Consider the following 72,089-nt stretch of genomic DNA (forward strand, 5'->3'; position numbering starts at 1 on the left):
GTTGGTTGGGTGGCACGGGTTTTCTGTGCCAATGAGATACATTCCCTATAGAACTGGTTGGTTGGGTGGCACAGGTTTTCAGTGCCAATGAGATTCATTCCCTATAGAACCGGTTGGTTGGGTGGCACAGGTTTTCAGTGCCAATTAGTTACATTCCCTGCAGAACTGGTTGGTTGTGTGGCACAGGTTTTCAGTGCCAATGAGATTCATTCCCTATAGAACTGGTTGGTTGGGTGGCACAGGTTTTCAGTGCCAATGAGATACATTCCCTATAGAACCGGTTGGTTGGGTGGCACAGGTTTTCAGTGCCTTGCCAGGTGCACCATTGGGCCTGAAGCTTTGTCAGGGTTCACCCTCTGGAAAGCTGTTCAGATGTCGGCCTCTGAGACAGATATAAGATGCTGCACGGAATTACACATGTATAATTTTATTCTGCCTTTCGAAGTGTACATAAAAGGCATTCATCTTAATTCAGCCATTTATGATGTTAGGTTTCACCTTGTAGGAAGTAATAGCATGCAAACTCTGCCAAAGCTAAGGTGCATCCGATTCTGTCTCTGGCTTCCCTTGGAACTGTTTTTTCATACTTAAGATAGCCTTCCATAGGTCATACAACACAGGAACAGGCCCCAGGCTGATCTACTTCATAGAAAGCCATTTAAGCTGCCTACTCCCATCAACCTGCACTGGGTTCATAGCCCTCCACACCACTGCCATCCAGGTACCCATCCCAACTACTCTTAAATGTTGAAATTGAGCTCACATGCACAGACATCCCGCCTCTCCCGGAAGTTCCAGGAGTCACCCGCAGATTGACAGTGGCTCCCTGATGGCTGCAAATTATGTACAATATCCTGGAAATGGATTTTTTTCACACACACACACACACACACACACACACACACACACACACACACAGACACACACACACACACACAGAGACACACACAGAGAGAGACACACACACAGATGGGGGAGGGGGGAGAGAGGGGGAGGGGAGAGGGTGGAGGGAGGAGGCGGGAGGGGAGAGGGGGCTCAGGGACAGAGCATAGATGGATGGCAGAGTGTTCCACAAAAAGCAAAAAGAAAATATAAAACGTACTTCACCCCAGACTACACTAAAGAGTACCCCTGCCTAACAGGGGTCAAAATAATGACAGTGTTGCTCGCTGCACTGCTTGTAACAGTGACCTTTCTATTGCCCATGGGGGGGTTAAGACTGTAATAGACATGTTGAGGTGAGTTTAACAGGTGTCATTCATTTATTAACATTACTAACGTTATTTAAACTAGCCGGCTAGCTGCTAAGGAGCTACTCTATGCAGCTATCCCACCTCTCCCGGAAGTTCCAGGAGTCTCTCGCAAATTGATGGTGCTACCTCCCTGAAATGAGTTTTTGCAGGGTGGTATGTCTGCATGCACCACTTGCATTTGCAGCTCATTCCACACTCTCATGACCCTCTGAGTTTCCCTTCATGTTCCCCTTTAAGCTTTTCACCTTTCACCCTTAACCCATGACCTCTGGTTGTAGTCCCACCCAACCTCAGTGGAAAAAGTCTGCTTGCATTTCCCCATCTATAGTCCAGTGACCCGACTGGTGGTGTAGTGGCATCAGAGTCGGACTTGGGGACGAAAGGTCCCCAGTTCGAATCCAGCCGGCTCCCCTGCACACTGCTCCATGCTGGGTCACATACTTCTCCTTATTTAGTGTGTTTCCACTTCTCTCCAACAGCACTCCCTGCAAGAAAACACACCAATGAAGACCAGGATTCAGTGAGAACAACCTGATTACCCCACTGCTCTTAACTTGAGTGACCTTGAAACTGGAATCTTTCTTGTTGGAACAGCACAGGTCACACTAACACAGGAGCTCGGCAGGTGAAGCACCATCTCTGGAGAGGAATGAACAGACCCCTCATCAGGACAGACTGGAAAGGAAGGGGACAGAAGCTGGAATAAAGTGGTGCGGGGACAGGAAGGAGTACAAGCTGGAAGGTGATAGGCGAGACCAGGGGAAGGGGGAGGGGGGTGTGAGAGGCTGGGAGGTGATAGGTGGAAGAGGTAAAGGGCTGGAGAACAGGGTATCTGATAGAGACCATGGAAGAAAGGGAAGGAGGAGGGGGGAACCAGAGGAAGTGAAGAGAAGGGTAAGAGAGGAGTCAGCATGAGGGCTGGAAACAGAGAGAAGGAGGGAGTGGGGAAAGATTACTGGAAGTTGGAGAACTCTGTGTTTGTGCCATTAGGCTGGAGGCTACCCAGATCGAATATGAGATGTTGCTCCACCAATCTGAGTGTGGCCTCTTAGAGCAGTAGAGGAGACAACCAACCTGCCAAAATGGGAATAGGAAGTTGAATTGAAATGGATAGCCATTGGGAGACCCTGCCTTTTGTGGCAGATAGAGTGAAGGTGCTCAAATATTTGATACCCCAATCTACGCCGAATCTCACCAATGTAGAGGAGGCTGCACCAAGTTACAGCAGGTGACCCAGGCAGACCTGCTGGTGAACTATCGCCTCACACGGAAGGACTGTTTAAGGGTCTAAATTGTGGTGAGAGAGGTGGTCTAGGGGCAGTTCACAGGGATAAGTGGAGGAGGGAGATCAGTGGGGAGGGATGAGTGGACAAGCAGAAAGTGAGAGTTGGGGGTGGGGGGAGGGAGAAGATGTGTTTAGTGGTAGGATCCTGCTGTAGATGGCAGAAGTTTTGGAGAGTAATGTGCTGGATACAGAGGCTCGTGGGCTGGTAGGTAAGGACAAAGGGAACCCAGTGTGCTGCAATGACAGTGTTTTCTCAAATGTTGCAAAGACGGACCAGTAGTAGTCATGGGATCCACTGCAAAGGCCCATGAATACAGCAGTAAATGCAAGAAACTTCAAACAAAAGACCGGAGATATTGGAGAAGCCGTGGAATTTGTTTTCACAGTTCACAGTTGCAGCAGAAAGACTGGACAGGTGCATGATGGAAACAAGTCTAAAGACAGATAGGAGCTGATTGGGTAAATATGATCAGTACTATTTTCTTGTATGGGGTGGGGGGCAAAACATTGAGACAGATTAGTTGAGCCAATTGGACTGTTTTGGAATTCAACTCCCATATAGTACTAAATAGTACTGTGGAAAGACATTTCCACGACAACAAGAACAATCTGTGCACTCAGCAGAGACAGGTGAATAGTTGCCACATCTGACTGACTTGGCCTCCCCTCGTCCCTTCTCCACCCGCCCCACCGTTAAGGCTGATTTATGCTTCTGCGTCGGCTCTAACCTGTAGCCGATGCCGTAGCCTACGCAAGTGGTCTATGCCCTTGTGAGCATTTATACTTCTGCACTGGTGTGTCCGCGTCGCTCTGCAATTCACCGCCAAAACGCTAGTTGGCGATGGGGTTTCTATGCCACTGTGTTGAGTTTCTTCGTGTACTTCAAGCAGTGGCGACTGAAACTGAGCGCATCATGTTGCAGTTGGAGCTAATAAATGTTGAACAAGAGTTACTTTTATTGAAGTTACTGCAACGTAGAAAGGAGGGAAGACGTGGGAGGAGATGGTGTGTACGAGCATTGAATGGATTGAGGCAGAAGGAGGGTGAATTTTCTGTGCTTCTCCGGCCACTGAGAGACAAGAAGCAACCAGAAATGCATAGGAGGAAATGCGATGCTATCAAGCCAACCAATCAGTTGTTGCTGTCTGCGTGACCGCAACGCGTGGTTACATTATTGGGGAGGTGTACGTCAGGCTACAGCGTAGGGTACGCGGCTACGCCGTACCTGTGCCATTAATTCAATGCAGAAGTATAAATTGCCCTCAACTCCTTTCATTTGGCCTAAGGAACATTTAAGTGACACCCACCTGACTTGGGAACACAAAAGAGGAAACTGACCAAAATAATTAATAAAAAGCAGGTAAAGATAGTAATATGCCTGAAGTCATTTTCAGATACGTTTGATAAAAACACAATTGGTGTTTATAATGTAAAGAAACAATCTTTCACAAAGGTAAGGTCAAATTTGGAGTATTGTGTGCAGTTCTGTTTACCTACTGAAAGTAAGGATATCAGTAAGATTGAAAGAGCGCACAGAAAATTTACAAGGACGTTGCCAGGACTTGAGGAACTGAGCTATAGGGAAAGGTTGAATAGGTTAGGACTTTATTCCCTGGTGTGTAGGGGAATGAGGGGAGATTTTATAGAGGTATCTAAAATTATGAGGGATGTAGATAGGATAAATGCAAGCAGGCTTTTCCTATGCTGGCAGGGTGAGACGAGAACTAGAGGTCATAGGTTAAAGGTGAAATACTTAAGGGTGAACCTTAAATCAGAGGGTGGTGCAAATGTGGAATCAGCTGCCAAAGGAAGTGGTGGATAAGGGTTTGATTTCAACGTTTGAGAGAAATTTGGATAAGTACATGGATAGGAGGGGTACGGAGGGCAAGGTTCAGGTGCAGGCAGCTGGGACTAAGCGGAATAATAGTTTGGGATGGACTGGACAGGACAAAGGACCTGATTCTGTGCTGTAGTGGCCTATGAGCCTAAAGGTGAATTATGACGGAACTGGAACTGACAGCTACACAGCAAAAGGTCCTGAGACTCTCGTAGCAGCAGCATCAAATACAATTTGAGACCAGGCCATGAAAGGAGATTTTAGAACAAGTGACCAGAGTTTGGTCGATGGGAAGTTTCATAGGAGCATCACAGAGGTGGGGAGAGAGGCAGAAAGGTTTTGGGAAGGGATTCCAGAGCTTGAGACACAGACAGCTAAAGGCACAGTCATCAATAGCAGAGTGCTTAAAGTCATGGTTGAACAAGATGCTGGAATTGGAGGTGCAGAGACTGGGGCTGGGGTGAATTGTAGGAGTGGGAGAAGTTGCAGAAACAGGAGACGGGATTGGAAGCACGAGACTCAAGATTGAAATGTTGTTTAACCAGGTGTTTGGGTTGTTTGGTGAGGACAGAAGAGATGGATGAAAGGTCTTGGTGCATGTTAGAACAAGGCAGCAGTGTTTTGGGCGATTAAAAATTGTTACTCACTAAACAGGACATTGGGCAGGTGGTTTGACATTTTTTGGAAGGAGGTGCAGAGATAACAATGCAAGGTGGGAGTCTCAGAGTGTGGGAACATCTAGAGAATTAGAATCCAGTGGAAGACATCTGCTGTATACCGGACACTCAAGTGTGTCAGGGAAGTGAAGTATGTGCAGTGAAAATTACGACTGAGAAGGTGTTCAGGAAACTTAATGGCCTGAGGGTGGATAAATCTCCTGGACCTGATGGAATGCACCCTTGGGTTCTGAAGGAAGTAGCTGGAGAGATTGCGGAGGTATTAGCAATGATCTTTCAAGAATCGATAGATTCCGGCATTGTACTGGATGACTGGAAAGTTGCAAATGTTACTCTGCTATTTAAGAAGGGTCGGAGCAGCAGAAAGGAAGCTACAGACCTGCTAGCCTGACATCAGTGGTTCGGAAATTGTTGAAATCGGTTGTTAGGGATGAAATTACGGAGCACCTGGAGGCACATGACAAGATAGGCCAGAGCCAGCATGGCTTCCTGAAAGGAAAATCCTGCCTGACAAATCTACTGCAAATTTTTGAGGAGATTGCAAGCAGGGTAGACAAAGGAGATGCAGTAGACATGGTGTATTTGGATTTTCAAAAGGCCTCTGACAAAGTGCCCACAAGCGGCTGCTTAGCAAAATAAGCACCCATGGAATTACAGGGACGTTACTAGCATGGGTGGAGCATTGGCTGAACGGCATAAAACAGAGTGGGAATAAAGGGATCCTATTCTGGCTGCCACTTACCAGTGGAGTTCCACGGGTCGGTGTTGGGACTGCTGCTTTTTACAATGTACGTCAATAATTTGGACTATGGGATTAATGGATTTGTGGCTAAGTTTGCCGATAATACCAAGATAGGTGAAGGAAACAGAGAGCCTGCAGAGAGACTTAGATAGTTCAGGGGAATGGGCAAAGAAGTGGCAAGTGAAATACAATGTTGGAAAGTGTATGGCCATGCACTTGGGTGGAAGAAATAAACAGGCAGACTATTATTTAGATGGGGAGATAATTCAAAATGCAGAGATGCAAAGGAACTTGGGGGTCCTTGTGCAGGATAGCCTAAAGGTCAACCTCCAGGTTGAGTTGGTGGTGAACGCGACGAATGCAATGTTGGTATTCATTTCTGGAGGTATAGAATAAAAGAGCAGGGATGTGATGTTGGGGCTCTATAAGGCACTCATGTGACCACACTTGGAGTATTGTGTGCAGCTTTGGGCTCATTATTTCAGAAAGAATATACTGACATTGGAGAGGGTTCAGCAAAGAGTCACGAGAATGATTCCAGGAATGAAAGGGTTACCGTATGAGGAATGTCTGGCAGCACTTGGGCTGTATTCCCTGCAGTTCAGGAGAATGAGGGGAGGGGGATCTCATAGAAACATTCCAAATGTTAAAAGGCCTGAACAGATGAGATATGATAAAGTTATTTCCCATGTTCGGGGAGTCTAGGACAAGAGGGCACGACTTCAAGATTGAAGGACATCCATTTAGAAGAGAGATGCGGAGAAATTTCTTTAGTCAGATGGTGGTAAATTTGTGGAATTTGTTGCCACAGGTGGCTGTGGAGGCCAAATCATTGGGTGTATTTAAGGCAGAGATAGATAGGTTCTTGATTAGCCAGGGCATCATGAAGAGGAAAGGGGAATGGGGATGACTGGAAGAATTGGATGGCAGAGCAGACTCGATGGGCTGATGGGCCTACTTCTACTCCTCCATCTTATGGTCTTATGATTAAGGGGAGGTTTCTCTGGTGAGGGACACTAAGGTTGGGCTTGGGGCTTTTGTTAGGAAGAGATGAAGAGAGAAGACGCCAGAGAGAAGAGGTGAAGGGCCTGTTCCCCTGCTGTACTTGTCTCTCCACGTTGACTAAATCTTCAGTGACTAATTCTGATTTGTGTGCAAGACTTTGGTCTAAACCCAGTGAACAGCACAGAAAGCTACCTCAAAAAGAAATGTAACAGAGGGAAAAAATTAAAAGGAAACGAAACACATGACATGCTTTTTACGAGTTTCTGCTACGCAAAAGTCGCAAGGCGGTAAATCCTGCACCTCTCTGGTGTGCAACACGAAGCAGCGTTTACCTTAATCCACTTTATTAATTAAAGCAGTCAAAAGAATGATGTAATATACAAATTAGGAGAAAGACGTCCACTGGTAACAGGTTAAACGTGCCTAACACAATCTCTAAAATCATTCAAAAAGCTAACAGAGATTAAATTACGTGATTTGCAATATTGAAATGGCATCCCAAATGTGACTAGACCACTGGAATGATACAATATTGTGTAATTCTGGTCGGGAAGAGAAGCTTAGCTATTGAAAAATCTACTTTAACTAATACGTACAGAAGCAATGGCTGCCTAACCAAACCATCAGGTAATCACAGCATCCACTGGCACTGCTGTTCAAGTCACTGGAATAATGAGGTCGGCATTGAAAATCATTTCAATAACTGTCTAACGGGCACTCTTTCTTTTAATGTTAAAAATGATTAAAAGGGAAATTAAGGTAGGTCAAAACTTATAACACATCATTCAGCAACGTGGGGACAATGAGTGCAGACACATGAGGCCCCACCTTAGGACCCATCAATGTGGAACCCACCCCTCCACCAAGCCCCATCAAATGCGAAACCCTCTCCTACATCTGGGTCAGGACCCATTAATGTGGACCACTTCCCCAAGCCAAGGCCCATCCAACGTGGGCCCCTCCTCTGCCACCCCATCCGAGAACAGTTTCAGATTGGACAACATCTTCAGTTTTAATTCGAGCATTTGCCACTGGATGCTGGGAATACAAGCGAGGGTGTTTTGGGAAAGGAGGAGGAGGCATACTGGATACAAGTGACTGTCGACAGAGCAGCAAAGCTAATAACCTCACATCCTTCTTAACAGTTAAACCCATCGGATACACAATGCCACTGGGTACACTACAGTCAATGAAAATAAATAGGGGGAGTAGACAGCTTGATATCTCAAGCTAAATTGAGACAGCAGAAAGACTGCAGAACTAGAATCTACAAGGCAGCTAAAATCCAGTGACACTACGTACGAGACGTTTACATTTCCAGGGGTAATTCTTTAAAGAGTGCTGTGTATGTGGCCTGGCTACACAACAATGCTATTAATAAAAATGCTGGAGACAGGAGCGAAGTTTCATGGTTCTTTACCAGTAGAAAACGATGCAGAACACACACATACGTATCAATGTGCGCCTAATAGCGCATGCAACGATGTGTTACTACTACATAAAGTAGTCCCCATATCATACAGTAGGCTGACCCGGCTGATGCTGTAGTGGCGTCACCCCGAGTTTGAATCCAGCTGGCTCCCCTGCACGCTTTCCATCCATGCTGGGTTACGAGCTGGTGATCTCTTTGGAAACTCACCCGGCAGAAGGCAATGGCAAACCACTGCTGTAACTTGCCTCGTACGCGGTTCCCCACTCCGTCAGAGAGGCGTGGAGGGAAATCGTCCGCCAACTGGAGAAACTCCGGATGTGACATAACTTGCCTTTTTCCTATACGGTACAGAGAGAGAGTGAAGAAGGTTTTCAAAGATGTCAGTGGCAGATCTCGTTGGAAGTCTGGACAGCCATTTCTTCACTCCTTTCTACGATAAGGCAAGCACTAGATAGGAAGGAAAACATACAGATTAGATATTAAAAGGAGACAAAATGGGAACGTTTCTGAAGATAATCAGAACACGCATCTATCTGTAAGCTATGACGACAACTTGTGGGAATTCTAGCGATGGAGTATGTCATTTCTAAAATATTGCAAGTGAATTCATACAATTGCCAACTCTTAATTCCTGTTGCTTCAAGACCTATTCGGGCAGATGGGACTCGTCAGCTCATCTAGGAGAAGGAAAATTCGGATCTCAAACCTCTGCTGCCTTGCGGCTGTACCCACTCACAGGGAAGGCTTCGGGAGTAAACCCGGAGCTGGAGTCCCTAAGGCAGTCCTACGCTGACTGACAACTCCTGTGGTGCTCCTGGTACCAAACTCAATCTGCCATTCCTTTGGGTGCGTGCAGACGGGGAGCTTGCTACATGGGGCAACAGCTTGCTCTCCATATCGTACTGCTACCTCCCTGAAATGAGGTTTTGTAGGGTGGGATGTCTGGCACTAGATTTTAACACCCGTTCCTAAACCCTAAAAATCACCTAATATAAACACAGAACTCTTTACTGAGGATTGTACTCAAAACTCTGGATTGGTTCTTAATATATTCAGCTTACAGAAACAGGGAGGCAAGTAAGAGTCAGAACTGAGAACTTCATGCTTGGCTCTATAACAAGGTTTATAATTCTGAACAATTAGTAAATCCCTTTAACTGGAAACAGTTCCAAATATCACAGCATTGTTCCAGCAGCTCGAATAACCCTCTTGCTGGTTCAGAGTTTTGAATCCATAATTTGTGTTTTATCCCCTTTAATGAACGTGCTGAGGACTGCATGTTTTTCCCCGACCCTCACTCGTTACACGTGCAGATTACAAAGCACACATCTTTAGCTTAAAGAGCCTTTTCTACCATCAGTGCCTCCACAGCAGGAACCCAGCAGACACCCATCTTGTCTTGTGCTCATCTTCAGAGACCCAGTGACAGACTCTAGGACAATGCAGGCCACAACTGCTTGAAGGGAGAATGCTTATGCTCGTACCGAGCTGGGTGCAAAGCCACAACTTACCAGTCATGGCTTCCTGCGCAAAGTACTTTACGTCCATATCTTGGTCCTGACCCAATTTCTCCAGTATTGGTTTGAACTTGTTCTGTAAAGTGCTGTGATTTAAAAGCAATTTTTAGTACCTGTGACCTTCAAAACAAGACAGCAGCACATTCACTTAAATCCAAAGCGGTACTGGATATTACCCAGATTAAAATCTCCTCTTTCTGCCTCTCACGCAGGCTCCCACTACCACAACTGATCGTTTACTGTCCAGATTCGGGTCAGAGCTCAACTAGCAGACTATGGTCAGAAACTGCAGCTGAGCTCATTTGGGTTTGTGGATGCAAAAGGAGAATAATTTGGATGCCGCATTTTTATGCCGTTGAAGACAGGGGGCACTGAATGCATAAACTTCCTTTTAATGCAATCCATCTGTTATTGCTTTCCACACAAATTCCAATCAAATCACAAATGCACAACTTCACAAAAATCGTTCACCGGACGGGTTGGCGGGGTGGAGATACGTCGCTACCAAAGGAGGTGTAGGGCGCTCCTTCCCTCCGCCGCCCTGCAGGTCACCCTTGGGCAAGGTGCAACACCTGCTTAAGACCCCCCACCTGATCAGGGTCACGCGATGCCGTGGGAGCAGATGGTGGACGGTCATGTGTGCAGCCGGTGCAGATCACAAGTCCTGGTTGTGCGACCACATTCCCTGTGATAAACCTCTGCTTACGTCACATTTGGAGTACTGAATTCAGCTCTGGCCTCCCCTTTAAAGGGGTGGAGATTTTAGAGAAGGTGCAGAAGGTGTTTACAGGACGTTGCCTGTGAGAAACCTCTGGTTCGGTCACATTTGAAGTACTGAATTCAGCTCTGGTCTCCCGTTTAAAGGGTCTGAAAAAGGTACAGAAGACATGCTGGCTGGTACTGCAGATGTTACCGGAGAGGTTGCTTTCTCCAGAGTGACGGAGTCTGAGGGAGGGACGAGCTGATAGAAGTTTACAAAATTCTGAGGCAAAGACAGACGGCTCACAGTTGAGATGTAAGAGCCAGAAGAGAACAGCTCAAAGATGTGCTGAGGATTTGAGTACCTGGAACACACCGACAGGTCTGGTGGAACTGGATGCAGGTATGAAACAAGTGTTTAGGATCCACAGAAGGGTCACGGTCTGAAACGTCGACTGGTTATTCATTTCCATGGACGCTGCCTGATCTGCTGAGTTCCTCCAGCGTTTTCTGTGCGCATTGAAGTATCTAAGACACTGTTAGACAGGCAAATGAACGTGCGGAGAATGGAGGATATCAGCCACGTGCGTGCAAAAGGACACGGTTCAATTAGACGCTGCTTTATTTATAAAGTCTGCAGGTGTTGGAAACCCAGAGCAACACACACAAAATGCTGGAGGACCTCAGCAGGTCGGGTAGCACCTATGGAAATGAATAAACAGGTGACGTTTCGGGCCCAGACCCTTCGTACGGACTGAAAAGGAAGAATTAGTTTGGCACAACATTGTGGGCCAATGGGCCTGTTCTACAGGTTCAGTGAGCAAGACAGAGGGATGTGGAGTTAGTGTGGCTGAGTGGGTTTACTATAGCAAGGAGTGATTGTCAGTATAGATGCAATGGACAAGAGGGCATGCTTCTATACAGTACAACTGACTATATCCAGAACCCAAGCTTTGCTTGAAACACCCTCCACCATCCTCAGCCAACTTTTAACCCACGTTGCCAGCTTGCCAGAAGTTTTAACAATAAGGACCAGCCTCCCGTGCAGGATTCTGTCAAAGGTCTCACTGAAGTCCATGCAGACGACATATATTGCATGACACACGAACAAAATGGTTTAATTACTGTGTTAGGCTCCCAAAAGGCCACTGGGAGCTGGGGAACAGATATACAGGCAGATACGACCATGCCACACAGGAGCAAAATCAGGCCATTCAGCCCATCGAGTCTACTCTGCTATTCCATCACAGCCAATTCATTATCCCCCTCAACCCCAGTCACGGAAAGACTTAAAAATAGGGTCACTGAGTGGCTGATTTCAACTTCCCCTGTACTGAATGGAACTTCCTGAGCGCCAGAGGCTTCAATGGGTCAAAATTGATAACTGTGTCTAGTGGGGTAACACCAGACAGTATGCAGACACTCCAAGTTGGCATGGCGATGTAACACAGCTTACGAGGAAATGAGCCGGGCAGATGATCAAATTTTCAGCCATAATTGTAATTCCCTCAGTTTTAAGATGGTTACAGATTAAAACTGATCCTTGGGTGAAGGTGCTGAGGTGGGACCAGCAGAGACGGTGGTCTTGGCTGGATTGGACCTGTGGGTACAAAAGACGGTGCGACTCCATCACTAAACGCCACCACAGTGGCGTCTCAATTTCCATTCCAAACTGGAGGTGAAACATTCTCCACAGGCCGGGTTATAAGCCCCAACTCAAATACTTACCTGGCATCTAAAACCGGTCCTATTTTCTGCAATGTTTTAGCCACGTTGAAGCGAATGTTTGCCACCTGATCGCCTGCCATCTGGAGAACCGTCGGCAGCATGTGCTTTGCTGTGATTTCTTGGCCACAGGCTTCAGACAACACCTAAAAAAAACCAGCAGAAAATGCAAACGTTCATTCACAGCCCCGACCTTCACGAAGCAAGACTGAAGAAAAGATCATCGATCTGATTTGTGCGACGCTCAGAATGTATTTTGCCCCATGATAAAAAGGCATAGTCCACACTGGCACCAATGATCATCCGCAAGGAGAGAGATGAGGTCCTGCAACAGAGATTTACAGATCAACAGATAAGTTGTAAAGAAGAAGTGCTGGTATATTGTAATCGCTGGACTACCCCTTCTGCCATGTACGAGCGAGTTTAGAAACAGGAAGGCAGGACGGCTGAAAGGTACAAAGTGTGGGTGCAGAGCAGACAGCATCACTGGGATCTCTTCCATGGCAAGGTGACCCGAGCCAAGAGAGAACCAGGATTATAAGACGCAAGAGTGGAATTCGGCTATCGAGTCAAATATGATGGCAGAATATAGCATTAGTGCTCAGACTCTTGGCACTGTGGAGGATCAGAGGAATCTTGGGGTCTGAGTGCATAGGACACTCAAAGCTGCTACGCAGGTTGACTCTGCGGTTAAGGAGGCATACGGTGCATTGGCCTTCATCAATCGTGGGATTGAGTTTAAGAGCCGAGAGGTAATGTTACATAGGACCCTGGTCAGACCCCACCTGGAGTACTGTGCTCAGTTCTGGTCGCCTCACTACAGGAATGACTTGGAAGCCATAGAAAGGGTGTGGAGGAGATTTACAAGGATGTTGCCTGGATTGGGGAGCATGCTTTATGAGAATAGGGTGAGTGAACTTGGCCTTTTCTCTTTGCAGCGACGGAGGATGAGAGGTGACCTGATAGAGGTGAACAAGATAATGAGAGGCATTGATTGTGTGGATAGTCAGAGGCTTTTTCCCAGGGCTGAAATGGCTAGAACGAGAGGGCATAGTTTTAAGGTGCTTGGGACTGGGTACAGAGGAGATGTCAGGGGTAAATGAGGTGGAGGATAAGTGCGTGGCTGAGGGATTGGAGCAGGGGGCAGGGATTCAGATTTCTGGATCATTGGGACCTCTCTTGGGCCAGGTGTGCCCTGTACAAAAAGGACGGGTTGCACTTCAATCTGAGGGGGACCAATATCCTGGCAGGGAGGTTTGCTAAGGCTACAGAGAGTTTAAACTAGAATGGTTGGCGGGTGGCAACCGAACTGAAGAGACTAGGGAAGAGGAGGTTGGCTCACAAATAGAGAAAGCTTGTAGACAGTGCGAGAGGGAGGATAGGCAGGTGATAGAGAAAGGATGCTCCCAGACCGAATGTTTGAGATACGTCTATTTTAACGCAAGGAGTGTTGTGAACAAAGCGGATGAGCTTAGAGCGTGGATCAGTACTTGGAGATATGATGTGGTGGCCATTAGAGACTTGGATGGCTCAGGGACAGGAATGGTTACTTCAATTGCTGGGTTTTAAAAGTTTCAAAAAGGACAGGGAGGGAGGCAAAAGAGTTGGGGGCGTGGCACTGTTGATCAGAGATAGTGTCACAGCTGCAGGAAAGGTGGACGCCATGGAGGGATTGTCTACGGGGTCTCTCTGGGTGGAGGTTAGGAACAGAAAGGGGTCAATTACTTTACTGGGTGTTTTTCACAGGCCGCCCAATAGTAACAGGGATAGCGAGGAGCAGATAGGGAAACAGATCCTGGAAAGGTGTAATAATAACAGAGTTGTCATGATGGGAGGCTTTAATTTCCCAAATATCGATTGGCGTATCCCAAGAGCAAGGGGTTTAAGATGGGGTGGAATTTGTTAGGTGTGTTCAGGAAGGTTTCTTGACACAATATGTAGATAAGCCTACAAGAGAAGAGGCTGTACTTGATCTGGTGTTGGGAAATGAACCTGGTCAGGTGTCAGGTCTCTCAGTGGGAGAGCATTTTGGAGATAGTGATCATAATTCTATCTCCTTTATCATAGCATTGGAGAGGGATAGGAGCAGACAAGTTAGGGAAACGTTTAATTGGAGCAAGGGGAAATATGAGGCTATCAGGCAGGAAACTGGAAACAGATGCTCTTAGGGGATAGTATGGACGAAATGTGGCAAATGTTCAGGGGATGTTTGTGTGGAGCTCTGCATGGGTACATTCCGATGAGACAGGGACGTTACGGTAGGGTACAGGAACCGTGGTGTACAAAGGCTGTAATAAATCTAGTCAAGAAGAAAAGAAAAGCTTACAAAAGGTTCAGAGAGCTAGGCAATGTTAAAGATCTAGAAGGTTATAAGGCTAATAGGAAGGAGCTTAAGAAGGAAATTAGGAGTGCCAGAAGAGGCCATGAGAAGGCCTTGGCAGGCAGGGTTAAGGAAAACCCCAAGGCATTCTACAAGTATGTGAAGAGCAAGAGGATAAGATGTGAAAGAACAGGACCTATCAAGTGTGACAGTGGGAAAGTATGTATGGAACCGGAGGAAATAGCAGAGGTACTTAATGAATATTTTACTTCCGTATTCACTATGGAAAAGGATCTTAGTGATTGTCGTGATGACTTGCTGCAGACTGACAAGCTTGAACATGTAGATATTAAGAAAGAGGATGTGCTGGAGCTTTGGGAAAGCATCAAGTTGGATAAGTCGCCAGGACCGGATGAGATGTACCCCAGGCTACCGTGGGAGGCGAGGGAGATTGCTGAGCCTCTGGCGATGATCTTTGCATCATCAACGGGGACGGGAGAAGTCCTAGAGGATTGGAGGGTTGCCGATGTTGTTCCTTTATTCAAGAAAGGGAGTAAAGATAGCCCTGGAAGTTATAGACCAGTGAGTCCTACCTCAGTAAGTTGATGGAGAAGATCCTGAGAGGCAGGATTTATGAACATTTGCAGAGGTATAACATGATTAGGAATAGTCAGTATGGCTTTGTCAAGGGCAGGTCAAGCCTTACGAGCCTGATTTAATTTTTTGAGCATGTGACTAAACACAATGATGAAGGAAGAGCAGTAGATGTAGTGTATATGGATTTCAGCAAGGCATTTGATAAGGTACCCCATGCAAGGCTTATTCAGAAAGTAAGGAGGCATGGGATCCAAGGGGACATTGCTTTGTGGATCCAGAACTGGCTTGCCCACAGAAGGCAAAGAGTGGTTGTAGGCAGGTCATATTCTGCATGGAGGTTGGCCTCAAGTATCTGTTCTGGGACCCTTACTCTTCGTGATTTTTATAAATGACCTGGATGAGGAAGTGGAAGTGGAGGGATGGCTTAGTAAGTTTGCTGAGACACAAAGGTTGGAGGTGTTGTGGGTAGTGTAGAGGGCTGTCAGACGTTAGAGCGGGACATTGATAGGATGCAAAACTGGACTGAGAAGTGGCAGATGGAGTTCAACCCAGATAAGTGTGAAGTGGTTCATCTTGGTAGGTCAAATATGATGGCAGAATATAGTATTAATGGTAAGACTCTTGGCAGTGTGGAGGATCAGAGGGATCTTGGGGTCCGAGTCCATAGGACGCTCAAAGTTGCTGCGCAGGTTGACTCTGTGGTTAAGAAGGCATACGGTGTATTGGCCTTCATCAATCATGGAACTGAATTTAGAAGCCGAGAGGTAATGTTGCAGCTATATAGGACCCTGGTCAGACCCCACTTGTAGTACTGTGGTCACCTCACTACAAGAAGAATGTGGAAGCCATAGACAGGGTGCAGAGGAGATTTACAAGGATGTTGCCTGGATTGGGGAGCATGACTTATGAGAATGGGTTGAGTGAACTCGGCCTTTTCTCCTTGGAACGATGGAGGATGAGAGGTTACCTGATACAGGTGTGTAAGATGATGAGAGGCATTGATCGTGTGGATAGTCAGAGCCTTTTTCCCAGGTCTGAAATGGTTGCCACAAGAGGACACAGGTTTAAGGTGCTGGGGAGTAGGTACAGAGGAAATGTCAGGGGTAAGTTTTTTACTCAGAGAGTGGTGAGTGTGTGAAATGGGCTACCGGCATCGGTGGTGGAGCCAGATATGATAGAGTCTTTTAAGAGACTTTTGGATAGGTACATGGAGCTTAGAAAAATAGATGGCTACAGGTAAGCCGAGTAATTTCTAAGTTAGGGACATGTTTGGCACAACCTTGTGGGCCGAAGGGCCTGTATTGTGCTGTGGTTTTCTATGTTTCAATGCAAGTTTTTTTTATGCAGAGAGTGGTGAGTGTGTGGGATGGGCTGCCAGAGGCGGCGGTGGAGGCGGAAACGATCGGGTTTTTGAAGAGACACCTGAATGGATACATGGAGCTTAGAAAAATAGAGGGCTATAGGTAAGCGGAGTAATTTCTGAGGTAGGGACATGCTCGGCACAGCTTTGTGGGCCGAAGGGCCTGTATTGTGCTGTAGGTTTTCTTTGTTTCTATGAGTCTCCTCTGCCATTCCATCATGGCTGATTTATTTTTCCTCTCAACCCCATTCTTCTGCCTCCTCCCGTATCCTTTCACGCCCTTCACAAATCAAGAATCTATCAACCTCCACTTTAAATATACTCAATGACTTGGCCTCCAAAGCCGTCTGTGACAATGAATTCCACCGATTCAGTACCCTCTGGCTAAAGAAATTCCTCCTCACTTCTGCTGTAAAGGGACGTCCTTCTATTCTGAGGCTGTGCCCTCTGGTCCCAGACTCTTGCGCTATTGGAAACCGCCTCTGTGCGTCCCTTTTATCCATATCTTTGCTCGAGCACTTTGGGAGGGTTTAAGCTGGTGAGGCAGCAGGGGTGCGACACAGAGTACTAGTGTAGCAGGTGTTAACTCAGAATTCCATGTCAAACTCACTGAACAGGCAGGTCCGGTAAGCAGAGAAGGCAGAAATAAGTGGGAAAGCACGAGAGGGCTGGGAGGTTTAACCACATGTTTCCGAACACAGAAATTCACAGCACATTACAAGCCCTTCGGCCCACAATGTTGTGCCGACCAGGTAACCTACTCTAGAAACTGCTTAGAATTTCCCTAGCGCAGCAGTCCCCAACCACCGGGCTGCGGACCAGTACCAAGCCGCGAGGAAACGACATGTTTTGGCGATAGGAGTTGCTGCACCTTTCCTCATTCCCTGTCGCGCCCTGTTCAGCTTGAACACACGCGAGGTCAGTACCCGCACGTCATCCATGTCAGCGCGGGAAGAAGATCAGCTTGAGCTTGCAAATGACGGCGGGCTGAAAAGTATGTTTGACATAACATCTCTGCCAGCATTCTGGATCAAAGTCAAGGCTAAATATCCTGAGATAGCCATGAAAGCACTGAAATCCGTGCCTCCATTTCCAACATATCTCTGCAATGAATGCAACAAAAACAAAATTGCTGAATAGACTGGACATAAGGAACCCCCTTTGAGTATCGCTGTCTCCCATCAGCCTGTGATAGGACCGTCTTGTTGCAGGGAAACAAGCCCAGGTCTCCCACTGAATCAGCGATATTGGTGTGTTGCAATGATTTTATATGTTCATACGGGGAAAATACGTGCTGTGTGTTTAACATCCAAACGTTACTTAAAATGTTATGATGCTATTGATTTATAAGTGACTTGCAGAACCATATAACAATTACAGCACAGAAACAGGCTATCTCGGCTCTTCTAGTCCGTGCTGAACTCTACTCTCACCTAGTCACATCGACCTGCACTCAGCCCATAACCATCCATTCCTTTCCTGTCCATATACCTATCCAGTTTTTCTTTAAATGATAATATTGAACCTGCTCTACCACTTCTACTAGGAGTTCGTTCAACACTTACTTCAAGCTTACCTGTCCTCCCCCGATAATTGACTTATCACTATATTCATGCGAGGAAAATATGCGCTGTCTGTTTAATATTAAATTCGTTAGATAAACCCTTTAAGAAATGCTGGTCCGCAAGAATATTGTCAATATTAAACCGGGCCGCAGTGCAAAAAATGTTGGGCTCCCTGCCCTAGCGCATAGCCCTCTATTTTTCTAAGCTCCATGCACCCAAGAGGCTCTTAAAAGGCCCTATTGTATCCACTTCCACCACTGCCCCTGGCAGTGCATTCCACGCACCCACCACTCTCTGCGTGAAAAACTTACCCCCGACATCCCTTTGTACCTACTTCCAAGCACCTTAAAAGTACGCCCTCTCGTTCTAGCCATTTCAGCCCTGGGAAAAAGCCTCTAACTATCCACGTGATCAACGCCTCTCATTATCTTGTACACCTCTTTCAGGTCACCTCTCATCCTCCGTTGCTCCAAGGAGAAAAGGCCAAGTTCACTCAACCTATTCTCATAAAACACGCCCTCCAATCCAGGCTTCATGCTTGTAACTCTCCTCAGCACTCTCTATATAGTATCCACATCCTGCCTGTTGTGAGGTGACCACAACTGAACACAGTACTCCAAGTGGGGTCTGACCGAGGTCTTATATAGCTGTAACATTTTGATGCACTATCAATAACTCCGAAAGACTGGAAGTAGAGTAAATATTGAAAGGCTTTTATTAGCAGTAAAATGTGATCTCCATCATGCTGAGTGTCTGCTCTTGGACTGAGAGGAGGAGCAGTGACACAATCGCCTTTATTTAGGGGTCTATGGGAGGAGCCACAGGAGCAGTCAGCAGAGGGATGTGTCCAGACAGGTAACCCAGTTACAACATATATATATGGTTTACCTCACAGCTCTTGAACTCACTTGCACGGTTGATGAATGCCAACACACCATGCGCCTTCTTAACAACACTGTCAACCTGCGCAACAGCTTTGAGTGTCCTATGGACACGGACCCCAAGATCTCTCATATCCTCCACAATGCCAAGCATCTTACCATTGATATTATATTCTGGTTTTAACAGAGAACTCCGGTGAGCTGGCCAATGATCAGTACAGGGATTATATTATTCCTGTAAGTATAGGAACATGGTTGAGGGATGGGAGCACAACGTCCTGGGTTACAGATGCCCTAGGGACAGGGGGAAGGGTTTGAGTGTTACACTAATCAGAGAGGGTATTACAAGTGACTGCTGAAGCTGGAATCTAGAGCGACAAACAAACTCAATGCAGATCTGTGAGAGGAAAGTGGACTGGATCAAAACCCTGCATCAGGGACTGGGGTGGGGGGGGGGGACAGTGGAATGGTGGGGAGAAAGGAGTCTGAGGTGACTGGTACACTGATGGCAGGAGAGGAGTGAAGGAGGAGCAGAGACAGTGACAGGCAGAGGACGACAGGGGGAACGAGGAAATAACATCGCGAGGGAGATGGGACAAGGTAGGGACAGTGTGAAGCTGCGGACTGACAGCAGGAACACAAAGAGCTACAAGGGTTGGACTCTGATAAATAACGGAGGTGGTAACAGGTTCGGGGAGAGGGGTGAACACTAGATGAATCTAGACAGGGGAGAGAGAGTGTGAGTGAGGCGAAAGAGCGAGAGTGTGCGAGGGAGTGCGCATGGGGTGAGGGGTGGGAGAATGGGCCTCGGCCTTTCCTATCAACGTAACTGTACCTACCTCTGGAGATTTGTCTTTCAGCCCCACTCACATGCCGACTCGTGAAAATCTTGCTCTTTACATCCCTTTTTAACATCTTTCTCTCTCACTTTTAACCTCGGGGCTTTAGACTCCCCCGATGATGCGGGGGCGGGGGGAGGGTCGAGTAAGTTGGGGGATAGAGTTCAAGAGTGCGAGGTAATGTTGCAGCTCTATAAAACTCTGGTCAGACCACACTGGCGTCCAGCTTTGGTAGCCTTGTCATAGGAAGCATGGAGAAGATCTAGAGGGGACACAGGGGAGACTTGCCAGGCTGCTGCCTGCATTAGAGAGCGCGTCTTATGAGGAAAGGTTGAGTGAGTTGGGGCTTTATCTGTTTGGAGTGAAGGAGGATGAGAGGTGTGGATAGAGTGGACAGCCAGAGACTTTTCCCCAAGGCAGAAATGGCCAATACCAGAGGCATAATTTTGAGATGATTGGAGGAAGGTACACAGGTAAGATTTTTGTTTCACACACACAGAGTGGGTGGGTGTGTGGAATGCCCTGCCAGGCGTGATGGTAGAGGCAGATGCATTGGGGGCATTTGACAAATTCTTAGATAGGCACACAGATGATAGAAAAATGGAGGGCTATGTAGGAGGGAACGGTTAGATTGATCTCAGAGTAGGTTAAAAGATCAGCACAGCACTTTAACACAGTGCTTTAACGTTCTATGTCCTAGGTACAATTGCTCTGCTTAGTTTGCCAACTAACCAAAGCACCATCATTAGCACTAACACCGCAAGACAAAGCTCACATTTTTATGTCATCTGCTAAACTTCTAGCCACATCCAAATCATTTACAGGAGAGTTCCAGCACAGATTCCTGTGGTTCACCACGGGGTAATCACAAAAGCCGATCAGCATATCAACTTTGAACCCAATTTGTGAAGTTGCGTCAGATCCCTCGGTCTCTTACGCGTTTGGGGATCTTGTCAAAAGATTTACCGAAGTCCCTGTAGACAACACCAGCTGCACGAGTACACCCGTAACTCAAGAAACTCAAACTGGCCGACAGAATCACCACTTGCACGCTGACCATTTCTGATGAAGCTCTGCCCAAGTGCAGCTGAATCCCGTCCCTCGGGACTTTTTACAACACCCTTTCTACCACTGATGTTAGATTCACAGCTCTGTAGTTAGCAGTTGCTGCCTTCGTTGAAGAAAGGCACCGTACTGCTGGGATCCAGTTACCTGGCACCTGTTCTGTGACAATTTAGGATTTTAAACTACCAGGATCCTTGGAACACACAAAATGCTGGAGGAACTCTGCAGGCCAGGCAGCATCGCTGGAAAAGAGTACAGTCGACATTTCCAGCCGAGACCCTTCGGCAGGAGTGGAGAAAAAAGATGAGTAGATTTAAAAGTTGGGGGGGGATGGAAGGTGAGTGGAGAAAGAAATACAAGGTGCTGGGTGAAACCAGGAGGGGGGAGGGATGAAGTAAAGAGCTGAGCAGATATCACAGAGTGAGAGAAGGTTTCACTGACTCCCGTCGAAAGGAAGCAGAGATCACGGAGGGGGATCACGGAGGGGGAGCAGTGAGAGAGGGTTTCACTGAACTCTCAAAGAGACCTTGGGAGCTCAGTCCTTCCTTCCCATAACAGCCAAGGATACATTTCATCAGGCCTTGGAAACATTGCGTATCCAACCCCACTAAAGACTCCTAATACATCGGCTTCTTGCCCTGCTTGAGTGTTCCAACCATGTCCTTCTCTCAAACAACAGGAATTCTGCAAATGCTGGAAATTCAAGCAACACACATAGAAGTTGCTGGTGAACGCAGCAGGCCAGTCAATGTTTCAGGCCGAGACCCTTTGTCCTTCTCTCACTCTGTTTCTCACGAAGTTTTCCTGGATACCCTCTCCTTTGGGCCATTCCCTTTGAAATCGTTCGTGCTGATATCAGAGAGGTTGAGGTTCTGTACTGCTATAACCTGATAACTCGTACAACTGTGTTTTGCCTTTCTCCTTCGTATCCAGGACATCTTTGAGGAGCGATGCCTCAAAAAGGCGGCATCCATGGTGAAGGACCCTGCCACCCAGGACATGCCCTCTTCTCACTGCTACCCTCAGGAAGGAGGCACAGAAGCCTGAAAGCACACACTCAGCGATTCCAGAACAGTCTCTTCCCCTCTGCCATTTCTGAATGGACACTGAACCCATGCTCTACTTCACTACTTTTTATTTCTGTTTCCGCACTATTATTTTATATGTTTACTGTAATTCACAGTTTTCTCTGTTATCATGTGTTGCACTGTGCTGCTGCCACAAAGACAGCAAATTTCACGACATTATGCCGGTGACGTTAAACCTGATTCTGATATCCTTGCTCCTGTACCTCATGCTGAATACTGGGAGAGCTGTCACATGTGACCACTCCTAGGGACTACCTGTACTCTGTTACTTGAAGCTCTTTTTGCATATTCCTCCAAGGAATGTGTGGGCATCACAGGTTGAAGTGGTATTTAATTCCTTTGTGGTGGGCTGCAGCCCTTGAGGTGTGGGTGCACCCACAATGCAGTTAGGGTGGGTGATCCAGGATTCTGACCCAGTCAGTGTCAATGCCCTGGTTCAGATTTTTACTGCTATGCTGTAGGCATTTCATTTTAGCAGTTCTGTAAGAGCAATCTGTTCTGCTTTCAGCCTGTTTGGGTCTGAGCTCAGGAATGAGGTGTCATCCAATCAGGATGGTAGAATTGGGAGAAGGTGCTAGAGATTACTGGGCAGAGAGGTCTTTGTTTGGCCGGAGCTGGGAGAAGACAGGAGAAAAGATGGTGGACGATGAGGGTGCTTTCTGCAGATGAATGGCTTCGACGAGGAAGGACCAATAATCCCGTGGGAAAGCCTCTTTGTTCAAGATGGATTTCCAGTGACCTTCGGAGGGTGGTGTGTGCTTTCACGCAGATGGAGGGAGGGTCCAGCACGCGATTTACAGAGAAGTTCAAGATTTGAGCTCCACTGTATACGTGACTTTTTAAGTAGAATGGGCCCTTTTCGGTTTTTTTCCTCTTTCTTTCCTTTAATAACTGTTTGCTTAAGTTAACATTCTTAAATATACTCCTGAATAATTCTATGCAGTGTACAATCTGCTATTTTTTGCTGACAGGCGATTGCCAGGGGCTGTAAATCACACAGCATTCACACAAACCGGGGTTTGGGTAGGCGAGACATCCCAACCTCACGGATTTTGCGGGACCAAAGTCACATACACCTTAGATGTACGAAGCCTGAAGTTTCTCCCCGCGGAGTCCAGTGGCTGTTTGCGAGGGGCTAAAAGGCTGCATTTCCAGAGACGCCCAGTGAAAAGGGGGTTTCAGAAGTAATGGCAATATATTTCCAAGTCCGGTTGGTGTGCAGCTTGCAGGTAATATTCCAATGTTTTGCTGTTCTTGGCTGTTTACATCAAGTTCAAGTTTAATTATCATTCATGAATACCCATGAATACACCCAAACGAAACAGTGTTCTTTCAGGGTCAAGGTACAAAACACAGTACCAACAGTCATACACAGCACGTGGCACATATAGCAGTAAAATATAGTCACACAACAAATATAGTCCAAGTCCCTGAGTCCATGAATGTTGCAGCAGTCTGTAGTTGAACACGTACATCCTGCCTTCTGCCAAGCAAACACTTTGGGGGAGAGGGACAGCACCAACGTTAGCTTAAACGCTGCGCTACACCACCTCCAGTGCCAGCTCTTGATGCCTCTCTCCTTGGTGGCTGCAAACAGGCGGCCCCATGGCTTGAGGCCACATCCGCTCACCCTGCAGGGGTGTCAGTCACCCCTGCTGCCAGCCCCTGTAGTCCGCAATAAATCAGAAGACCAGACTTGCAGCATTACACATTAACAATGCTCAACAGGGTTTTGCAATCACAAGAAAAGAGTCTAAGACAATTGCTCGCTGCCAGTCTGCACGCCAACCACATTGCTGACTCTCTGACGCGGGGAGCAGAACGATCTGCCCCAAGTCCAGCTTTTTCAGATTCTACGCCGATGGGTTAGGCCCGCAGCACTCTTTAAGTGCTTAACTTCCAGCAGGGTCTTGAGATCGCAAAGAAATAAACAAAAGATAGTAACACGTTTGGCTGGCCCCGTAGAACCCGCCGCGCCCCAGCACACCGCCATCTTACTGGAAGTTCACCAGTAGAGGCTTGTGGATTAGTAAGGTGTGTCCCAGAATGTCCTCCTCCTCGATATTTCAGTAATAAATCAATATTACGGTGCCACGCCCACCACACCATTCACTGAGTGAATCGTTCAGCCATTCAACCCTCTCTATGACAGTAACAATATCACCCTCCTGTGAGCTCATTTGCTTAACTAGTAACGTTGCTTACACCAAAATAAATATAATCTTGCATTTCTTATCAGACTGACTGGGGCTTGCTTTGTTTCCCTTCGATATTTAACTGCACGGCCACCTCAACTGTAAATGTGGCCTGTGGCCCATCCCTATGAGTTTGAATCCCAGCGAGCACTCCCGCAGGCTGTTAGCCCTGTTTTGGTCCAGCCCGCGCAGGCATATCTTTCTGAGGTGTTCCTGCTGATCCAGAGGTCTAAAGTTCAAAGTACATTGCTACCAAAGTATGAACTCCATATACAAACAGGAGATTCGTCTTCTTGCAGGCAGCCATAAAGCAAAGAAACACAAGAGAATCCATGGAAAAAGAAAGAATCCAACACAGCAAAGACTGTCAGACACACAATGTGCCCAAAAAGAACAAATCGGGCAAACAAGAATAAAAAAATAGTAAACCAGTAAGACACAGAACATGAACCGCAGGGTCACTGAAATTAGGCCCACAGGCAGGGAGCCAGTTTAGATCAGTAGATGGCTGCAGGCCACAGCAAGGGAGTCAGTTCTGTGCTGAGAGAAGTGAAACCAGTCCAGGGGCCCAATGGTTGCAGTCCACAGCCAAGGAGCCAGTTCAGCATTTTATCTGAGCCAGGGTCCCAATGGTCGCAGGGCACAGCCAGCAAGTCAATTCAGTGCGGAGACAAGTGCTGACAGTGACAGTCGGTTCACTGCTGAGGTGTGTAAAGCCTCACAGAGAAGTTAGTCTTTCCCCCTGCGACTCCTTAAACTTTTTAGCCTGGCTCGTTGCTGAAATCGACTGAACACCACTTCATTTTCCCCTCTCAGGCCACTCTCATCCAACCTTAAGTCCACTCCCAGCAATGGCCGCGGCCGCTGCACCTGCATTCTTGAGAGTCCAGCTTGCCAAATCCTTGAGGATACCGCAAAAACGCCAGGTCGTGCAGACCTCTCGACACCCTCCAGAGCCTATCAAGCTCCACTTTAAATACACCCAATTACTTGGCCTCCCATCGCCGCCTGTGGCGATGAATTCCCTAGACTCACCACGCTCCGGCTAAAGAAATTCTTCATATCCGTTCTAAAGGGATATCCCTCTGTTCCAAAGGCTGTGCCCTCCGGTCCTAGACTCACCCATTTTTAGAAACATCCATTTTATCTAGGCATTTCAACTGAATCTCTCCCTCACCTTGTCCAAACTCCAGCAAAGCCCAGGCCCATCAAATAAATCCAGGGAAAGAAGTTAATTCTGCATCTGGAATGACTGTGGGGGCCTTTAAGTACACTTGTAAATTGAAACTAGTTGCGTCAAAAAACTTACAATTCCCTCAGCCAGATAATGTATAAAGTCCATTTCAAGGTACTCAGATCTCTAAGCAAAAGACAGAGCCATAGTCCACTACAGCACAGAAACAGGCCCTTGTGAAATAAAACTTGAAAGCTGTAAGCCATCTGGTGGGTCAACAGGTCATTAAATCAGTTGTCCTTCAGCTAACACCATCAGTCCATTTCCACAGGGACGGTTAGGAACTCTGCTCCACGAAATCATAAAAAGTCTCGTCCTCAACTCAATTTTTACTCCAGACACCTTGCAGATTAAACACAAAACACCACTACACCTCAGCAAATAACGCAAGCACAGAAGCTCGTATCAAGCAGATGTCAATATTGGAAGGAGCAGCTTTGGCAAAGTGTTAATTGATTTTTTGCAGAATCTAAACATTCACAAAGAATATATTAAAAGAACATTTTAAACAAATCCATAGTATTTTTGTTAAATTCTTTTTTCTTTAGTGTGTGTTCTAACTGTACGTTTTATTCATGAAATATTTTAGCAGCTTGTGAAGTGTAATGGAAGTATTGTCAAAGCTATACTCACGTTAATGCAGAAGAGGGTGGTCATTCTGTGAAGGTAGTTGGGGTCACTGGCCATGGGCAAGTACATTGTCAAAGCTATACTCACGTTAATGCAGAAGAGGGTGGTCATTCTGTGAAGGTAGTTGGGGTCACTGGCCATTGCAAGTACATTGTCAAAGCTATACTCACGTTAATGCAGAAGAGGGTGGTCATTCTGTGAAGGTAGTTGGGGTCACTGGCCATGGGCAAGTACATTGTCAAAGCTATACTCACGTTAATGCAGAAGAGGGTGGTCATTCTGTGAAGGTAGTTGGGGTCACTGGCCATTGCAAGTACATTGTCAAAGCTATACTCACGTTAATGCAGAAGAGTGTGGTCATTCTGTGAAGGTAGTTGGGGTCACTGGCCATGGCAAGTACATTGTCAAAGCTATACTCACGTTAATGCAGAACAGGGCGGTCATTCTGTGAAGGTAGTTGGGGTCACTGGTCATGGGCAAGTACATTGTCAAAGCTATACTCACGTTAATGCAGAAGAGGGTGGTCATTCTGTGAAGGTAGTTGGGGTCACTGGCCATGGCAAGTACATTTTCAAAGCTATACTCACGTTAATGCAGAACAGGGTGGTCATTCTGTGATGGTAGTTGGGGTCACTGGCCATGGCAAGTACTTTCGGCACAATAGTGGATTCTGCCCAGTCTTTGCCAAACTTCTCCACCAACTTGGTCAAGTTGTTGGTTGCGGCCTCGCGAATGGCGTACACTGCAAGACAGCATTCACAGGTCAAGAAATGATCTGATCGCCGTTACTACTTGATTTTCAAATATGTACCTTGCTGATAAAATACAAAGTTCCGAAATGAAATGCTCGTACCACCTTCTTTAAAGTGTAGACCTGTTCCATACCAAGTTATACACAATGGAGGAAATTATGCACTTGGAAAGTAGCATTTTAATATACTTATTTATTATTAATTATTTATTGAGAAAAAGCGTGGAACATGCCCTTCTTGCCCTGCGAGCCAGCCCCGATTAACCCTAGCCTAATTATAGGACAATTTACAGTGTCCAGTTAAGCTACCAACAAGTAGGTCTCTGGGAGGAAACAGGAGCACCCGGAGGAAACCCACGCAGTCAGGCTGAGAACATATAAATTCCTCACAGGTGGCAGTGGGAATCGAACCCAATTGCAAAGTGTTGCGCTAACCAGACGCCACTGTGTCGCCCCATTAGATACTTAAAAAATACTTCGAATAGATTACCATTATTTATTACTTAGTAGTCTGATTGGTCATTGTAAACTGTCCTGTGATGAGGCGAGGGTTAAATCGGCCGGTTGCTGGGCAGTGCGTCTCGTTGAGCCTGTTCCATGCTATTCTCGAATAATTAAATAAATAAATGTATCGGTCAAAGTCAAGTCTGTTTCTTGTTGCCATGTGTACAAGAGTACGACAAGATTGCTTGCAGCAGTAATAACTGGGGGGGAGGGGGGCGCCGGTGTTTGAACTATGATGGTATTAGACATTGGGCAGGAACCTGGGAGTACAAACTGGGATGAATGCACTCAGAAACACACAATTGAAATGTGGAAGTCATTTTGGGCTTCACTTGGATGGAGCTCTGCAGAGTTTTGTCCCACTGAGACAGGGAAAGAACAGAAGGGTGAAGGAGCCATGCTTGACAAGAGATGCGCAACAGCTAGTCTAGAAGCCTAGGATGCAAAGATCAGCCTGGGCTCCAGAGGGTTACAATGTGGCCAGTAAGGGAGTTAAGAATGGACTTCGGAGAACTAGGAGGGGCCACGAGAAGGACTTGGCGAGTTGGATTCAGAAGAACAAACTTGAAGAAGAGGAGGATGGCCAGAGTGAGAGTCTGGGCCGGCCAGAGCTAAAAGAGGCAAAATGTTTGGAGTCGGTGGACTTTGGGGGAGATCCGCAATGAATACTTTTCTTTAGTAATCACCAGTGAGAGGGACCTTGATGCTTGTGCGGGCAGTGATATGCTGCAACGTGTTGACATTGAGAAAGAGGATGTTCTGGAATTTTGAAAAGCCCTAGGATAGATAAGTCCCCGGGGCCAGATGTGATATACCCCAGGGTTACTACGGGAAGCAAGGGAAGAGATTGCTGCACCTTTAGTGACGATCTGGGCATCCTCACTGGCCAGTCCTCACCGGAGGAAGTACCAGATGATTGGAAGTTGGCAAATGTTATTTCCTTGTTCAGGAAAGAGAGTAGGGATGACCCTGGGAATTATAGACCAGTCAGTTTTACTTCACCGGTGGGCAAATTATAGGAGAAGATTCCTACAGACAGGATTTACAAGAAGCATAGTCTGATTCCGGAGAGTCAGCATGGCTTTGTGAGGGGCATGTCGTGTCTTGAGCCTGACCCAATCCTTTGAGGATGTGACAAAGCACGATGAAGGATTTTTGGTTAGGCACCTGGTAGGGTCACTCAGCATCATGGAAGCACCAGTAAGATGACATGGACAACTTTGAAGGACTTTCGTTCAACAGAAGTAACGATTCATCAAGGCGATACTCACCGCGATCCACCAGCCACGTCATGCACAAGGAGTTCAACTTCTCATCAAAAAACTCCACTCCCTAAACAGGTTTTGACAAAAGAAAGAATGTTGATAAAATAACCCCTCGAATTTCTAGCAGAACATGCCAACTTGCCACATTTGCATTCTAGCCGTCTTCACCTTTCGCTACTTACCAGTACAGTTTGCTAACTCCTTTGAGCCAATGGTGAAGGGGTCACACAAGAAAGACTGGCAACATGCTCTAATAAACTGCACAAAACTAGATTGTGCCGTGGCAGAAGGCTACACAGAAGATACCCTATCTAAGGTACTTGCATCTAGTATTTTGACTATCCTTAATTAATTTCTTTGTGTCAATACCAGGACTATGATCCATGAAAAATAGGAAAAATCTTAAAAGTGTCCAATGGTTTAATGCAGACAGTAAGAACGTTACTAACCACTATCGGTGGCGTAGCAGTTGGCGTGACACTATTACAGCTTGGGAATTCTGATGTCACCTGTAAGGAGCCAGTACATTTTCCCTGCGGAACGCGCGGGTTTCCTCTCACAATCCAAAGACACACCAGTTGGGAGGTTAATTCATCACTGTTACCTGTCCCTGTTTAGGCTAGGGTTGGATCAGAGATTGCTGGGCAGCACGGTTCGAAGGGCAGGAAGGGCCTTATTCCTCCGTGTACCTTTAAATAAATAACCCAGTGAATCCTATGCTACCACATCCACAGCAGGGTGCTATTTCAACTTTACGATTTAAATGTAATTATGCATGTGCTGGATTATTTAGATTACAGATCCCACACTCCTGACCCGCACAGTATCTCTCTTCGACATGACAGTGCACCATTCTACATTCACGTCTCCCATGTGGTTAATACATTCCACTTTCTACATTCAGTCACTGGGAACAAGTTAGCCTTTGCATAATTCTCAGGTTACTTTGCTTCATATCCAGCACAGCTAACAATTCCCAGGGTAACCACGTGGCTGAGTAGTCCAACCACAAGCTCTGCCCGTGACTCTGACTCAGACCTTGACAACTCTTTACCATAGAAAGTACAGCACAGAAACAGGCCCTTTGGCCCTTCTTGGATGTGCCGAACCATTTTCTGCCTAGTCCCACTGACCTGCACAAGGACCATATCCCTCCATACACCTCCCATCCATGTATCTGTCCAATTTATTCTTAAATATTAAAAAAGAACCCATATTTACCACCTCGTCTGGCAGCTCATTCCATACTCTCATCACTGTCTGTGTGAAGAAGCCCCCCCCAATGTTCCCTTTAAACAATTCCCCCCCTCACCTTTAACCCATGTCCTCTGGTTTTTTTCTCCCCTTGCCTCAGTGGAAAAAGCCTGCTTGCATTCACTCTATCTATACCCATCATAATTTTATATACCTCTATCAAATCTCCCCTCGTTCTTCTACGCTCCAGGGAATAAAGTCCTAACCTATTCAACCTTTCTCTGTAACTGAGTTTCTCAAGTCCCAGCAACATCCTTGTCAACCTTCTCTGCACTCTTTCAACCTTATTTATATCCTTCCTGTAATTTGGTGACCAAAACTGAACACAATATTCCAGATTCGGCCTCACCAATGCCTTATACAACCTCATCATAACATTCCAGCTCTTATACTCAATACTTTGATTAATAAAGGCCAATGTACCAAAAGCTCTCTTTACGACCCTATCTACCTGTGACGCTACTTTTAGGGAATTTTCTATCTGTATTCCCAGATCCCTCTGTTCCACTGCACTCCTCAGTGCCTTACCATTAACCCTGTATGTTCTACCTTGGTTTGTCCTTCCAACATGCAATACCTCACACTTGTCTGTATTAAACTCCATCTGCCATTTTTCAGCCCATTTTTCCAGCTGGTCCAAGTCCCTCTGCAGGCTCTGGAAACCTTCCTCACTGTCTACTACACCTCCAATCTTTGTGTCATCAGCAAATTTGCTGATCCAATTTACCACATTATCATCCAGACCATTGATGTAGATGACAAATAACAATGGACCCAGCACTGATCCCTGTGGCACACCACTAGTCACAGGCCTCCACTCAGAGAAGCTATTCTCTACTACCACTCTTTGGCTTCTTCCATTGAGCCAATGTCTAATCCAATTTACCAACTCTCCATGTATACCTAGCGACTGAATTTTCCTAACTGACCTCCCATGCGGGACCTTGTCAAAGGCCTTACTGAAGAACATCTACTTTGCGTTTGCACACCGAAACTGAGAGCGATTTGCTTCTTAAAACCAAATACAAACTAAATCGGTATGATACAGGAGAGCTTAAGTAAGCTACAGAGAGTTATAAAATTAGTCAGCTCCATCATCTGCTCCAGCCTCCATATTATCCAGGACATCTTCAAGGAGTGGTGCCTCAAAAAGGCAGTGTCCATCATTAAGGGCCCCACCAGCCTCTTCTCATTGCTGCTACCAGAAAGGAGGGACAATTTGTCTGAAGACACACTCACTGATTCAGGAACAGCTTCCTCCCCTTTGCCATACGAGTTTTGAGTGGACACCGTACCCATGAACACTACCTCACTACTCCTGCTAGTTACCGACACAGAGGAGGACTCTACAACAACCAGTTTACAACCAGCACGTCTTTGGGATGGAGGAGGAAATCGGAGTGCCTAGCAGAAACAGAGATCAGGAGCGACTCTTCAGCCAGAGGGTGGCGAATCTGTGGAATTCACTTCCATGGACAACCGTGGAGGCCACGATATTGGGTATAATTAAAATGGAGGCTGACAGGCTCTTCATTAATCAGGGCGTGAAAGGATACGGGGAGAAGACAGGAGAATAGGGTTCAGAGGGATCACAAATCAGCCATGGTGGAATGTTGGAGCAGACTCAATGGGCTGAATGGACTAATTCTGCTCTCAAGGTCATTTGCTTCCAAACAATTGGTTTATTGATCATTACAGAATATCTCTCTGGTGCTTCCCTCTCCCTTCCCCTTTTCCCAATCAAAGATTCAAAGGTTCACTTATTTGTTTTCAAACAACTCTTTATTGCTTTTACAGAATGAAAAGTAAACACATTCGATCATCCATAGGTTTGAAAGTGCAACAAGGTTAAAGAAAAAGGGAAAAATAAAATACATCAGAAATAAAAGGAAAAACAACGCACAAAAAAAGCAAACACCCGGCCATTAAAAACAAGCTGTCAATTCAATTTGTTACTTTCATCATCCCAAATATTGTTCTCCAGAAACTTGTAGAAAATATCCCAAATTTCCCGAAATTTGCCAAGTTTGTTTTTCTGTGATGTAGTTGATCTTCTCTAGAGCAAGATACAAAGTCACTCCTTTCAGCCATTGTGAAAGTCCACTGGTTGTGGGTTTCTTCCATGAATAGGCTATGCAACGTCTGGCTTTCAAAAAACAAATATTAAGCAGGGACCTTGCACTTTTGGAGGTTACAAAGTCCTTTGGATAAATGTTCAGAATACATAATTTAGGATCAAGGAGCACCTTTTTTCCAATAATCTGACTAATCAAATCCAGCACCTTCTTCCAGAAGCAGATTATCTGGGGGCACTCGCACATACAATGGAACAGAGACCCCTTTTAGTGATTACATTTAAAGCATGTGTCTGGAATGTTGGGGTTAAAGTGACGAAACCTGACTGGAGTAATGTACTGTCTGGTTATCCGTTTAGAATGAGTGTTCACTGACTGGGTTTGAACTAAGGAACAAGCTTCTGACCACTCTTTTTCTGGCAGATTCTCATGCAAATCAGTTCTCCACGCTTGTAGCATGTTGTTTGATGATTCTTTGCATTTACTTGCAAACAATTTGTATGCAGCCCCCCGGTAAGACTCAGACTCGCTCAGCTCGCTTTCGTCTAGGGGGAGCAGCCTTCGGCCCCGCCAAACGGGGAGATCAAGTTTGTGTGGATGCTGTGTGATGTACCCCACACCGCCAATTAACAGACAGTACGCCATATGCGATTAAATGATTACACTTTATAAGTATTTCTTGCTGATGGGTTAGTAGAAACAAATAGAATAAAGGTGCCAAGTCAATAACTCTATCAGTTCGGTGCACACTCGTTGGAGCTCTTACAGTACCGGGTCCCCCTTCCTCCAATCCATGTCCTATGAACTCCGCCAACCCACGAATGGGACCACCCTCGGTGATTGACTAAACACTCCACACGAGTCTGTCCTCGTCTCCTCTCCTCGCTGAAGACCCTGGGCCTCGGACTCCCGCTCGGGGTCCGTGCCGTTGCCCAGCTTACAGCATCTCCCTCCTCGCATCTCCTCTCTCTGTCCCCATCATGCCTTCTGCCCAAAGCCCACGAAAAACAATAGCTTACAGGCACACAAGAAAGAATACCATCTATCCCAATTGGTTAGCAAATGAATACAATTCCTGTATCAGTAATTATAACCCAAACAAGCTGCTCTAGAGAACCACTGTCTCAGCAGTTAACAGTACAGAGAAGCCATTTTATTAGCCTTAGCAAGTAACATAAAAGAAGAAACCCTTTCATGTATAATTCAGACACTTGTCCCCTAGCTTCAGATAATTTCAGAGTGATGTCTTCTAGGGTAAATAAAGGAGGGAGCTTCAAACTGTAACTTTGCCTGGACATAATAAAACTTTGCAACTAAAGGTATTTAAAAAAGTGTTCTGTTGGATTCTATATGTGGCCTTGAGTTCTTCAAAAGACATAAATGAATTGCCATTATAAAGATCAGACACCTTAGCTATGCCTCGGGGCGACCAAGTTTTAAAACTAGGATCCGCTCTGCCGGGCTGGAGCTATCATTACCAAAGATAGGAGTAAACTGGGATAACTGTGATGTCTCACCCATTTACGCAAGAGCATCGTGCCAAATCATTATTGTATTTTTTAAGAAAGGGATTTTAGATTGTGTGACCAGGTTTTTCTTATTTGCTGAATACATATATAGTTCTAGAGGGATATTGATCAACTGGGATTCCATTGAGACCCAAGGAGGGGAGTGATCCTTAACAAAATAAAACATTCCTGCTCTAATTTGGGCCGCCCAGAAATACCATATAAGATTTGGTAGCTGTAAGCCACCTCTATCATACGGCAGATATAACAGGGAAAGCCTGAGTCTTGGACATCTATTATTCCAGATGAAATTAGAAAAAATTTCTTTAATAAATAAAAGAAAGAGTAAATAAGTACATAGGGATTGGATAATTATGTCTGCGGGCAGGAGCAAGCATGAACAAATTAGGATATAAGCACCTGCAATGGTTGATACTTAGGCTTATATACAACATTTTGGACCAGTGGAAATGGTCCAGAAGGGTTATATGGAAACTATTATTACCATTTTTCTTAACAACTAATTCCATTACTTAGCCTAATTGGTTAGATTTACCACAGTACATAATTATCTACTTAAATGTTTATTTTCCTTTTATATCTTCTCAATGTGTACTTAAGAATGTATAAATAATTGTAGTTTTATACATATAAAAAAATGGAAAAGGTTATATGTGTGAAAAAAGTACATGATATTTGTGAATTCCTCATCCAAATAAAAATAAAATTTTAAAAAAAATAAATAAAAGAAAGATGATGGAGGAGAAAGTGGGATAGATTGGAAAAGGTACAGGAACTTCAGTAAAATTGACATTTTTAGAATGTTTATGCGTCCAATCAAATTTATGAGCAATTTCGTCCATCTGTTTGTAAGTTGAATAACTGAGTCTGTGAGAGGGTTATAATTAGTTGGGATAATTTTATCAATAGTAGGAGTAATTTTAACACCCAAATAGGTAAACCCTGTTCTGACAAAATGACATCATCCATGTACAGGGCTATGCAATGTTCTACATCTCCTATAGTTATTCCTGCTATGTTAGCCTGTTTTCAAATTGCCATAGCAAGTGGCGCAATGGCCAGGATAAACAGGAGGGGAAATAGGGGACAGCCCTGTCTTGTTCCCCGTTGGAGTTTAAAAGATGCCGAAAAAAGCTCGTTAGTCAAAACTTCAGCCTGTGGGTTAGAATATAGAAGCTGTATCTTAGAAATTTTCCCCCTATTCCACTCCACTCTGTCGAAGGCTTTCTCGGCATCCAATGACAGAATAGCACTATCAGAGCTTCCAGATTTTTCATAAAGTATATTAAGCACTCTTCGAATGTTGCGGAAACCCTGCCTTCCCTTACAAATCCATTTTGGTCAGGGTGGACCATTTTTGGCAACAGTGGCTCCAGCCTCCAAACTAATACCTTACAGAGAATTTTGAGATCATTGTTCAGATGTGAGATTGACCAAAAAGATCCACAAAGGGATGGTGGTTTTCCAGGTTTTAATAGTAGTGTGATTGCTGCCATATTAAGAGAGGAGGGAAGGGATCCAGTGTCAAATGACTCCTGATACATATCAAGCAGAGGTGGTATTAGTTTAGTCTTAAAGATTTTATATATTTCAATCGGAATCTCCATTGGGCCCAGGAGTTTTCCCTCCCTTCATGTTAGTTATAGCTGCAGATAATTCTTTAGCCTCTAAGTTAAACTCCAGTGAGGTCAAGGACGTTTCATCTCGGGGTATAAATTGTAACAAGTCGAGAAATTCCTTTTGTATTTGTGGAGCTGAATCTGAATATTCTGAGCTGTACAGATTTTGGTAAAATCTCAAAAAGATATTGTTTATTTCCTCTGCGACAACCGTTGTCACCCCCTCATCTGATTGTATGCAGTTTATTGCCCTTTCTGTTTGGATCTGTTTGATGTGCAGGCCAAAGGCTCACTTATTATCATGTACAACTCTGAGATTTGTCTTCCCCAGATAGCCATGAAACAAAGAAAAAACATGAAAGTCATTGAATAGCATCCTGATCATCAGCCCCCCCCAAAACCACCCCTCCCTCCACACAGGAAATGGAACAGCAACAACCCCAGCCCACCCCCCACACAAAAACCAACAGAACATTTTACCCCCAAACACCCTCCCCTCGCACAACAAAATGAAAAGAAACAGACAATATAAAAACAGAATATAAAATCCGTAAGTCTGACAAAGTCCGCAGTCCATAAACAGGGGTCTAAACCTGATGGTCCCGACCAGGGGTTTCCACCCCTGCTTGGTTAATGGTCAACTAAAAAAAAGGTTGGGAGTCCCAAGTCTAAAGTAAGACTACCCATGTCAGTGGGCTACAAGTATAATTGTTACTATCGCACATTTGCTTCTGGTGCAAAAGGAAAGAAGATGTTCAAAGTTATTTCCGTCTTTAAACTAAAGTATCAATTTGATATGGGCAATCATTTCCATTCTGCAAATCATCCATATGGAAGCATTGCTAATAGACTATAAAAACATTTTAGAATAAACCACCCACCAGCAGCCCTGCAAGCAGAGGCATGTACTCGATTATCGCAAGGCGCACTCTCCATTTGGCATCTTCTGCTAATTCTACAATGGCTGGCAGGAGAGACTGTGATAACTGGTGAATTCCAACAACTTCATTCACGCAGTCCAGATTGGAGATAATGTTCAAACGGACCTCAGGGCACTAGGAAGGAAAGGCAATTTTCTGAGTACAGCAAAGGTGAAAAACATTCATACTGCGAACGCTGTCTGACAAACACACTGGCGCTCCCCAGACTCTCTGCTTTCAAAGTATCATCTTGGACATTTATGAAATATTAATCCCACAAAAGAAATATGAATGCCACTTTCACACTTACAGTACTTAGGCACATGAACATCTAGCCAAGGTGCCAAAGACTTTTGCACAGAACTGTACTTGCCGACGTGCAGCGGAGAGCAAGTTTGTAAATCTGGCGGGAGCACAGGATGTTGGGAATGGTGAGAGTGGAGCACCCACGGGAGGGGTGTGAGAGAGGTGGCTGAGGTGGAGTGCCAGGGGCAGGAGGGTGTGGTGCGAGTGCAGACACACTCAGCCCTGAGAACATAAGCAAGGCCATTTGATTCCAAACAATTGGTCTATTGGTCATTACAGAATGTCTCTCTGGTGCTTCCCGCTCCCTTCCCCCTTTTCCCAACCAAAGAGTCAAAGGTTTGTTTATGATCAAAGCACGTATCCAAATACAACCCTGAAATTTGTCTTCTCCAGATAGCCACGAAGCAAAGAAAGAAGATGAAAGTCATTCAGAGAGAAACAGGAAACCTGCACCTCCCGAGCCCTGGTACAAAAAATAATGGCATCCTGATCATCTGATCCCCAAAACTACCCCTCCCTCCACACACAAAACGGAATAGCAACATCGACCCCCCCCAATCCATCCCCCGCACAAAAAACGAACAGAGCATTTTACCCCCAAACACCCTCCCCTCGCACAACAAAACGAAAAGAATAAGGCGATGAAAAAAACAGAATATAAAAACCCTAAATCTGAAAAAGTCCACAGTCCATAAACACAAATGCAGAACCACGATATCATCCTACGCTATCACCGACATTCACCAAAAGAGGGGGACAGGGACACAACTCCCCTCTCCCTGCCCCCTGCCCACTCTCAGTCCACATCAGAGACCCATATCAGACATCTGTGAGGTTTATCATCACTCACAGATGTCAAGAAATTTGATTTTTCTTTGCGGCAGCAGCAGCACAGTGCAGTATATAAGAATTACTACAGGACCGTGCAAAACTCAGACACCCTAGCTATATACACCAGCCTAAGACTTTTGCACAGTACTATACATTATGGTCCAAGTTATGGTCACAGTATGCCAAAAATTCGAGAGTCAGTTAGCAGAAGTGAGTGCAGTTGCTTTTATTAAGGAGAAGGTGCTTGGGAAGCTGAAAGTTTTGAAGGTAGTCAAGTCACCTGGACTAGATGGGCTACACCGCAGGGTTCTGAAAGAGGCAGCTGTAGAGATTGGGGAGGCATGAGTAATAATCTTTCAAGAGTCATTAGAATCTGGAATGGTTCCAGAGGACTGGAAATTTCCAAATGTCACTTCACTCTGAAGGGAGGGAGGCAAAAGACATGAAACTATAGGCCCTTCAGCCTGACTTCAGTGGTTGGGAAAATGTTGGGAGTCCATTATTAAAGACGAGGCTTCCAGTACTTGGAGGTGCATGGTTTCCTTAAGGGGAAATTACAGGCAGGATAGACAAAGGAGGGTCAGTGGATGTTGTTTACTTGGAGTTTGACAAGATGCCGCACATGAGACGCCTTAACAAGTTAAGAGCCCATGGTATTACAGAAGATGTCCTAGTAAAGATAGAAGATTGCCTGACTGACGGGAAGCAAAGAGTTGCAAATGAAAGGGGCCTTTTCTGGTTGACTGCAGGTGACCATTAGTGTTCCACAGGGGTCGGTATTGTGACCGTTTCTTTTCAAGCAGATGTCAATGATCTGGACAACGGAATTGATGGCTTGGTGGTCACATTTGTGGATGATACCAAGATAGGTGGAGGGGCAGAGAGTCTGTAGAAGGACTTGATAGATTGGGAGAATAGCAAGGCAGTGGCAGTTGGAATATACTGCACTGACCAAAAGTGTTTCTGGTAGGTAGGATTCCTCAGCCTTGGGCGGCAGCCCGCTTAGGAGAGGGAAAACCCTGATTTTAAACCTCCACTGCCTTGCAGTCATGCCCACCCATGGGAAAGGCTTTGGGGGTAAACCCCTAAGGCAGTTTGATGTTGTTTACAGCTTCACTCTGGCAACCTCTGCGATGACACTGGTGCCGAGCTGTATTGGCGCTTGCCCTTCCCTTCGACAACATGAGTGACGTGGAGAGGGGGAGCCTGCTGCAGGGGCAAGAGCCGGTCCTTCAAACCTTCCTGCCCAGGAGAGGACACAGTCCACCAGAGGCACAAACCCATCATCCCCGGGATCGAAGGGTGCCTACTACCAGAAACGTATGGCCATGCACTTTGGTAGAAGGAGTAAAGACGTGTACTATTTTCCAAATGGGCAGAAAATTCAGAAATCAGACGTGCAAAGGCAATTGGGAGACCTTGTGCAGGGTTCCCTAAACGTTATCTTGCAGGCTGAGTTGGTGGTACGGAAAGAAAATGGAATGTTGGCATTCATTTTGAGAGGACTAGAAAAGATATAAGGGTAATGCTGAAGCTTTATAAGGCATTGGTCAGAACGCAGTTGGGGGTATAGTGAGCAGCTTTGGACCCTTTATCTGAGATGTGCTGGTATTAGAGAGAGTTCACGAGAATGATCCTGGGAATGAAACATACAAGAGGAGTGCTTGACGGCTCCGGCTCTGTCCTCGATGGAGTTCAGACGGGAAGGAAGAGGGGTGAATCTCATTGTAACTTATGGAATATTAAGAGGCCTAGAACAGAGAGGAGGTTTCCTGTGACCAGAGGGCACAGCCTCAGAATACAGGGACGTCCATTTAGAACAGAGCTGAGAGGAAATTTCTTCAGTGAAAGGGCGGTGGATCTGTGGAATCCATCAACGCTGATGGCTGTGGAGGACAAGTCACTGGGTATATTTAACGTGGAGGCTGACAGGTCCTTGATTAGTCAGGGTGTTAAAGGTTACGGGGGAGAGGGCAGGAGAATGGGGCCGAGAGGGTAATAAGCCAACCATGATGGAATGGCTAAGCAGACACGATGGGCTGAGTGACCTAATTCTGTTCCTGAGTCTTAATTGTCCTTTATTGTCCATTCACTCTCCCTGAGTGCAGGCGAGCTCCTCGGGAGGGCCATGGTAGGAAACAACGGTCATTTTGTGAAAAGCTGCATTTCACAAAAGAAAAACACTTGAATTTCTGTGTTTGAGAAATCTTTCTGCACCTTTGGCATAAATACATGCAAAATACTAATTACTATTAAATTATCCAACAGTTCAAATCATGATTCGGCAGGCTTTTTTCTTGATTTCATTTCAAACTAACAAATAATTCAAGGCTTGAATTAACAGCTGACAATTTGAAGATGTACACTTGGAATCTGTCAGCTGTGCCTGGAAAATCGAGGCATTTCCGACATTTGGGGAATCTTTTCGGGTGTAGCACATGAAGGGAATCAAGTCTGCAGACATTGGAAATCCAGAGCAATTCACCCAAAATGCTGGAGGAACTCAGCAGCTCAGGCAGCATCTATGGGAATGAGTAAACAGTCGGTGTTTCAGGCCGAGGCCTTTTATCGGGACTGTAAAGGGAGGTGGAAGATGCTAGGATATGAAGGTGAGGAGAGGGGAAGGAGGCCAGCTGGAAGGTGTTAGGTGAAGACAGGTGGGTGGGAAAGGTCAATGGCTGGAGAAGAAAGAATCTGAGAGAGGAGAGGAGAAGAGAGTGGACCACAGGAGAGATGGAAGGAGGTGGGGACCCAGGGAGAAGTAATAGACAGGTGAGAAGTAAAAGCTCAGAGTGGGGAATTGAGGAAGGAGAGGAGAGGGGAGAGATTTTTTTTACATTTTTAAAAATAATCTTAATTCTGTAAAAATAATGAAAGAATGCAAATTTCCATATTAATTTAAAAATCCAGAATTTGCACATGCAACAGCTTTGTTTAAGTTCACGCCAAAATAAACAAGGAACTTGATGGATGGAGAAATAACAGCTCCATCACACCATTAAGCGATTCATCTTTAATCCAATATGCACTCAGATTACAAACCAGCTCACATCACTGCTTCTAAAGAACGCACTGCACATTTGCTCTTATCTGAAGCTCTCAAACTAAAAGAACAGTTCGAGAGACTCTGGTGGAAGAAACAGTTGTTATTCCATTCATGATTCAGAAAAACATAAGAAATCGGAGCAGGAGTAGGCCATCCGGCCCATCAAGCCTGCCCCGCCATTCAGTAAGATCATGGCTGACCTGTCCATAAACTCAGCTTCATCTACCTGCCTTTTCCCCATAACCCTTAATTCCCCTACTATCTATCCTCTTCAGCCCTTCACCTTTCCCACCCATCACCTGCCTTCAACTCCCCTCCCCGACACACCAACCTTTCCCATCACCTGGTCTACCTATCACCTACCAGCTTGTACTCCCCCCATCCTCCCAACCTTCTTATTCTGGTGCCTTCCCCCTTCCTTTCCAGTCCTGACGAAGGGTGTCAGCCCAAGGGTTCATTCCCCTCCATAGATGCTGCCTGACCTGCTGAGTTCCTCCAGCATTGTGTGTGTGTGTGTGTATGTGTGTGTGCACGCGTGTGGCTGTGGATTGTCAGCATCTGCAGAATCTGTGATTATCCACTTTAGAATGCTGGACATCACCGCACAGCTTCAAGCAAACGGCAGTTACAATGTTTGTCAACAGGAAAGAAAGCAGATGAACATGGGCCAACTGCTGTCCCCTTCCAGGAATCGATATCAGTGAGAGTAAAAGCCTAGACACATCAGTCTGTGTTGCAACACGTCCCGTTCTGGCACACTTATCCAGATACCTGTATCTCGTGGTGGAGCATGGACTGCTCGTCACCTTCAGCAGATGTACAAGTTCCAGAGACGACAACCAGCTTTTTGATCGCCTAATGAACAATAAGCGACCTTTCCTCAGCACTCTGGACTTGACAACAGCTTCCAAACAGCACACAGAAGAAAGCTCTCCATTGGTGTTTGCCTGATTTCGGTAGGCTAATCAAATATTATCCACCATGGCCACCAGTCACGCAAGGGGTATGTTAAAGTTTGTACTTCATGATAAAATTACCTTATCTTTGAGCTGAGCCAAGACCAGGGGAAGCAGGTGCTCAACAGTGCTGTCCTTGCCCAGGATGGTGGACAAGCCCATAATAACAGAGGCCAGAGCTGACTTCACGTGTTGATTGGTGTCAGACACAAGTTCCTGGAAAAGAAACACAAAAAATGATCAAATGAAAACCCAGACAGATATCTCAGTCGCACAAAATGCTGGAGGAACTCAGCAGGCCAGGCAGCACCTACAGAAACGTCGACTGTACTGTTCCCCATAGAAGCTGCCTGGCCTGCTGAGTCCCTTCAGCATTTTGTGTGTGTTGCTCGGATTTCCAGCATCTGCAGATTTTCTCTTGTTTGTCATTAGATATCTCACTCATGATGCCATCCTGCTCCACGTTCTTATGATCCACCTGGTCAGTCATGGATCATTCTTAAATAATTTCTTTTACAGTTTGATATTCTAGTTTATATAAATCATGGAACAGAACCGGCCCTATAACCCACAATGTTATACTTAAATTCCTAATCAAGTGGGCAATCTAATCTACACGATGTCCATATTCTTCCGTTTTCCTCACATTTGTGTGCTTATCTAAACGTCATTAAAAGTCCCCGATATATCTGCCTCCACCATCACTCCAGGCAGCCAACACCATGTTAAAAAACCAGCAACACACACAAGGTGCTGGAGGAACTCAGCAGGCCAGGCAGCACCTATGGAGAAAAGGACAGTCGACATTTCTGTCCAAAACCCTTTGGCAGAACTCAGCCCTTTGGGAGAGGGGGAGGGAGCAGGAGAGGGGGATGGGGAGGGAGCAGGAGAGGGGGATGGGACGGGAGAGGGGGATGGGGCGGGAGAGGGGGACGGGAGAGGGGGCAAGATGTGACTCGTGCTTGGACACTGAGCTTTTCCAGTTACAAGCAGTTCACACTGATAAATGGTGCCTGAATCCTCGTTTCAGGCCCACCCAAATTACTGAGGGACTTTTTCCTGAAGTGAATGAGATGGGTTGCTACATTAATTTTAGATAGACTGTATAACCAGCCAAGAATTTGAGAAGGCATATTACCTTAACATACGGCAAGATGTGACATATTATGACAGTCTCCCTGCAATCTACTGGCAAGTTTTCACAGAAATCTGCAAGATAGAGTACTGCATGTTAGAGAGTTATTCTCAAACAAAACAATGGAGTCAGAGAAAAGTACAGCACAGAAATAGCCAATCTATTCTGTGCCGATCCATTTAAATTGCCTACTCCCATCAACCTGCATCTGGACCATAGCCCTCAATACCACTACCATCTGCGTACCCATCCAAACTTCTCTGAAATGTTGAAATCGAGCTTGCACGCACCACTTGCGCTGGCAACTGGTTCCACACTCTCACCACAATGATAAATCAATAAAGTTTAACAGATTAAGCAATTGCTGAAAAGCATCTGCCTTAATATTTGTATCTTCTCACAAGATAGTGGCAAGAGAAAACATACATTCTGAAGCACAATTTAAGTCGCACAAGGAAAAGCAAGGCCAGCACCTACAGTGTAAACATCAAGAGTCAGACAGCACAGGTTCAATTCTGGCACATCTGTACATTCTCCCTGGAGTAAACCCCGAGGGAAAAATCCGGAGCCGGATTCTCCGAGGCAGTCCGACGTTCAGTTCAACGCTGACTGGCAACTCCTGCGATGCCACTGGTACCAAACTGTATCGGTCTCTGCCGATCCTTTGGATTCATCAGATGCCTGGAGAGGGGGAGCCTGCTACATGGGCAACAGCTTACTCTCCATATCATACTGCCCTGGCTTACGTATCACGTAGACAGCTGCACGTAACATCCATGGTGGACCCTGACCAACGGAGGGCCTCGGGTTAGGCAGTCAGTGGTACAAACGTAAAGAACAGCATTCACTCTTTTTCACAATCTCACAACCTTTCAAGACTCTGCACAAGCAATGAAGTGCACTTTGTAAGGAGCAGCCACCATCGGAACATGAAGTCAAGTGGCACACAATTCCTTTCCATTTGCTGTCATCCAGTTCTGGGATCAGATCAGGATGCCAAAGGGGAGGCATGCTGGCATGCTGTTCTCACTTGGAGAAGTGTCACCTGGATATGTGGTACCACATTAAATAGAGTCATAGAAAAGCACAGCGCAGAAAAGGCCCTTTGGCCCCTCTCGTCCATTCTGAACAATTCAAACTGTCTACTCCCATCTGCCTGCAGCAGGACCATAACATCCCCCCCGCCCCATATCCGTACTATCCATGTACCTATCCAAACTTCTCTTAAATATTGAAATCAAAACTGCATGGACCACTTGTGCTGGCAGCTCGTTCCACTCTCATGACCCTCTGTGTGAAGAAGTTTCCCCTCATGTTCCCCTTAAGCTGTCACCTTTCACTCTTAACCCATGACCTCTGGTTGTAGTCCAACCCAACCTCAGTGGAAAAAACTTGCTTGCATTTATCCCATCCATACCCCCCCATAATATTGTACCTCCATCAAATCTGCTCTCAATCTTCTGCATTCTGAAGAATACAGTCCTAACCTATTCAATCTTTCCTTCTAAGTCAGGTCCTCCAGACCAGGAAACATCCTTGTAAATTTTCTCTGCATTCTTTCAACCTTGTTTACATCTTTCACAGGAGTTCAAACTTCAGGGGTGTCCAGGGAAGGGGTCGCACCTCTGGTGAAGGGGCTTGTCGTGTCCATTCCGGGGCAGCTCACTCACCTGTGCTCCCCACCGGACACTCATCTCTCCCCTGTGGCTGCAAGCAGCCATTTGCACGTGACAGCAGTCTCATACTCCGGTGAGATTCGGACAAGCCAGTCCTAGCATGCAAAGTCAGCCTCAGCGGACTGGGCGGGTGCGATCTACAGTAAAGCCCAATGGCCAGGAAGGTGGCTCTGCATCGCTCTGTGGAGAACGAGGGGCATGAAAAGACACAGAAAGCGTCCTGGTCATCCACTGCAAACAAGAAGACCCCAGTTTCTTCTGGCGCTTGTTCATACCACTGGACCCGGACTTCTGAGGCCAAGAGAGTGGAACTGCCACAGTGCAAAGGGTTTTCCATTTTAAAAACTCTCCCGCACAGGTTTCCTGTCATCGTCGGACAAAATGTGCAACCACCATGTGTACTATACACAACCTTGACATTTGTCTCCTTACAGGCAGCCACAAAGCAAAGGAACCCAACAGAACCCATTAAAAACAGAAAACCATCAATCACACAATGCGCAGGAAAAAAAGACAAATTGTGCAGACAAGAAACGGAAGCAAATAATGTTCAGGACTGCACTGCAAAATGCCAGGTTGTACAGCTGGATCAAAGGCTCATCTCCACTAGGAAAGTTACAGGCACAGATTGCAGTGTCATTGCCCAGAACAAGAGTCTATTACTAAAGTAATTGATAGTTGTTTCTGCTGCCAGAAAGTTGTCACTGTGCTTCACCAACAACATCTTAACCGGATGGAAAAGACAAGAATGAGAATTCCCAACCAACCTTTAACTTTGTTGGCCCCAGCTGCTCGCACTTCAGCCTCACAATCTTTCAACAGGTTTTGGAAAGCAGGAACCAGATCATTTTCCGCAATTTCAGGACCCACGGTTTTCTGAAGCTTTAAAGGCAAGAGAAACCAAATGAGTATCAAAGATAGAGCGGGTTTCAATAGCAGCAATCTGTGCATTAACACGTGAACAGAGGAATCACAAAGACAACACCATCTTTCTTTTCCACGCTCGTCTCACTGCTGCCATCAGGTAGAAGGTGCAGGAGCCTCAGGACCCACACCACCAGGTTCAATAACAGTTACTACCCCTCAACCATCAGGTAGAAGGTACAGAAGCCTCAGGACTCTCACCACCAGGTTCAATAACAGTTACTACCCCTCAACTATCAGGTAGAAGGTACAGAAGCCTCAGGACCCACACCACCAGGTTCAAGAACAGTTATTACCCCTCAACCATCAGGATCTTGAACTACAGGGGATCAGTACACTTAATCGATTGAGATGTTCCCACAAGCAATGATCTTACTTTAATTACTCTTTACCTTGCTATTTCATACTCTTGTTATTTATTGCTATTTATTTATATTTGCATTTGTACTTTATCTTTTATTGATCCTGTTTACAGTTACTATTCTATAGAAATTGCTGAGTATGCCCACAGGAAAATGAATCTCAGGGTTGTATGTGGTGACATGTATGTACTCTGAAAATATGAACTTCAAAATTAAAAATCTGAACTATACCTTAGCTACAGACTTCACTGCAAGATTAGTTTATACGTGATCTTGAGCATAGAAAGTGCCTTTTGTGATGGTCTGTCATTAGCAATGATAGCAGAACATTATAAATACAATAAACTCCGTACCGTTCTAATGCAATTGTTTTCCAATAATGGGTTGGTGCCAATTTCACAAGTGCTCTGGCAACCTTTATCTTGTTCTGGCATATTTCCCCTTCCTTTCCAGTCCTGATGAAAGGTCTTGGCCCAAAACACCGACTGTTTATTCACTTTCATAGATGCAGCCTGACCTGCTGAGTTCTTCCAGCATTTTTGTGTGTGTTACCTTATATGGAGCTTATTTTTGAACACAGGTTAGTTATCTTATAAAGACAGACAATATAAAGTCTTTGCCTGTTCCAAGGGTAACAATCCAAAGATGACAAAATGGCTGTGGTTTCTGTGTGCTTTTGAACACTGGTCCATCTGTAATTTGCTTTAATTTTCGATCAGGTTTACAGTTTTGAATTATGTAATTTTATCATGGGTGGCGGGGTGGAAATACATCTCTACCAAGAGAGGTGTAAGGCGTTCCTTCCCTCCGCTAGCCTGCAGGTCACCCTTGGGCAAGGTGTAGCACCTGCTTAGCCAACCCCACCCCCCAATCAGGGTCACGTGAAGCTATGGGGTAAGAGGAAAGAAACCCAGAGAAATGTTGCCATTGTGTTCAGATGTTTATCAATGAGTGGATACCCGATGCTCTGGTAAAGAAATAAATGAGTGGGGAGAAAAAGGGAATGGTCAGATAAATGGTGTCCATTTAGAAGCAGCATTCTTTAGTGTTACCCAGGTAAAACAGCTGTAATGATCTATCCTTGATAAAATATCCACAGATAAACCAGCTGCTTCAGTACAGATTTTACACTCATACAGAACAGAAAGATTTAATCTCAATTCTTTGGGTGGGACCAGATTTTCCTGGCCTAAAGAGACGGAATTTTAAATTTTTAAAGAAAGGCAAAGTTGAGAAAATATTGTCGTTGATGGCTCTGAATCCGAAAGTATGGTACACAGACAACAACGTGAGCAATTCTAATCAGCTAATTTCTCAGGTCAAAAAAAACAACTAAATAATGTTATTTAATGATTAAATAATGTTTCTTAATTGTTAAATAATGTTAACCTGATCGTTAATGTTTGCAATTAACCTGTGTAGGCAATGTGCCTTTATTTTGAGGATTTGGATTACATTGTGGTGAGAAAAGCACGGAGATTTCAGTTGATCCGAGTGTTTTCCCAGGCTAGGAAAGCCTAAGACTAAAGGGCATAGATTTAATTGGAGACACAGAACACAACAAGCTGTTCCAGCCCTTCAAACTGCACCGCCAGTAAGCCACCAACTTGTGCAACAATCTGCAATGACCCTTTAACATACTAACCGGAATGCTTTTGGACTGTGCGAGGAAACCGGAGCACCAGGAGGAAGCCTGAGGCAACAAGTTTTGTACTCAGAACAAAGACCATCTGGTTCAAAAACTATAAACACACAGGAGATTCTGCAGATGCTGGAAACTTAGCACAAAATACTGGAGGAACTCAGCAGGCCAGGCAGCATCTATGGAAATGAAATAAACAGTCGATCTTTCGGGCCGAGACTGCTCTTCAGGGCTATAAATCTGCCGATGACACAACTATTGTTGGCAGAATTTCAGATGGTGACAAGGAGCCGAAGAGGAGTGAGATAGATCAGCTGGTTGAGTGGTGTGGCAACAATCTGGCACTTTGTCAGTCAGACCAAGGAACTGATTGTGGACCACAGGAGGGTGAAGTTAAATCACCACCTCCCTACACCATACCTGGTTTGTGTGAAGTCAGCAGTGGGAAGGAACCAGCAAAGTCCAGTCCATCAAAATTTTAATTAAATTAATTAATTAATGCACTACATCACAAAATTTACCACAATGACAGTAAAACCAAGGAACTGATTGTGGACGTCAGGAAGGGGAAGTCAAGGGAACACACATCAGTCCTAATCAAGGGGACTGTGGAAACGGTGAGTAATTTCAAGTTCCTGAGTGTCAAAGTCTCTGAGGATCGTCCTGGCTTTTCAATCTTTCGGCTCATTTTTAAACAGAACTGAAGTTCCCCTTAACTTCCTCCAGTCAAAAGTGAAAAATATCAGTGTCATCAACCTGTGCACGTGCTGAATCCCCAGATCCCTGGCACTATACCAACAAGTTTGTTCTAAACCCCTGTCACAGGATTATCCTTCAGATACACTGAAAAAGATCTGAGCTCAATTCAGACCAACTTTGTTCTATTTCAGATCCATGTTTAAAAACAGGCTAATTAAATGAATCTGGAAAGAAATCTCAGCACCTTTTGGCATGTCAGTCAATTATATTAAAAATACGCAGGTGCTTGATTTAATGGTTTTTTAAAACTATATTAGAGGAACTAATCGTGTTTTCATGACTTTTGACAGAATCAGAAGGGATTCCAGCTGGAACAGAAAACTTAAAGACTAGTTTTAAAACATAAATGCACCATATCATCATACCAAAGAGATGCACTTTGTGCTGTAGCAATAACACGTACCTCAGAAAATTTGTCTGCCACCACATAGCGAACACGCCAGGATTCATCGTCCACTGCCTGCCGGAGGGTCGGCATCACCAACGCTTCCAGGTCTTCCTGGGGCAGCAGCTGGGCTATGCTCACACAAGCCTCAACTGCCAACAGCCTCACCGAATCCTGTGAAAAAGATGTTCAAACCGGGATCGAGCTGGTTCTTCATTAAAAAACAAAATTAATTTACTGAAGTTAACATTAGGAAGAACTAATCTCATCAAAAAATTCATAAAAATAAATACTGACAATATAACAATTGTTTCCCAGATGATATCCGTTCAGATCACCTAGAAAGTAGCAACAGGTTTCATTACTTTGCAATGTGTGCTGGAATCTTCCCAGGATACAAGTACTGGAGTGTATCAACATGCAACCTTTGATGGAAGCATTCCTTGGATTAGTATATTAGCAAATGTCATGACAGTGCAAAAATTTATTGATAAATCAATTTTCTTTCTCCTGCTCTTGAAGCACCACTCTCTGCTGAGTGAATCTCCAAGCTAATCACCCAAGTGGTCACTTTTCACCGTAGGATGTAGGAGCTGAATTAGGCCATTTGGCCCATCGAGTCTGCTTTGCCATTTCATCATGGTTGATCCATTTCACCTTCAGCCCAATCTCCTGCCTTCTCCCCATATCCCTTCATCGAAACATGGAAATCTACAGCTCTTTACAGGCCATCCGGCCCCAAATTTGTGCCGACCATGTAACCTACTCGAGAAACTGCCTAGAATTTCCCTACCGCATAGCCTTCTATTTTCCTAAGCTCCATGTACCTATCTAAGAGTCTCTTAAAAAACCCTACTGTATCCATCTCTACCACCTTTGTTGTCAGTGCATTCCACACACCCACCACTCTCTAGGTGAGAAACTTACCTCTGACGTCCCCCTTATACCTACTTTCAAGCACCTTAAAACTATGCCCCCTCATGTTAGCCATTTCAGCCCTGGGAAAAAGCCTCCGGCTATCCACACGATTAATGCCTCTCATCATCTTATACGCTTCAACCAGGTCACTTCTCATGTCCTGACTAATCAAGAATCTATCAACCTCTCTGCCCTGAATATACCCAATGACTTCTCCTCTGTGACAATGAATTCCACAGATTCTCTGGATAAGGAAATCCTTCCTCATCTCCATTCTAAATGGACAAACCTCTGCTCTGAGATTGCTTCCTCTGGTCTTAGGCTGTCCCACCATAGAAAACATCCTCCCCATATCCACTCTAGAGGCCTTTTAGTATTTGACAGGTTACAATGAGATCCCTCCCCCTCATTCTTCTGAATTCAAATGATTACAGGCACAGAGCCATCGAACGCTCCTCGTACGACAAGCCTTTCAATCCTGGACCTTTCAATCACTTTCGTGACCCTCCTTTGAACCCACTCCTGTCTTGGCAAACCCTTTGTAAGATAAGGGGCCCAAAACTACCTTCAATATTCCAAGTGAAGCCTTATAAAATGTGAACATTACATCCTTGTTTTGATATGCTAGCCATCATTGGTGGGGTCTGAACCTGGAGCAAGTGTGAACATCTCCTTGGCTACAGATGTGAAGGTTTATTTCCAGGAGTCACTGGACAGTAACCAGAAGAGAAGCTTACTCAACACCAAGGAGCACACGTCCAACCGTTAACCAGAAGCTAGGTGAGAGTCCAAAGTGTCCATCCCAGCTCCCCTTCAGCGTACTATTTCTGTACAACTCTGGCTCCTTCGTGCACGAGGATACTGCGGACTGCGTCAAGCCTTTTGCCCGGGATACTTTAGGTTGGAGGAATATGAAAGGACACACACTGATTAAACAGTTCACTCTTCAGGCAAAAGCCTCAAGATAACCACCTTCTTGGAGGAGCATCTCCAGCTGGAGTACTGGAATGGTGTAATCATGCCGATAGATTGACAGGCACCGCTTCCATCTGCTGTGGACAAAGGAAGTTTATAAAGCAGGGGCTCCCAACCTGGGGCCCCTCGGTTGATGGTAGGGGGTCGATGGCGTAAAAGAGGGTTGTGAACCCCGGTTACAAAGGTGAACAGATGGTGCAGACTACGACAACAGAAACTTTGCAAGCAGGAAGTGGCATTAACAAGGCGTAGCATATTGAGTACATGGACGTATTGACCGGATGCAACTCAGTTCTTTGCCACGGACACACCATCCATACTAATCTTTCCCACCTCCAGCTCATCCATACAGTAAAATGCAAGCGGTAATGTGGGGGGGGGGGGAGGTGTGAAATCATGCAATTGCTCCAGTGAGCGGAATGACAGACAGCCTGTGACCGGAATGAGCCAAGTGCTCTCCGTTATTTCACACACTGCCATGACGTGTGGGATACAGAGGCTCCTCAGTACAAGCAATTGATACACATGTGACATAAAGCCAAGGTGACAGCAGCAGCTTCAGCAAGATGAATCATGACAAGCCATGGGGAATAAGATCACCTTTCTTCACTAGAATCCACGCTTCCCTCATCCACGTCACCTGCATTCCCACCCCACAAGCCTTTCCAGCGCATCAGTGTCTGTAGCCCCCACCACCCACCATAGACTCCTAGACTAATCTCAATCCTCCGCTATCTGCAAGGGGCCTCTGCCACTAATCACACCCCGCTTCCCCCACCCCACCCTTCAGGGTTCCACGCCACTCATTCATCCTCGCCGCTCTCCCCGAAAGCAAGACAAGGTCTACACTCGCCCATTTGCCTCCGTTCAGGGCTGCAAACAGTTCTTGCAGGCGAAGCGGTGCTTTCCTCTCGGAGCTATTCGCTGTATCTGGAGCTCCTGCCGTGGCCTCCTCGACATCGGAGGACCAACACAGATGGGGTTGGGGGGGCGGCTTCTTCATCGAGCACCTTCTCTGGGTCCGCTGCAACAGCCGGGGTATCCCAATGGCCACCCACTTCAATTTGACTTCCCGCTGCCACCCCAGTGTCTGCTCTACAACTACATACCTGCTCATCAGAAGCCAGGGAAGTGAAGAGGGGTAGAATGTCACTTTTCAAAAACTCCAGCTCCACAACCTTTGCAAATTCACCCAACTTTGATGCTGCTGCCTGGCGGACCACTGGTGTGTCATCTGAGCACAAGCTGTGGAAAAGTCTGCAGAAAAAATAAAATTAAAGGTCACATAGGAGTAGTCGCCCATTGATGCAGAACTTAACAATTCGCAAGCAGAAATACAAGCACTAAAAATTGACATTTTTGCAATTAATGTTTCTAAATCAGAAGCTACTAAAATATTTTGCTAAACCCATCATCATTATGTGCTGTGTCATATGCTATGGGTGGTCACGGTCTTTCCATGACCCTGATTGTTCTCTGTAAAGTTTTCTACAGAAGTGGTTTGTCATTTCCGCCTTCTGGGCAGTGTTTGTCTTTATAAGGTGGGTGACCCCCAGCCCATTATCAATACACTTCAGAAACTGTCTACCTGGCGTCAGGGGTCGCATAACCAGGACTTGTGGTCTGCACCGGCTGCTCATCCACCACCTGATCCCATGGCTTCACCTGACCCTGATCGGGTGGGGGGCGGGGGGGGGAGGGGGGTCGGTGGTATCGAAGCAGGAGCTACACCTTGCCCAAGGGTGGCCTGCAGACCAGCAGAAGGAAGCCTTACACCTCCTTTGGTAGAGACGCATCTCCAGCACACCACCCAAAAATCCAATATTTGTGGTATTCAGATTTTATCCTGAGAAATACTTCAAGATAGCAACAGAACATAGAAATTTACTGCACATTACAGGCCCTTCAGCCCACAATGTTGTGCTGACCACATAATCTACTCTAGAAGCTGCCCAGAATTTCCCCACCATACAGCCCTGTCTTTTTCTGAAACAACTGACTGTATCTGAAAGTTTACACAAATGACACCACAAAAAATTTTAATTCAGGGAGTAAAGCGGCTGGAAGTGAACCCCAGATATGGGACTCCTGCACTTGGAGCAGAACAGAGCCATTGGTTGTGGACTGCAGGGGCACACAGTTACCAAAGCAACCTTCTCGTCCGACAAAACTCAAACACCTCTGAACAGGTGAAATCCTCTGCGCGCCAGATTAATCAAAATGGCCCTGAAGCAGAGCAACAGGCTTGACAAGACACGGCTCTCAAAAAGAGCACGCCTTTGTAAATGACAAGGCCACTTCAACCCCACAGCCGAGAGTAAGCGATGAGCACCACTCGACTATGATGCACCTCGGATTTTGCTCCTTTCTCACTAAAAACACACAAAAAACCTTCAGTTTATGTCATTAAAAACAAAAATGCCACACTTTCTGTGCTATTTTGGGGCTGATTATTCTCTAAACTAGAAACTTCTACCCACTCAGTTAAAACAATGTCCCGTCCACCATGGTGGTAGCATCTTATCGTCAATAAAACCAAATTATACCGAAATTAGGTGGCAGGAAGGAAATACGTCCCTGCCAAAGGAGGTGTAAGGCACTCCTTCCCTCCACTAGCCTGCAGGTCACCCTAGGGCAAGGTGTAGCACCCGCTTAGCCTCCCCGATCGGGACTACGTGAAGCCGTGGGAGCAGGTGGTGGACGGTTGTATGAGCAGCAGGTGCAGATCTCAACTCCTGACACTGACACCAGGCAGACAGTCTCGGAAGCGTATTGATAATGGGCAGGGGGTCACCCGTCTTGTAAAGACACACGCTGCCCAGAAAGAAGGAGATGGCAAACCACTTCCGTAGAAAACTTCGCCAAGAACAATTGTGTCCACGGAAAGACCCACGATCGTCCACACCATACGACACGGTACATAATGAGCGATACTACAGGATGTAGATTTTCTACAATAATACTGTAATATTCCTAGCTAACTTCTATCATGTTCATCTGCAGCATTCCAAGGGAGGAAAGTACTTACTGACGCAGCTCGGCCTTTACAGAGCTGGATACCCGAGGGTAGCAGACACTGAAAAGGCTGCATGCCGAAGTCCTGGACGTGAACCAGTCACCACAAGTCAGGCGCTTGACCAGTGGCACAAAGTGGACTTCTAGGTCTGCAGGAGAGTGCTCGTGGGAGATGGCTCGCAGTGAATCGATGGCTTTATCTCGTACTACTGATTTTTCCACCGTTGCCAGGTTCTCCAAGGGAGGCTGATTAGTGGGAAAGAATTAAACTGAAACACATCTTCTTTTTACTCTACTTCTAAGAAACACAATATTTAGAAACAATCTTTAAGATAAATTCTTACATTGCTGAGAATTAGGAATTCTCATAAAGAACATGAGACAGAGAAACATTTAAAGGTAGAACAATATAGAGCCGTGCTGGAGGATAAAACACAAACTACCAAAAACTGTATAAATCAAAGGACATATTTTCTCAATCACAGAAATTCTCAAGGTTCCTAACCAGAAAACACTGTACTAATATTAAATGGAAATTACACTGTCATGTTCCTAATTATCAGTAACTACTATTTCATCTTCAAATTAAGTACCAATAATTGTTCATCCTATGAGGTTTTAATATGCAAATAAACATGAAGCTGCCTGTCATAATAATTTTGCCAAAGTTTGAGGGAAGTCCATGGTCATCCACTTTGTTAGAAGAAATAAAAGTGTAAACTACATTCTAAATTGGGAGAAAATTCAAGAATCCGAGGTGCAAAGGGACTTGGGAGTCCTCGTGCAGCATTCACTAAAGGTTAACTTGCAGGCTGAGGAAGGCAAATGCAATGTTAGCAGTCATTTCGAGAGCACTAGAATATAAAAGCAGGGATGTAATGTTAAGGTTTTATAATGTATTGGTGAGTCATCATTTAGAGTATTATGAGGAGATTTGGGCCCCTCATCTATGAAAGGAGGTGCTGACATTGTGTAGAGTTTAAAGGAGATTCACGAAAATAATACAGGGAATGAAAGGCTTGTCACGTGAGGAGTGTTAGATGGCTCTGGGCCTGTACTCGCTGGAGTTCAGAAGAATGAGAAGAGACCTCATTGAAACCTATCAAATGTTGGAAGGTCTGAACAGAGTGGATGTGGACAGGATGTTTCCTATGGCAGGGGAGTCTAAGGCTAGAGGACACAGCCCCAGAATAGAGGGATATCCTTTTAGAATGAAAATGATGAGGAATTTCTTTAGCCAGAGGGTGGTGAATATGTGGAATTCTGTGCCACAGGTGGCTGTGGAGGACAAGTCATTGGGTATATTTAAGGCAGAGATTGATAGGTTCTTGATAGGTTCATGGCATCAAAGGTTACTGGGAGAAGACTGGGGAGTGGGGCAGAGGAGGGGAAAGAAGGATCAGCCATGATTGAAAGACAATTTGTAAGACTCTTGATTAATCGTAGCATGGAAGGATACAGGGAGAAGGCAGGAGATTGGGGCTGAGAGGGGAAAATGGATCGATGGGCCAAATAGCCTAACTCTGCACCTATATCTTATGGAACTATTCAAACAACAACTGCGCCCACGTTTCAGTTTAGAATTGCAGCCATCACAGGGGCTCCGAGAAAACGCTTCTGAATTGCTATTTTCTGTAATACAAAGCCACGCCATCTCAGCGTTCTTCAAGAAACACTGCTAACAGTTTGTGATATTTTATATACAGCCCCTACCCACACATGAGCAAATTGGATTCCTGACGTAAATGCTTTAAGAATTCTCTGCCTGTACTCGCAGGTAATTTTACACAAAAAGAAAACATTTTTGAAAGGAGTATCAATACAAAAAGAATGTACACACTCTACACTCAACATACTGAATGCTGGAATGTCTAATTTGGAACCACTGCAAACAATAAAGTAAAACATGGAACAGTAAAGTACAGAAACAGGCCATTCGGCCCACAATGTTGTGCTGAACCAGCTAAAAAGAAAATCAAAAACCACCAAGAACTAATCCCTCCTACCTACACAATGTCCATCTCCATCCATCTTTCTCATACCCATGTGCCTATCCAAAAATCTCTGAAAAGCCTCTACCATCATAGCAGTCAATGTATTCCAGGCATCCACCACTCTGATGGTAAAAAAACTTACCCCTCACATCCCCCTTGAACCTACCTACCCACTCTCACCTTCAATGCATACCTCTGGTATTAGACATTTAAATCCTGGGAAACAGATACTCCTCTCTACTTTATCTATGCACATGCTCCTCATAATCTTACAAACCTCTAGCAGATCTCCCCTCGGCCTCCAGCGCTTCAGAGAAAACAACATAAGTTTATCCAGCTCTCATGATCGCAAGTCCTCTAAACCAGGCAACATTCTGGCGAACCTCTTCCGCATCGACTCCAAAGCCCCAACATCTTTCCTATAGTGGGACAATCAGAACTGCATGCAGTACTCCAGACGTGGCCCACCCAGAGTCTGATAAAGTTGCAGCACTTCCTCTAAAGCAGGCAGCATCCTGGTTAAACCTCATTGATCGAGCTACTTTGGTGGTTTCATAAACTGATTTCATTGTTTTAATTCTGAATTGTCCTATGATGAACTGATCACTGAAAATCATTTCAATTTGATCTATGCCCTGTAATAGCCTGAGGCCCTCGTTATTTAATTTCAGAATCTTGTTCCCCATTATGGGTATTTAAAAACAATGCAAGTATGTTATTTTAAATAAATATTTAATGCATAGGACCATTGCATCTGGGCATTAAAATCTGTGTTTTGTTTCCCCCGGTTGGGCTCATGTTGAACGTATATTTGGTTAATACAGAGCAGAGGTTTCAGTGTTCGGGGGACGGTATCAGTCCATGTAGGTTTTCCAACAGGCTGCGCGGGTGAACCTGGATCAGGGATAGAGTAACTACACTTCACTGTAGCAATTCTCAATGATACACCCCTCCAATATTTCAACCAGGTCCTGAAGAAGGGTCTCGGCCAGAAACATTGACTGCTTACTCTTTTCCACAGACGCTGCCTGAGCTGCTGAGTTTCTCCAGCGTTTTGTGAGAGTTGCTTTGGATTTCCAGCATCTGCAGACTTTCTCGTGCCTACAAATATGTTGGGGTGGCACAAAGCCTCATCTGCCTCAAAGATTTTATTGCAAACAATAAAAGCAGAGAGGGTTCTGTATGTGTCCATTTACCCCTCATTCAAGCAACCCATCATAACAAAGAAAGATTACAGGGACATTGCTGGGTCTGGAGGACCTGGAGTTATATGGAAAGATTGATTTTGTTAGGACTTTTTTTTAACTTGGAACATAGAAGATTGCAAAGAGATATGACAGAAGGAGACAGGATTATGAGGGGTTTAGATAGGGTAAATGCAAGCAGTCATTGTCCACTGAGGTTGGATGAGACTGCAGCTAGAGGTCATGGGTTAAGGGTGAAAGGTGAAATGTTTAAGGGGAACATGTGCTGAACTTTTCTATGACTCATTATTAAGTCACTTACTTTATCATTGCCTGTGGAACCCTGCTGCTTTGAGAATCATCTTCTGGAAATTAACCTTTATTAAGACAGTAATACCACTTCAATGGCATTAACCGCGTGTCCGTCTTGTGCAGTGCTTTGTAAATGTACGTCCGCTCTTACCAGCAAACAGTGAACATACTCCGGTCCGCCAACGAGCACCGTGAAGCTCCCTAGTTGCTCCGCTAATGCCAGCAGTGCCTCGTCTTCATCGAAAATGGTGTCTGCATCGAGACGAGAAATCAGTGGCAAGGCGATTCTGAGAGGCGATTGTTCAAACCGAGGCAGCCCAACCACACGCAGCTTTGTACCTACCAGTCAGAAGTGGGAGCAGCTCACTCCGGGTATGCTCTTCCCCCAAGGCCAAGGCAATTGTGGACAGTTGCTTTATGTTGTTCAACCGTGACTGGGGAAAGGAAAGAAATGAAATTGATCAATGCCATCCAACCCTGAACAGAATTCTGGAAAAAAAAAGATATTACTGGCCACTCCACTGGGCACCGCACAACATTATTCTCGTCAGCACATGTCCCGAGCCCAATCATTAAATGGTTTCTCTTTCTACAGATGCCGAGCCTCTGCTTTGGTCATCCATTTCCATGAATACAGGACCATAATTCACTGAAAGTGGTGCCATGGGTAGATATGGTCATGAAGAAAGCTTCTGGCACCTTGGGCTTCATAAATCAAGGTAAGTTTGGACGTTTTGTTGAAATTCTATAAGACAGTAGTAAGACCTAATTTGGAGTGTCGTGTGCAGTTTCAGCTGCCTACCCACAGGAAAGATGTCAGTAAAGTTGAAAGAGTACAGAGAAGGTTTATAAGGATGGTGCCAGGACTGGAGGACCTGAGTTATGAGGGAAGATTGAATAGGTTAGGCCCTTATTCCTTGGAACATAGAAGATTGAGAGGAGATTTGACAGAGGTATGAGGGATCTAGGGTAAATGCAAGCAGATTTTTGCCACTGAGGTTGGGTGGGACTACAACCAGAGGCCATGGTTTAAGAGTGAAAGGTGAGAGGTTTAAGGGGAACATGAGGAGGGAATTTCTTCACTCAGAAGGTGGTGAGAGTGTGGAATGAGCTACATACTTTTCAAAAACTTGTGAACGTCAGAAGCAATATAGCAATGCAAAGGGCCTTAAGAATAAGTTGAGGGTGATATGAAGGATCTTCCAGCAATGGAACAGAAACAAAAAGAATAAAGCTAGATCAAGCCCTTTGAATAACCATATACTTAATTTCCTCAACAGTTTTCCAAATTAAACAATGAATATTGTGGATAGCAAATTGATTTTGGAGTAGTATATACAGACAACTTTCTTATTGCCCTAATCAAAGACTGGCAGGACAGTCAAGGTAAGAAGGTATAACAATAATCTTACCTTTAGTTTTTTACTGAGTCTGGCCTCCTGTGCCTTCAATCTCTCCTCCTGATACTTTTCATGCACTTCCTTCAATTTGTCTACACTAGATCTCTTGGCAGATGCTGTCCCTGTTAGGGATGCAATCAAATCCAAGTTATAATATGTAGTAGCTTCCAATTCAACCAATTCTTTATCATTCAAAATATACACCTCAGCAGGGAGAAATCAAGTAACAATTTTACTTAGTTTCTATTCATTTATCGCTACCTGAAGCTTAAGCTTCCAATTAAAATCTATCTGATTCAACGCAGTAATAGCTGCCAGAATTAATTGGAAACTCTCACATACCATTTTGTTTTGTTTATCACACATGTACTGAGAGCCCCAGTCTTAGAACACATACCGACTAACACATGTAGGGTTCTTGGTAATGTTAACTGCTAAGGCTAATGAAATGGTGTCTCTGTAATGCTAACTGCTGATGTAATAGTTTCTCTGTAGCTGCGATATTTGGGTTTTAACTACAGATAACAGGGAACTAACCAAACGAGAGACACATTATTCTATCTTGTTTGTCTGGGAACCGAGCTTTTGTGGTTTTTCGGTCGAGGCGAGTGAGGAGGTAGAACGAGTGCGGGGAGTGCTCGGTGATCACCGGACGGAGTCTACGGGAATTCGAGGGTCCAGCGGTTGGCAACGTTTCGGCGGAGGTCATTGAGGAGGAACACCGGAGGCGTGAGCTCCAAAGATTTTTGTGCACAAACTGTTAACTTTAACAAGAGTGGCATCTTTGTCTTTTATATTTGGTTTCTCTACTAACCACACAACAAAATAAGGGTTATAAAGGCCATGTGTCAGTTTGCCATCACCGTGAAGGCCGACGAAAAGGAAAGGGCGGATCGAGCAGTGGATCATTTGGGGGCTTCTGATGATGCCCTACCTCCAGTTTACTGTAACCTGACTGCTCTGAAGAGCAAGCAGCTGCCGGAATTGAGTTCTGGAGGAGTGGCAGCTGCTCAGTGAGGTGATCCGGGCACTGGCACTATCTGGTATGTATTTGGAAAGGGGGATATGGCGCAGGCGGAGAAGACAAAACCAGCTTCAGTACCTCCATTACTGAGAGAATAGCCTCGTTTGAAGTTAAAGAACCAAATTTTATACCGGCCATGTCAGCCCCGGACCGACCTCGGCGTTGCCAGCTGGTTCTGCCTGAGAAGTATCGGAGCATTGCGTTGAGTTCACTTCATGATGATCCTGGACATTTGGGGGTGGACAAGACCTATGGTTTTTCTGGCCCTGAATGAAGTTGGAGGTTGAAGAGTACTGCAAGTCGTGCATTCGCTGCATACGCTGGAAGACACTGCCTGTGCAGGCAGCTCCTCTGTCATACCTGCAGAGTGCAGGGCTCCTGGACCTGGTGTGTATGGATTTCCTGTCTATAGAACCCGATGCCAGCAACACGGCCAATGTCTTAGTCATCACGGACCACTACACTGGATATGCTCAGGCTTTTCCTATCAAGGACCAGAAGGCGACTACGGTGGCAAAAGTGTTATGGGAGAAGTATTTCATGCATTATGGCCTTCCCCAGGCGGATACATAGCGACCAGGGATGGGACTTCGAGAGTAGACTCATCTATGAGTTACTGGACATGCTGGGAGTTGAGAAATTGAGGACCATGCCCTATCACCTGCAGGGCAATCCCCAGCCTGAGAGGTTTAAGCTTGGGACCCTGGAGATCAGCAAGGAGAGCAGGTGGAGTTAACATATCGGGCATCTGGTTCACTGTACCCGAAATGAAGCTACTGCGTGCACGCCATATGCAGGAAGCCAAGGCGTTACTAGTGAAGGCTTGAAACATGGATTGTCCCATATAACTGCTGAAAAGGCATGTTTAATTGGGGCCCATGCAACTGTCCGAGGCTACACCTTTAGATTGGAGAAAGTGGGAGAAACCTAAGTCAAAGTTGAGAGTAAGAACTAGTTCTACCAGGTGAGGAAAGATGGTGATGAAGGGGAACTGATAAGGTCTGTTGTCCAGAAAGAAGCAGAACTTTAAGGACTTCCTGGAAGGGGATGAAAATGTATAAACACTAAACCCATAGTGAAAATAAAATGATCTGGGCCAAGCAACTGAAAGTGATTGAAGTGATGGAGAGATTGCAGACCAGATAATGTTCTAAGTGTCAGTTGCCAGAAAAACATTGGCAAGAACTGGAGGAAGAACACTTCCTACTTCTTTTTAAAATTAGGACTACATTATCTGTTACATTGATAAAACCAGACAGGTTTCCGGTTACCATTGCATCTCTATTGGTAGAGTAATCCTTCAATACCGTACCATATGAATAGCCTGGATTGTGGGAGCCCAGGTCGGTCTTACAAGAGATAATGTTAAGCCTGGAAAATTGTAGCTATGGAGGAAAGATTGGATAAGCTTGGGTTGTTTTCTAGTCTTGAGATGTATAAAATTGAGAGGATTAAATGGCAGAAATGAGAAGGGCTTATTTCCTGAACAGGGGGATTAGAAAAAAACTGAGGTCCATAGTAACTGCTAGTAGTATTAAAAGTATTTTCACTCAGAGGATGGTAGAGGGATCTGAAATACTTCCAAGGCATAAATTCCCCTCATATTTAAAAAGTAAATGAATATCTGAAGCGCTGTGATCAACTGGGCTACAGAGCCTGAGGTAGAACGTGGAATTAGAATGGATAGCTCTTTTCTTGACCATCACAGATGCAATTCCCAACATATTTATTTTTATGGTTCTATGAGCTTGGCTTAGGAAATAGGCAGGTAGGTTTTATTTTTAGAAACACAATTTAGTTGTTCAACTAATTTTTAAAAGTGTTTATACTTGTAAACTTTCAACTTAAAAAACTTTCTTTTATCAAGTGTTTTTGGAATGTGTCATCTCAGGTGTTTACAGAGAGAACATTTTGAGATGCAGACGTACCCTTTTTAACAAAGCAACTCAATGACACATTAGATCCTTCACCCTCAGGAAGCGATTTCCAGCTCTTTTCAGATTCAGTCCTGAAAACAAAAAGCAGAAAACTAATTTTGAGCTTAAGAGCTTGGCAGATAAATATCATATTGTCTTTGGAATTTTGCAGTGACGAAGGATCGCAGATCGACATTGTAGACTGCTTTTCTTTTCACAAATTCTGCCTGATTCTGTGCACGTTACAGCAAGCTACTCACAACATTTCTGAGCCAAATCCCACAGACTCAGGAGCACAGCAAATTTCACAGATTATCATTAAACTGCAGAATAGAATGAATTATGTCACTGGATGGAACAATCAGCTATTGAAAGAAAACCTGCTAGAAATTTAGGTAAACTTTTTGAAAACAGAAACCAAAATATCACAGGTGCTGGAAATGTAAAGAGAATGACAAAATATTCAGCAGGTGAAGCAGTGTCTAAAAAGAGAGAAACAAAATTACTGAAATAATATTTCAAAAGTCACTGTCATTGTTTCATGCTCCACCTCCTCAGTAGAAAGTACTGTACTACTCTTTAAAGAAGTCTGCTAAATAAATGAACAACAGTTACGTGCAACCTAATTTAAAAAAAGTACTTTCAATAGGGGAGAGGCCATCCCATTATGTTTAACTTATAAAACAGTGACACTACCAGTATTCTGAGAAGTCCTTTTCCAACTAAGGCTGTATTGCCCAGTGACATTACCTTTGTAGAGAAAGTGGTTCAGCCTTGGGCTTCTCAGCAGCAATGGAGGAAGGGGTTTTGATTTGTGGTTTGGTGGAACTGGACACTTTGCTTAGTTTTGCTGGAGTCCTTTTAATCGATTCATCACAGGACTGGTAATACAAGAGAAAGAAAACGGTGAAATGTTGAAAGCTTCATTTTATTGTCAAAGTATGCACGTACAACTCTGATACTTGTCTTCTCCAGATAGCCCTGAAATACAGAAAGACCATGAGAGTTGATGAAAGAAAAGACACCAACTCTCCCCACCATCAGTACGACAAAGAAAAGAAACAATAACAATCCCCGACCCCCTGACTCGCAGAAAACAAACAGCAACAATAACAATCTGCAATCCCCTGACTCACAGAGAAACACAGCGACAATAACAATCCCCGACCTGCTCACTTGCAGAAAAATCACAGACAATAGCATTAAATCCACACTGCTCCCCCACAGGAAAAAAAATGACAATAACAATCCCCGACCCCCTCGCCTGCAAAACAGACCAGTGACAGTAACATCAAAACCCCCAACCCCACCTTACACACAAAATATTTACAGCTCACCCACCCACCAACCAGCCACAATTAACAAAACACCAAAAACCTGAAGGAAACCAATATGAAGTACAGTCCAAAATTCACATATGTCTTAGGATATTGGAAACAGCTTTCCATCGGCATACGAAGACAGTGGCTGCAAACTCAACAAATCAGCAAAAGCATTTTCAACTTAATCAATCCAATTTTAGTTGGTAAATTAATCAAGGCTGACAACTGAAAATATTCAGAGGATGGCAAATCAATTTGGCTAAATGCTGTAAAAAATAAATTGTAAAGACTGCAACAATCCAGATTTCTCCAAACTTTCAGAAAGCATTGCCTCCTGCTGCTTTAACATAGCAGATACAAAGCAGGAGAATAGCAGCAACTGGGGAAAGACAACCGAACGCACTATTGAATGCTGCATACTTTTCAAAGACTTTTGAAAGTCAGAAGCAATATAGCAATGCAAAGGGCCTTAAGAATGAGTTGAGGGTGATATAAAGGATTTTCCAGCAATGGAACAGAAACAAAAAGAATAAAGGTCGATCAAGTCCTTTGAATAATCAGATACTTAATTTCCTCAAACACCAGGAAATCTGCAGATGCTAGGATTTCAAGCAACACACATAAACATTCACCAGCAACTTTGATGTGTGTTACTGAATTTCCTCAATAATTTTCCAAATTAAACAATGAATATTGTGGATAGCAAATTGATTTTGGGGTAGTATATACCTACAACTTTCTTATTGCCCTAATCAAAGACTGGCAGGGCAGTCAAGGTGAGAAGGTACGACGATAATCTTACCCTTAGTTCGTTAATCAGACTGGCCTCCTGTGCCTTCAATCTCTCCTTCCGAAGCTTCTGCCCTTTCTTCAATTTGTTTACAATAGGTTTATGTTTCCTCAGATCATCTTTAAGTGCATGAATCCTGCCCTCGATATCACTCTGCTCAGATGCTTTCTCTGTTCAGGATGCAATCAAATCAAAGTTATAATAGGTAGTAGCTTCCAATTCAACCAATTATTTATCATTCAAAATACATACCTCAGCAGGGTGAAATCAACTAACAATTTTACTCAGTTTCTATTCATTTATTGCTACTTGAAGCTTAAATTTCGAATTAAAATCCACCTGATTCAATGCATTAATAGCTGCCAGAATTAAATGGAAACTCTCACATACGATTTTGTTTTGATTATCACACATGTCCTGAGATCCCCAGTGGCAGGAAATGCATTTTGATTTTGACACTGTCCTCCTGGTACCATTCTCCCGTAAATATAATCAAAAGCTGTCACTGTACAGTGCAATCAGATCCATAACTCACTAAATGCACTCTTAAAGCTCAGAATACTACTAACACACAGCTGAGCAAGGCAATAGACTCTTAAATGTCTTCTTAATTGGCCCAGTAAGCCAATAGATGAAGGGCAAACAGGGAAGGAAAGAAATACTGATATCCCCCACAATACCAATTACGCACATAAAGCCCCAACCTCGTCGGACACCGACCAGCCAGAGTCACGGCCTCGTTGGAGACGCGGCTCACACTCTCAACAGCAAGTACAGTTGTGGACTCATTGTGATCATAAGCAGGGAAACATCAGGAAACAATTTAAATATAAAATCGGATTTTAAAAAAATGGAAGCTAATGGTGAGCATTGCATCAATGCAGAGAAACACTTGCTGCAAAATAGAGTACATGCAACATTTCACTAACCAAAGTTAGAACTCACTGACCACTGCTTTTAAACCTTTTCCTTTGTGTGGTACAAATCTTGCCAGTGTAGTTTTCACGTTGATTTCCAGAGTTCAATTTGATTCGGGCTATTTAATCCCACACCCTGTCAAATACAGCCTCATTAAAGGCAGTCACTCAAATCACCTGTAAATACTACACTAACTCTGACCCTGGAAAGTCAAAATGGGCATGGGGGAACAGATTACTGAAGAGCAAATGTCCCTTAAGAGCACAGTTGGTGACACCTCCCATTACTTTTATGATAGGACAGTAATTAGCCAGATCGGATATACTCTGTTTTTGGTGGATAGAACGTAACTAGGGACATGTAGTTGCCACTGACAGACCTGTACTGGATATGCTTGGCTTGCTAGGCATTTAGTTCTGAAGTGCAACTTTAAGCACGACACATCGGAGGTTGTCCATTTTCATTATTATTGCTGTTCCTGCTACTCGCTCATTCTTTGATTTGGCTGAAAACTACCATTATAACAGTGAGGGCTTTGGGAGGAAGCACAGATGCATCATTCACTCAGTTCTTCGAGTTGAATATGGTTTCACAAAGTTCATTCCAGGCTCTGGTTTAATTGAAGGTGGGGATCTTCACTGGAGAAGTGTCCTCATGTTAGCTAAGCTATCACCATCACGACTGTGTGATCCAGGGTGGCAGAACTTTGATCAGATCCATTGGTTGGGGAACTGCTAAACTCTTCATTGAAGATAAGAAAATCTACAGATGTAGGAAGTCCAAAGTAATACCCAGAAAATGCTGAAGGAACTCAGCAGGCTAGGCAACAGCTACGGAAAAGAGTTAACAGTTGTGGAACAGTCCATGTTTCGAACCTAAACGGGCATCACTCCACAACTCTTCCTACGCTACAAAGATAACTGCATTGGTCCTGCTTCCAGCACCCATGCTGAGCTCATCAATTTCCTCAACTTTCTCCAATTTCCACACTGCCCTCAACTGGCCCACTTCTGACACCTCTCACCCCTTTCTCGATCCCCGTCTCCATCTTTGGAGACAGTTTATCTGCTGATACTCTTTACAAACCCACTGACTCTCACAGCTCTCTGGACAAGACGTCTTCCCACCCTACCACTTGCAAAAATGCCATTCCCTGGCCTCAGTTCCTCCAGCTCCACTGCATCTGCTCCCAGAATGAAGCTTTTCATTCCAGAACAACAGAGATACCCTCCTTCTTCAAAGAAAAGGGCTTCCTTTCCTCCACGATCAACGTAGCCCTCAACCACATTGCACAAATCACCCTGAACCCTTCCACCTGCCGCCACACGAAGGATAGGGTTCCTCTTGTCCTCACCTATCACCACACAAGCCTCTGCATCCCGCACGTAACTCTCTGCAACTTCTGCTATCTCCAAAGGGAGCCCACCACCAAGCACATCTTTCCGTAGGAATCACTCTTTACACGACTCCCTTGTCCACTCATCCCTCCCCACTGATTTCCCTCCTGGCACTTATCCTTGCAAGCAGAACAAGGGCCACACCTGCCCCTACACCTCCTTCCTCACTACCATTCAGGGCCTCAAACAGCCCTTCCACGCCAGGCGACACTTCACCCGTGAGTCTGTTGGGATCACCTATAGTATCTGGTGTTGCCTCCTATATATTGATCAGACCAGACTGGGAGACATTTGTCAAGCAGCTTCGCTCCATCTGCCACAAAAAGCGGGATTTTCCGGTAGCCAGCCATTCCAACTCTACTTTCCATTCCATTATGTCAGTCCATGGTCTCCTGTCACTGTGAGGCCACCCTCAGGTTGGAGCGGCAAGAGCTTATTTTTTGTTTGGGTGATCTCCAACCTGATGGCACAAACGTCAATTTCTCAAACTTCCAGTAACTGCCTCCTCCTCCTCTCCATTCGTTTCCCTCTCTCACCTCATCTCCTTACCTGCCCATCACCTCCCACTGGGGCTCCTCCTCCTTCCCTTCTTCAATGGTCCTCTGTCCTCTCCTATTAAATACCCCCTACTCTAACCCTTTACCCCTTTCACCAATCAACTTCCCAGCTCTTTACTTTAACCGCTCCACCTCTCCCAGTATCACCTATCACCTGCCAACTTGTATCTCTTCCTTCCTTTCCCCCACCTTCTTTTTCTGACTCCTTCTTCCTTCCGTTCCAGTCGTGAAGGTTTTCAGCCTGAAACATCGATTGTTTACTCTTTTCCTTTAATGCTGTCTGGCCTGCTGAGTTCCTCCAGCATTGTGTGTGATGCATCTGTTTACTGCATGCTGCTTTTGCCATTTAACAAGCTGATGGTTCTGTGTAGCAGCTCTATTCAGTTCAGATCCACCCAATGCAACTTGTAAAACTTCTTTCTATACTCGCCACTGAACTGGCATTGGTCCCTAGCTTGATAGTAATGGTGAAAAGGAGTGATAGACCAGGCCTCGAGATTACAGTTTGCAGCTGAATACAATTCTGCTGATATGGACAATTGCAACCCTTCATGAGCAGCTAGATTTACTGAGACTATCCCATCAGTACTGAGCTGTAATGTTAGCTGTGCTTACATGGAATTCTGTGAGTACCTACCAAGCATAAATACTGAAAAGCTCACACATAGCTGTCAGAAACTTCATACCTGATTGTGTCACGGATACAGATTCGTCAGACGAGCTGCAGGATCCTTGGCATGACTGTAAACTAGGGCTGGTGTTAGTCTTTCTATCAGCTTCGTTTGATGAAGGGACACTGTCTTCTGAGGAAGCAGACTGCACAAGGGCAAGAGAATGGAAATAGATTAGTTCCTGAGCTGTTAGTATTTTCTGATTTGATAAAATAAAGATTAGATGGGCAGGAAGCTTGCAAACATTTAACATCCAGCAACTTAAATTCTGTACATCCGTCCACTGGATTGCCCCCTCCCTGCCCTTTCAATGCATCCCATTATATCCTTCCATATATTTCACTAACCTGCTGCAACCTATTAGCCCAAACCCTCAAAGTTTAATGTTCATCTCAAACATGTTACCCTTGAAAGAATCACACAAGAAACTCCCAGCCTTTTCTTTGTGCCCAGTGATCTCATTTAGACCCTGCCATAGTCTAATGGCATCCCTTTGGTTAAGCTGGGCTTCCAACTCGGCTCGATATTGCCTCTTGGCGCCCCTAATGGCTTTCCGGAGTTCACGCCTGGATTCTGTGTAGCCACTGGTATCCCCGGACCTAAAAGCCGCAGCTCTAGCCTTTAAAAGGGATTTGACCTCATAATTCATCCAAGGTTTCCGGTTAGGGAATACCCGGATCGTCTTGTGAGACACACAGTTCTCTGTGCATTTCCAAAGAAGTCTGTGACAGCTGAGGCATACTCATTGAGGTTAGCTGCCGAGTCCTTGAATACCTGGTCCATTTCCGACACCTCCCTCCCCTTTCTAGATCTTTCTGTCTCTATCTCTGGAGACAGCTTATCTACTGATGCCTACTATAAGCCTACAGACTCTCACAGCTATCTGGTCTATTCCTCTTCTCACCCTGTCTCTTGAAAAAATACCATCCCCTTCTCGCAAATCCTCCGTCTCCGCCGCATCTGCTCTCAGGATGAGGCTTTTCATTCCAGGACGAAGGAGATGTCCTCCTTTTTTAAAGAAAGGAGCTTCCCTTCCTCCACCATCAACTCTGCTCTCAAACGCATCTCTGCCATTTCACGCACAACTGCTCTCACCCCGTCCTCCCACCACCCCACTAGGGATAGGGTTCCCCTTGTCTTCACCTACCACCCCACCAGCCTCCAGGTCCAACAAATAATTCTCCGTAACTTCCGCCAGCTCCAATGGGATCCCACCACTAAGCACATCTTTCCCTCCCCCTCCGCTTTCCACAGGGATGGCTTCCTACGCGACTCCCTTGTCCATTTGTCCCCACCATCCCACCCCACCGATCTCCCTCCTGGCACTTATCCTTGTAAGCGGAACAAGTGCTACACATGCCCTTACACTTCCTTCCTTCCCACCATTCAGGGCCCCAGACAGTCCTTCCAGGTGAGGCGACACTTCACCTGTGAGTTGGCTGGGGTGCTATACTGCGTCCCGTGCTCCCGACGCAGCCTTCTATATATTGGTGAGACCCGACGCAGACTGGGAGATCGTTTCGCTGAACACCTACGCTCTGTCCACCAGAGAAAGCAGGATTTCCCAGTGGCCACACATTTTAATTCCACGTCCCATTCCCATTCCGATATGTCTATCCATGGCCTCCTCTACTGTAAAGATGAAGCCGTACTCAGGTTGGAGGAGCAACACCTTATATTCCGACTGGGAGCCTCCAACCTGACAGCATGAACGTTGACTTCCCTAACTTCCGTTAATGCCCCACCTCCCCCTCATACCCCATCCATTATTGCCCATCCTCTGGGCTTCCCCCCTCCCCCTTTCTTTCTCCCTAGGCCTCCTGTCCCATGATCCTCTCATATCCCTTTTGCCAATCAGCTGTCCAGCTCTTGGCTCCATCTTTCCCCCTCCTGTCTTCTCCTATCATTTCGGATCTCCCCCTCCCACTTTCAAATCTCTTACTAGCTCTTCCTTCAGTTAGTCCTGACGAAGGTTCTCGGCCCAAAATGTCGACTGCACCTCTTCCTATAGATGCTGCCTGGCCTGCTGCGTACACCAGCAACTTTTATGTGTGTTAATTAATTAGGTGCTGATTGCATTGTCTCTGATCTGGGCCGACATTTACATGCCAGGCAGCACCTAATTAATTAGCTTGTTTATTTTGGCTTTTTTCTGGGTGCGTTCCAGCTATCGCTCCACCACTGCATGCTTCGCGGATCAGTACCGGTCCGCGGCCCGGAGGTTGGGGACCACTGATGTACAGCGTAGTTTCACTTAGCAGAGTCAAGAAGACAGCCAGCACACTGGAACGTTCACACATCTTTCTATCATACAGTTCTTTGTAAGCACTCAAAACATTCTGCAAACGTGCCCTGAACCTACGTGCCCTTTCAAAGTTAAAGTCATACTTTTCTGCAATCATTGCAGCATTGTCAATTGTAGTGAAAATCTCACGCAGTTCAAAGCTATGGCAGCTTAATGCTGAGATGCTGAGTGTAGTTCCCGGGGAAGAAGCTTGGCTTTTCGCCACTCTCGCAGCTTGGGGTGCGCGCTGCCTCTATAACGGCTCGCTTCACAAGAAACGCTGAACGCTATTTTCACCACTCTCGCTGCTCGGGGTGCATGCTTCATTTTTTTGTAACAGTGAAAACACCTTCTTGTCAGCGAAAACCGGTAATTAATTTGGTCTTTCATAACAGCGAGGAGTCGTAAAGTGAACATTCAAAAAACGGGGGCCAGCTGGACACTGAACACTTGCTGACAAGTTTGGAATTACCTGAGATCTTTCCTCTTCATCCTGCCTGAGCAAGCATCTGGTCCATCTCAACCCCATTTGTTCGGGAGTTATCACCTCTTTAGCTCTCTATTATTTCTTAGCTGAAGACTGAGACACAACAGTTTGTGCTTCTTATCTGATATCAACAAAATATTTCTCATGGTTTCTGATTTGGCCACTGTGATGTCATCAGCTATTGTGATGTCATCAGCCACTGTGATGTCATCAGCCATTGTGATGTCATGACCCACTGTGATGACATCAGCCACTGATTAAAACTAATTAAAACATGCAATCTGATAAAATGCTATCCCAAATATTTGAAGCACTTCATTATTTGAACCTTCCCATCCTTGATTATAATCGTTGGCCACAAATTTCAGTTGGGGTGGGTCTTGTGATTTATTGAATGAAACAGTTGTGTCTGACAGACTTTTTGTTACAATGTACACAGAAAAGAAAACGACACAGAATTACATTCGTGATCTCAGTGCATTAATATTCACCTCTTTGGGCAAGTTAGGATTAAAAAAAAGAAATCACTCTAAATTGTTTTCCGAGGCAAAAGAATAATAAGGGGAAAGTTGACATTTGTCCGTACAATTGGCTTTAATTGATTCCTAATCTAAATTACCTTCCCACCAATGGTTAGCCAAATAGCCTCACACCTCCTCCCTGCAGGAAGCAAAGAATCTTTAAAATATAGAAATGGTCTTTGAGGAAAACAAATCCTGGCACTTCTAGAAGAATTGCCAACTGAAGAAAACTCAATTCTACCATTGACTTGTTTCCAAAATGCATCAGGCTTGTTTAGATGTTCCTTTGCAAACTTCTGATGCTGAAATTTGTGGTAACGATGCAGGAAAAGTTTTCTTCTGATGACTCTTCCATGAAGGTCATATTTCTTCAGTGTCGCTGCACAGTAGAACAGTGCACCACCACTCCAGAGTCTGCTAAATCTTCCTGAAGGTCTTTTGCAGTCAAACAGGGGTTTTCATTTGCCTTTCTGGCAATCCTATGAGTAGCTCTCTTGGAAAGTTTTCTTGGTCTTACAGACCTCAACTTGACCTCCACCGTTCCTGCTAACTGCCATTTCTTAATTACGTTACGAACTGAGGAAACGGCTATCTGAAAATGCTTTGCTATCATCTTATAGCCTTCTCCTGCTTTGTGGGCATCATTTATTTTAATTTTCAGAGTGCTAGGCAGCTGCTTAGAGGAGCCCATGGCTGCTGTTTGTTGGGACAAGGTTTGAGGAGTCAGGGTATTTATAAAGCTTTAAAATTTGCATCACCTGGCCTTTCCTAACGATGACTGTGAACAAGCCATAACCCTAACAAGCTAATTAAGGTCTGGAACCTTGGTAAAAGTTATCTCTGAGCTCAAATCTTTTGGGGTGCCTAAACTTTCCAATGGTGCTCCTTTCCTTTTTTTCACTCAAAAATTGTACAAAACCAAAATAATACACTAATCTTGCTCAATATGTTGAAAAGAATGTTTCATCTTCAACGTTATGATTTTTGGAGATCAGTTCATCTTCTACTCACTTAACTATTCACAGTAACAGAAATTTTGACCGGGGTGCCCAAACGTTTTTCTGCCACTGTATGTCAATTTAGGCAGCTGCAGGTACCATGATGTTTACTTCTGCATAGACTGCAAGTCAACGTTATATTTTTTTTCAATATTACTGGTATTGTGAAAATGGTATTCTTCATCATCCACTTCAAGGTTCGACATGTGTGTTTAGAGATGCTCTTCTGCACACCACTGTTGTAACGTGAGGTGATTTGAGTTACTGTCACCTTCCTGTCAGCTTGTACCAGTCAGTTGTCGTTTTGGGCCAAGATGCTTCATCAGGACTAGAAAAAAAAAGATGAGATCAGAGTAAGAAGGTGGGGAAGACGTACAAGGTTGTGGGTGATAGGTGAAACCACGAGATGGGGAGTGGTGAGGTAAAGAGCTGAGAAATTGGTGAAAGAGATAAAGTGCTGGAGAAGGGGGAATCTGATAGGAGAGGACAGAAGGCCATGGAAGAAAGGGAAGGGGGAAGAGCACTAGAGGGAGGTGATGGGCAGGTAAGGAGATAAAGTGAGGGAGCAAAATGTGAATGGAGAATGGTGAAGTGGGGGGGTCATTACCGGAAGCAGGAGAAATTGATGTTGATGCCATCAGGTTGGAGGCTACCCAGACGGAATAAGGAGTTGTTCCTCCAACCCGAGTGTGGCCTCATCGCGGCAGTAGAGGAGGCCATGGACCAACATGTTGGAATGGGAATGGGAAGTAGAATTAAAATTGGTGGCCACCAGGAGAAGTGCCACAGCTGCCCCTGGATCTCCTCCCTCACTACCATTCGGGGCCCAAACAGTCCTTCCAGGTGAGGCAACATTTCACCTGTGAGACCCGGCCCAGATTGGGAGACCACTTTGACGAGCACCTACAGTCCATTCAGCAGAAGAAACCAGGACCTCTTGGTGGCCACCAATTGACCTGGATGAGGAAGTGGAGGATTAGGTTAGTAAATTTGCTGATGACACAATGGTTGGCGGGGTTGTGGATAGTGTGGATAGCGGGACATTGATAGGATGCAAAACTGGGCTGAGAAGTGATAGATGAAGTTCAACGCAAATAAGTGAGAGGTGGTTCATTTTGGTAAGTCAAATATGATGACAGAATATAGTATGAATGGTAAGACTCTTAGCAATATGGTGACCTTTTATCCAATATTTTCATTTAATTATTTATTACTCTTTCAGTCTTTTTTTCAAAGTTTTAGATTTCATCAGAAAGTCTTTCTTTCTTTCTCGATCGTATCCTGAAAATGGACTGCCCAGTCCTCTTTTTTTTTGTTTCTTTAGTGTAGTGGGTTCTTTTTCCTTTTCATTTAAAACCCAATGATTTTCCCTTTCTCTTCATAAACTGCTAAGACAATTGTTATTTTCATTTTTTATTATATATTTTATACTAGTTTAACAATATCTATGATTTTGACAATGTCTATCTTAATCTTGGATTATATTGTTACCGATATATATATTTGAATGAATTCTCCTCT

General features: G+C 45.1%; 1 protein-coding gene across 1 annotated transcript; it reads right to left on the reverse strand.

Moving 5' to 3' along the window:
• Positions 1-8,653: 8,653 nt before the first annotated feature.
• LOC140203646 (uncharacterized) lies at positions 8,654-58,392 on the reverse strand. Its single transcript, XM_072269695.1, has 16 exons — positions 58,221-58,392; positions 57,696-57,805; positions 56,627-56,717; positions 56,435-56,535; positions 52,807-53,039; positions 50,888-51,035; positions 47,904-48,059; positions 44,581-44,695; positions 42,141-42,211; positions 41,084-41,218; positions 35,825-35,998; positions 28,473-28,533; positions 26,534-26,688; positions 12,176-12,318; positions 9,743-9,834; positions 8,654-8,678 (listed from the first exon to the last, which is right to left on the reverse strand). The coding sequence occupies exons 1-16, from the start codon at positions 58,390-58,392 to the stop codon at positions 8,662-8,664; spliced, it is 1,974 nt and encodes a 657-aa protein (XP_072125796.1). The 3' UTR covers positions 8,654-8,661.
• Positions 58,393-72,089: the final 13,697 nt, after the last annotated feature.

This window comes from Mobula birostris, chromosome 10 (genome assembly GCF_030028105.1).
Source record: "Mobula birostris isolate sMobBir1 chromosome 10, sMobBir1.hap1, whole genome shotgun sequence".
NCBI lineage: Eukaryota > Metazoa > Chordata > Chondrichthyes > Myliobatiformes > Myliobatidae > Mobula > Mobula birostris.

What these genes read in the sequence shown, in the direction of transcription:
- LOC140203646 (XM_072269695.1), bottom strand. Translation starts at nt 58,392, where the DNA reads ATGACCTCCGCCGAAACGTTGCCAACCGCTGGACCCTCGAATTCCCGT. An exon ending in GACTCAGTAAAAAACTAAAG is followed by an intron (nt 56,718 to 57,695) that starts GTAAGATTATTG and finishes TCCTTTCCCCAG; the next exon opens with TCACGGTTGAACAACATAAA. An exon ending in ACATCTTGCCGTATGTTAAG is followed by an intron (nt 41,219 to 42,140) that starts GTAATATGCCTT and finishes TTTCTTTTCCAG; the next exon opens with GAACTTGTGTCTGACACCAA.